Source organism: Chamaea fasciata, unplaced genomic scaffold (genome assembly GCF_029207755.1).
Source record: "Chamaea fasciata isolate MVZ Bird 193981 ecotype frontalis unplaced genomic scaffold, bChaFas1.0.hap1 SCAF_1, whole genome shotgun sequence".
NCBI lineage: Eukaryota > Metazoa > Chordata > Aves > Passeriformes > Sylviidae > Chamaea > Chamaea fasciata.
In genome coordinates, this window is record NW_027094086.1 from 119,682,226 (window position 1) to 119,753,530 (window position 71,305).

The 71,305-nt window shown below is 44.4% G+C and overlaps 2 protein-coding genes across 7 annotated transcripts; both read left to right on the forward strand.

The window, feature by feature from the left end:
* Window positions 1-864: 864 nt before the first annotated feature.
* HOXA2 (homeobox A2) lies at window positions 865-20,148 on the forward strand. Of its 6 annotated transcripts, XM_066195302.1 has the most exons (6): window positions 4,642-5,561; window positions 6,426-6,516; window positions 7,351-7,766; window positions 8,432-9,020; window positions 16,679-16,898; window positions 17,603-20,148. In XM_066195302.1, exons 4-6 carry the CDS (start codon window positions 8,549-8,551, stop codon window positions 18,333-18,335), a joined length of 1,425 nt encoding a protein of 474 aa, XP_066051399.1. In that variant the 5' UTR covers window positions 4,642-5,561; window positions 6,426-6,516; window positions 7,351-7,766; window positions 8,432-8,548; the 3' UTR covers window positions 18,336-20,148. The 6 variants fall into 6 exon arrangements, with proteins under 6 accessions (XP_066051407.1, XP_066051399.1, XP_066051416.1 ...); XM_066195310.1 differs by lacking the exons at window positions 4,642-5,561; window positions 6,426-6,516; window positions 7,351-7,766 and adding an exon at window positions 865-1,083; XM_066195319.1 differs by lacking the exons at window positions 6,426-6,516; window positions 7,351-7,766.
* Window positions 20,149-23,137: 2,989 nt separating this feature from the next.
* On the forward strand, window positions 23,138-25,656 carry HOXA1 (homeobox A1). Its single transcript, XM_066181659.1, has 2 exons — window positions 23,138-23,819; window positions 24,251-25,656. The coding sequence occupies exons 1-2, from the start codon at window positions 23,210-23,212 to the stop codon at window positions 24,604-24,606; spliced, it is 966 nt and encodes a 321-aa protein (XP_066037756.1). The 5' UTR covers window positions 23,138-23,209; the 3' UTR covers window positions 24,607-25,656.
* The last annotated feature ends 45,649 nt before the right edge of the window (window positions 25,657-71,305 follow it).

A 71,305-nucleotide genomic window follows, 5' to 3' on the forward strand; every position in this document is an offset into this window, starting at 1 on the left:
AGGTTCACACACAGGCGAAGCTGCCTGGCTCACGGGCCACATACAACTTCGCTTTTTTTCTTTTTTCTTATTTTTTTCCCCCTTAGGCAAGGAACTCCCCCTCCCCAATTTTTTTTTTCCCCCGACGTTAGAAACCTATAATTTTCTGCATCACTCAAACTAGCTGTATAGGAAATGCGTAAGCACAGGTTTAACATCAAGGTCCCAAAAGATTTTGCAAAATTCAGAGGCGCACCAGTGGAGGAAGGTGTATTCTTCATAGTGTGTTACGAGGACAAAAATCAACTAGCCTTTTAGAAGAGAGTCTTTTTTGCCTTTGTCAGGTAATTATAGGTCTTTTTAGTTTCTACAGGAGCCCTGATGTAGCGTGTGGGAGTTGAGCAAGCCCTGTACAATGGCAGGGTAGAGGGAGCTGGGGGTGGGGGGAAGGTTGGTAATCGTCCCGTTTAGAAGGGGGCTGGAAATAACAGCATTAAGATTTGGGCTTTCTTCGGGGCTTGCAGAGGACATGCGACGTGGAGCAGAGTGGCGGGCCTGGAGAGTAAACGCCGCTTAATTAGGCTAAGTATCGAAGTGCAGCGTTATAAGAATTCTTCTTACCTTCCAATGGGTTTTGTGTAAAGAAATATTGGTGTGGGAGGAAAGAGAATCAGACCAATCTCTCCCCATAGTCATCTGCATCTCTTAGATCCCCCCCCCCCCCCCCCCCCCCCCAGAACTCTTCTTTAACATATTGGGTTAAGGCTTTAAAAAGCGAAGGCTCGCGCTAAGAAACCCTGTTCCTTCAATGATTCCCTATTTCAAATAAAAGGATTTAAGTTGACGTATGACCACGTGAGCACATAATACAGCGCATTATTGTGGCATTTGGAGTGGAGACCCGGTCTGGCTCCGTCTGCGATTACGCTTTTCCAGTTTCTGTTCAGAGCAAGCACTGCTTTCTATTATTTTTTTTTTCTCCTGCCCCCATCCGTCCCCACAAGAGCTGGCCATTTCGCTGACAGCTTTCGTTCCTTATGGAAAGGTTATTGTCGAGCCGAGAGGACGAAATGCTTCGTTAGAAAGGATGGATTTTATTTTAAGGTATTTCCGTTGATTGTTCATTTATGTGGTGAGTTATTGCTGTTCGAGGCAAAGGTCAGTAGCAGAGGCTGGAGTGAGTGCGTGTGTGTGCGTGCGGGTGAGTGTGCACCCGGAGCCAGGCTGCTTTCCCCTTTGTTTCAATTTGCTGTGGTAAATATTCAACTCTACCCTTGCAGCGAGCAGAGCAGGGAGAATTTGCTTCTTTATTTATTTTTCTCCATAGAGATCCCACACTGCTGTTGATGGCCAGCTGCCTCCGCTACAGCCCCTTGATTGCCATTTTACCATTATTTATGACCGGCCAGAGATAGGAAGCCTCTTTTATTGTCGCGTTTGAATATTTCCCCCCTTAATTTTATTCCAGTATTTTATTTGTGGGTTTGCGTGTTTGTTTATTTATTTATGTATTTGGGCAAGTCGGAGAAAACGTTGTGGGGGGTGTGTGATGCTCCTCGGTCGGGGTCGTGCTCGAGTGTGCGGCGGCGGTTGTTGTTTTATGGGTGTTTGTTCGGCCGCTGCCGCTCCGTAAATCGATGACTGTGCGTTCGTGCTGCCATTTTATTTATGATGCTTTAGTGGTACTTTGTTTATTGTGCGCGGAGCGCTGCATGAGTGCTCAGCTCTATGGCAAAGCTTCCCCTTCCCAAATGAGCCAAGGCGCTTCTCTTTATTTCTCCGCGGTGAGAAGGAACTGAACCACGAGCCAGGCATGGTTTCTAACAATAAATCAGCCTTGAAAATGTGGGGGGTTATTCTGCCTCTCTGAACGGGGATCTGGAAAGAGAGAATAAAAAGGATAGGAGTGGAAAGTATCTTCTAGGAGAACATATACTACCTCTAAATTAATGTCCACGCCGTCGCTTACATAAATATGGAAATATCTATACATAGAAATATGTAAGTATTTGTGTATACTTATCAATATGAATGCATAGATATAAATGCACTTTAAATGACAAAAATGAAAGATTACTTGGCTGTCCAAAGAGGGCAAAATGCTAAATGAAACCCTATTTCCCCGGTGTGCCCCGGCTTTGGGAAAGGTTGGAGCCCTGGGACTCTCTTTCCTCCAGTTTGCTCCATGCCTCTCGCTTATTCCTGTTGAGCCATTTTGTGTCCAGTTACGCGCTGTTTGTAATTGCAGGTTTTCTAAGGGGTCAGAAAGAGAGGGAGAAAGGGAGAAAAGTGAACGATTATAAAAACTCCGCTGAGAGCACACAAAAAAAGCTTATTTCCACTCGGAGCTATTCGCGGCCATTCTGCAGAGACCTTCAGGGTGATGTTTGGGATGGTCTTACGTTTTCCTGCTCTTTAAAGCGGCTCTCGAAGCAGAACTGACCCAAATAAATATTATTTCCCCTTCTCGCCACACTGAAGTACAGTGTTTCTCTCTTCAGCAAGGGAGGGAGAGCTCTTTTGCTCCCATTGTGTGTCTAAGAGCCAAGATTGGAGTTGCCGTATTTTGAAACGGGCCAAAATGTGCCTCAAAAATAAAATCAAGCTTTAATTGCAGCTAAATTACTTGGCAGCCTTTCCTCTGATTTATGACCCAGTTTGGATGCATATTGACCCAGTTAAAACACTCATAAATAACACAGTCCTGCTCTAGAGTGAAAGAAAGCAAGAAGAGTTCTGGAGGAAAGCAGGATTTCGGCGAGTTGTGTAAATAACTTCAGTCTGTTGAGCAAAGAGTGCGTTGCCTCTCTAGTGTTAAAAAATATAAAAAACAATTTAGATCGACCACGGCTTGCTTCGATTGCCCAGTCCTTCTCTACAGCTGATATCCCCTTCTAACTCTCTAACGACTTGGACAGGCACCACTTCCAGAACTGTCTCCGTTTTCCCTCAACTCCTTGCCTTGCTATTTCATCTGTAGGAGATTCCCCCAGAACCAGCCCTGAATTATGGTGCTGCCTGCTTCAATTTCGGGGCATCCAAGGACAAGGTGCTTTACAGGCATTATTTTATTCGGAAAATAGTAATTCGCGGGAGGTGGGGGGAGGAAGGGGAGGGAGTGCCGCAGAGTGGGACTCTTCGGGGAGAAAAGGCAGGTCATTTCTGAGTCAGAAATCAGCCCCAAACACTGCCCGTCCCTCCCCGAGCAGAGCCCTATCTCTCTCCACGGAATGGAGCAGAAAGAAAATATTCGGCCTCTGGGAAGGAAAGACAGATAAAAGCAGCGGGGTTCAGTGCGTTGGGGACACTTATCCCAACATCATAGGAGACATAAAAAAAAATAATCACCTTCTCATGTTTAAAATTACCTCTTTGGGGAGAGAGGGGGCGTGGGGAAATGGGACTAATTGGAGAAATCTCACAAAATACTCTTTGCAGGCAGTAAGATGAATGGAAGAAAACACTTCCTTATTCCTATGAACCACTTCGGTTCTCACGATTAAAGTCCTTACATATCCTTTCATTTTTAAAAAACCTCCCCCCGCTTCCCGTTCCCCGTTCTTAAATACAGACATTTAGTCAGAATATCCCGCTGGAGTTGGCTCCCAAGTTGAAACGCGCTCCTAGGAAAAACTCGCCCGGCTTTCGGTGGGGCCCCCCAAACCGGCAGGCTCCCCAGTGTCCGCAGGTTTCGGCAGTCCCCATCTTTTCTCTCCCTGTCCAAATCCTCCTCGCCAGTCCGGGGGGCTTCGTCGGGGCGCAGCGCTGCCTCTCAGTATTTGCCCGGGCAAGTGGGCGAATGGCAGATCAGCAGTTTCAGAAGAAAGTGTGGGGTTGAATATTGACTAAGAAGACTTTTTTTTTTTTTTTTTTTTTTTTTTTTTGTTCCCTTCCTTCCAAAGCAACATTCGCAGGATTGTTTGAAGCAAAACGCATACGAAGGATTTTTGCCTCTTCTCTCCTCCTACGCTGGCCGCTTCCCCTTTCATGTGGTGCCTTCTCACTTATGCCATAAGGAGCAAGTGTTTTCTGTTTTAGTGCTCTGTTTACAGCTTTGGTGCACGAAGTCATAAATCTTGCATAGCCATAAATGACAAAAACCATTGGTATGCGTAAGAGGCCACCCCAGCCTTATAGTGCTTTTTATTTCTCGCTTCCCCCTCGCTTTGTTTGTGTTTAAAGATGACGCTGGGTTCCCTCGTGCTTTAAACGGACTAGTTATATTTATAATGCCTTAATTAACGAAGTAACGTCAAGTTTACACCTAGATTTTATTCGCAGGCTCTGCTTAATGCACGGAGCCCAGAGCCCCGTTACCGTCTGCCAGACGGGCAGGATCCGCAACTTCGTTTAAGTTCTTGCTTGCACGGTCGCTGCCGTGTTTCTGTTGCAGGAAACTGGGGGTTCACCATCACCCCCAAACCCCGCGGAGCTGAGGAAAGAGGCGAGCGCTTTCCCCAGCTGTCCTGCGCAAAAGAAGGCTAAAGCGAGCCGTGAGGCGCCGGGCCCGCGTCCACGCGAGGCTCCCGCCCACGCGTCCCCACGGGGTGCTGCGGGCACCCCGACCCGTCTGCGCAGCACATGTGTGTGCGTGAGCGCCTGTGTGCCCGTCCCGGGCGCTGGGGATACTTGGGGGGGGCGGGGGGGGGGGTGTCTGTGTGTACATCTGTGTGTGTGTGCGCTCACGCATGCATGAGTTAATAATTAGTAACTCTAATGATTTCCAGCGTGGCTCTGAAAGCATTGCCCAGAGCGGGGATCCTGGTGGGCTTCGGTTGGCTCTCCGGACCCAGCCCCGGCTCTCCAGGCTTCGCTCCCCTCTCCGGGACTCAGCCGGGGCTGTGCGGGGCTCCCGGCCGTGGGGAGCGGTACAAGGGCTATTCTGCAGCTGCCCCCCCAAGCCCACCGGTAAGAGGGACAAACAAACCCCCACAGCAGCACCCTGGAGGCTGGTGAGAGCGACCCTTTGTGAGCGCCGTTTGTCTTCATTAGCATAATTTTCCTGGACTTCGGTGACGCCCGGGTGCGGGGGGGCCGCACTCCTTCACTGCCGTGCTCCTGCGTTCCCTCCCCAGCCCCCACCCTGCCCCATGCTTCCCCAGGCGGCCGCCTTTCTTTCTTCCTTCCTTTTTTTCTATATTTTCCTTTTTTTTCCGCCCCTCCGACTCCCCCCCCCCCCCCCATCCCCTCCTCCTTCCCTTCCCAGAGCAGCCCTGGGAAACATCTCCGTCCTCCGTGCCCCTCACAGGGGGAACCCGGTGCGCCTGGGACCGGCTCGGGGTAGGGTGGGCAGCCTGAAGCGTCAGGGAAGCGGGGTAGGCGGGTGTGCGGATCAACCGACCCCATCCCGTGCGGGGCAGGACTCGCCCCTCCCGGCCGGGGGGTGCCGGCTGTGGATGAGCTGAGCCGGTGCCCACCCCGCGGCCACAGGGATCGAGCTGGGGCAGACAGCCCCTGCTCTCTGGGTTGTGTCGCCTCCAAAAAAAAAAAAAAAAAAAAAAAAAAAAAAAAAAAAAAAAAAAAAAAAGGAGAGAGAGAGAGCGAGAGCATGCTGGCTTCCGCCTCAGTCGTCAGAAGTTAAGGTAAGCAGGCCACAAATACGCTGCTATCAGTCGTGAATGGCGGAGTTTATGTCCCAGTGATTTATGACCGTAGACTTAAATGTCGGTTCAAGAAGAGTTCACAAGCTGGGGCTTCCTTCCAGGCAGTGACTGATACCCTTACACTTCGTGTTCAGGCAGCTCTCTCTCCTCTCTTCCCCCCAACCCCCACCTTCCCTCAACTTTTTCTTTATCTTTCAGGAAATCTTTTAGGGGGGCTGCGTGGTTTTTCGTCCTAGAGTCAGAGTTTGGGGCTCGGTTGGGAGTTACACGGTGAAGATCTGGTGTACTTGGGAAGAGGGGAGAAGGAGTGCGCAGGGAAGGAAAGGGTAGGAGAGAGCCGAAGTGGGGAGTGGGGGAAACCAAGCGGACTTGCCTCCCCAAGCAACTTTCGTCTGCTGTTTCTGGGCTGTCTGGGTGGGGGGGGGAGAAGTTGGTAAAGTGCAGAGCCGTGTATTGCACAAACCGAGATGGAGTTGATAAAATAGGCGTTGGAAAGATTGGGGGCCCGTTTGTGTTTGTAAGACCTGTCTTATTGTCTTCGAAGGGGAGAGGAGAGCTCTTCCCATCCCAGGCACTGGCTGGGGTAGTAAATCCACCTCCTCTCCCTTTTCCCGTTAGGAGCTGTTGTGATCGCTGTCGCTCTTAATCCCGCTATTCCCACTTTCTCCTGGAATGACCGGGAGCTCCCCAGGTTACCCCCGCTTCTTTATAACTTTATAGGAAATTATTAACTTGGCGAACCCAAACTCGGGATCTGATTTTTTTTTTTTTTTAACTTGCTGGCAGAGGGCCGAAGCTCCAATAATATTTTGCCTTCCAAGTAAAGTTGTCTATTGTCTGCAGGCCGGCAGCTACGGGAGCAGAGCACCCCGCATCCTCGCTCTGCGCTGCGCGTCCTGCCAGCGCCACAAAACTTCGCAGCGGTCGAAGGAAGGTGAAATATTTGATGTCGCGGTCATGAAAGGCGGGTGCCTTTGTGAAATCACCGCTGGCTGATTGTTTCCTCCTTCTCTGGTAGTGGTGTCTACAGTCTCTCTTTCAAAGGAATTGAGAAAAATCACACCAGGCCTCGATAGTACAGGGAAGGAGAGGCGAGGAGCTGGAAATTGTGTATGCGCCTCAGATCTTCATCGGCTTAGTGGCTTAATAGCATCCAAAGAGCTTGATTAGCTCAATAACAGGGTAACCGCCCTGCTGTAGGTGTGTTACCTTCATTTTGTTACGATCTAACAAAGGGAATACTGTTTTCTAAGAACTTGTATAACTTGAAAGGTGTAGAATGAGCTCGTTTGGTGCTTGTGTTGTGTAAGGCTTTTCGCCCCTAAGCATTTGTCCTCGTTAGGTGTTTTGGAGGAGAAATATCCAGCTGCTTAAGTACAGGGAAAGTGGTAAAAGGAAAGAGGCTCTTCTGATCTGAAAAGACGTGGTTATTTGCCAGCAAGGGGGTAGGGGGACGATGAGGAGCACACTTTAGTTTCTGAGAACAGTGTGAGTGCGTGTGGAAACACCACCTAGATCGGAGGTTAGGCACAGGTCTCCTCTCTCATTAATTCGGGCGATTCTTTAATTGGTTATTTTCAGGCAGGTGACGAGCAGAGTTTAATTTCGGGGGGGATGGGGCGGGGTGGGCCGGGGGGGTGGGAATCCCAGAAAGAAAGGAGGATGGGTGACAAAAAAAAAAAAAAAAAAAAAAAAAAAAGGAGATGGGGGAAGGGATTCGCCCGGGCAGGAGAAGCATTCTCTGAGTTTGTGTCCACCCTCTCCCCAGCCAAGTGACCCTCATACATCAAATTACATAGCAGTTTCCAAGACAGAACCTATTATCGCTAAGTTGGAAGGAAAGTTCAAGCCGTGGTCATGGAGATGAACGCTGGTTTTTCAGGTTTCTGGTGTGTTTTTTTCCCCCAATCCATCATGTTTTAACAGGTAGGATCTGGCTGATTCCACGAAAAGTTAGTGTCTTGAAAATAACTGCTGAAAAAAACAAACCAACGACCGCCCCTGCTGGCCTCGCTGGAGGGGCTTTGCGCGGCGCTGGGAGCAGTTGAAGCTCCAGACCCACTCGCGAGTGGGAGGCAGGCTCGGGGGGCTCCGTGGAGCGGCCCAAGCCGCGCTCCAGGACCGAGAGGGAAGCGCTGAGGGCGGCGGGCGGGGCTCTCCCGGGCAGAAACCACTGCTGCCAGGGTGCGTGACCTGGGCGGCTCGGGGTGGCGTGCGGGCACGGAGGGGAGAAGGTGCTGGCTTCGTTTATTTTCCTATCGAGCATTTCATTGACAAGCCAAAATCCAGCACTTGGGATCGTGGTGTTTAAATATCCCTGCCTAGGAAACCTTTCCACTCGGCTCCTGCCCCCTGCCACACGTAGAGAGGGACTATCTCATTTATTTCTTTAAAGTTGTACGAAGAGCCGTAACCAGGAGAGAAAGGCTAAAAATAAAACAACGCTGGTTAAAGGAGAGGGTTTGATCTTAGAGTTGGACTGAGGTAATAGCCCGGCCCCTTTGCATTACGGATTCTTCGATCACCCTTATCTCAGGGACTGGTATTAAAACAGCCTCTTGGTGATAAACGATCAACCCGCTTGCTCTGTTCCTTAAGAAGAAAGAAGTATTTAAAAAAACCCCAAACAAACCTAGAAAGCCTCTATCCCGGTGCAGCAAAGCACATATTTGTAGCTGCCAGTAAACCCAGGCAGCTTTTATATCGAAATGCTCCATGCCTGAGGCCAAGTCATGCTGCTAAATATTGCTGACCACTTTTTCTTTTATGGCTTTCATGTCACTTAGCTATTGAAAGTAAGATGGATTTGTACCATTTCTTCACCCTGCTCTGCTCTCCCCACACCCCAGGTCTGCCCGGAGAGGCCATTGGAGGAAGAGTGCCACGTGACAGAGGGGTGCCAATGTTATTCTCCAAGGGTGTCAAGACCCTGTCAGTTTGCGAAATAAATATTGGGAAACAACGAAATGCAAAAAGCGACCTACTACGACAGCTCTGCAATCTATGGTGCCTACCCCTACCAAGGAGCAAATGGTTTCACTTATAATGCGAGTCAGCAGCAATATCCTCCATCTTCATCACTTGTGGAAACTGAGTACCACCGCCCCGCGTGCTCCCTCCAGTCCCCTGGCAGCTCTGTGTCCCACCACAAGGCCAATGACATCAGTGAGAGTTGCATGAGGACCCTCCCCAGCCAGACTCTTCAGCCCCCCAGCCTCGCTGACCCACAGGCTCCACCACAGCCACCTCCAGCCCAGCAGTCACAGCCTCCACCTCCATCCTCCACCTCACCATCTCAAAATGCCAGCAACAACCCTGCCCCAGCCAACCCCACCAAGAGCCCAGCTCTTAACTCACCCACGGTGTCCAAACAGATATTCCCATGGATGAAAGAGTCTCGGCAAAACACAAAGCAGAAAAACAGCAGTTCCAGTTCAGGTATGAAACATGCTCCCCCTCTCCCTGGGTTTTCCTGGGCTGACTATGCATCCGGTGGGGAGGAGGGCTGTTTTACCCACCTTCTCTTCAGGGAGGGGAGGGAATGGTGGGGGCTTTTATACCCTCTGAGTTGACCCCATGAAACTTTTGGAAAGGGCTTGCCATCACTCACCTAATTCACTGAGGGGAGCTCGGTGAAAAAAACACCCCATTCAAAACTTTCCCAGCCTTGCAGAATGGGTCTGAACTGACTTTGCTTCCCAGTGGCAGAACCACTTGTGCCCTCCTGCATCTATCACATTTCTTAGGTAATCCTCCCTTCAGTAAATCATGTCAGTGTGGAGCAGCCCAGGCCTTAAGCCAGAGGCTTGTCCCAAGTACTTTGTTGGCATGGTGCTGTTAGATTAATAAGACAGTGACCTATCTCTGCTGAAGTGTAACGGGGATAAAATAGCTCATAATCATGTGCAGGCAGGATCAATGCCCTGCACGCAGCCAGAACCTCTTCCTATTTTAATAAGCTGATTGGCAAAGTTACAAGCCTGGTAAACAAAAATCATTCTGGAGTGCCATAAACTTCAGCCCATAAAACATTATTTGAGAGATGGAAGTGTATATGAAAGCTTTTATTACTCGAGGAAACCCAAACTGATAACACCAGTGCTAGCTCCAAAGCCCAGAAGTCAGGCTAATTCTGACTTCTTCCTCTTTTTCGCTTAAATGTGCCTTGGAAATAGAGTTCAAAACTTTAGCAAATGTTTTGCCAGTCTGCTTTTTAAAGCTGTGGCAACACTGCTGTTTACAGCCTTCCATATCATGTATTTATTTTATTAAAATCAGCAACATTTAAATGTATCTCTATGCCTATATGCAAGCCTAGCTACAGTGTGTTCTTCTTTATGTATATTATACTTCCCAATCACTACCATATGTTCGTGCGATATACCAGACATGATAAAAAAATCCACTCTACTGACAATTCAATATTTATATGTTAAAATTTTGTATTGTAGATGCCTAATTTTTGGGCATTTGTAGCTGATGAATGTATGTATATACAGACACACATATATATATTGGTTTTCAGAAAAGAGGGCTTTAGGTCTTTACAGCAATGGAGAACAGCTAGTTCTTGAAGACCCTGATCCCACTGTCAGCAGAGCCACAGGGTTCACTTTCAGAGTTTCTAAACCTCACTGTGTTTCCTTGAACCTTTCTTGCTCCTCTTTACTAAGCTCAAGATACATGGGGTGCTGTTATTCTTAAGGAAAGCAAATGTAGTCACACAGTGACACTACTGAGGTGAAGGAACTCCTTAGAGGCTTGGAGCTTGGTGGAACTGAGCTCATGCCATGGGGGAGTACTCATTGCACGCGTGGGCATCCATCTTGATTTTGGGAGCTGAACTCTCCAGGTGCTGGTGTTGTAGGCCATTTTTTCATGTTGCCATGTGCAGGTTCGCCATGCTGATTGTGTTCTTTGTGTGATTTACATAGGTGAGAGTTGTGCTGGTGATAAAAGCCCTCCAGGGCAAGCCTCCTCTAAGCGAGCCCGTACAGCTTACACAAGTGCCCAGCTGGTAGAACTGGAAAAGGAGTTCCACTTCAATAGGTACCTTTGCAGGCCACGGAGGGTAGAAATGGCTAATTTGCTCAATCTCACAGAAAGACAGATCAAAATCTGGTTTCAAAATCGCAGAATGAAATACAAAAAGGATCAAAAGGGAAAGGGTATGATGACCTCTTCAGGAGGACAGTCCCCAAGCAGAAGCCCTGTCCCTCCAGCTGCTGGGGGCTATCTAAACTCTATGCATTCTTTAGTAAACAGTGTCCCCTACGAGCCCCAGTCGCCTCCGCCATTTAACAAGCCTCATCAAAACACCTATGGCATCCCTGCATCATATACTGCTCCTCTTAATAATTGCCCACCTCCTCAAAAGAGATACACGGGGACAGCAGCTGTGACACCTGAATATGATACTCATCCTCTTCAAGGCAACGGTTATGGGAATCCACATATACAGGGAAGCCCCGTCTATGTAGGGGGCAACTACGTGGAGACCATGACCAATTCTGGGCCTTCCATCTTTGGTCTAACTCACCTCCCTCATCCTCCCTCTGCCAACATGGACTACAGCGGGGCTGGGCCAATGGCCAACAATCACCACCATGGACCTTGTGATCCACATCCAACATACACAGACCTTACCGCTCACCATCCTTCTCAGGGAAGAATTCAGGAAGCGCCCAAACTCACTCATCTGTAAGAGACAGGAGTCACTAAGAGGAACACCAAGCCCCCAAGTTTTGGAAAGTACTCATCCCTTTCCTTCTCTCTCCTCCCCCCAACATGTGCCCTCCCCTTCCCTTCTCGTTTCTTTTGTTCGTTTTGGTTTGTTTTGTTTCCTTTCGTACAAGCGTTTTCTAGTTTATGTGACGTAGCAATATTTGTTGCTTGAATTGCTCTATAGTTTCACTAGTGGATATTTATCTTCTTGAACTGTAGCCTTGTGTCTCACTTTGGGAGTATGCAGAGGCTTTATACTTTACCTTCTACACTTTTATCAAAACAGGGTATATGAACAAATTTTCTATAAAAGGAATTCTTAAATGTGAATTTGTTCGTACATGATTGATCCCACGGGGAAGCAATTTTTTTTATTGCACTTCTTTTAAATAGCAAGAAAGACATCAAAAGCGCTTGGACAGGGACTTCCTGGACAATTATTGATACGTGTAAGTCTTTCAATGTGTGTATGCTGGTGAACATTCAGATTTATTTATATTTTTTTTTTCGCAAACATTGAATAATCTAAGTGTTTAAAATTTTATTTATCCCCATTTGTTCATATTTATATATATATAAAATATCTGTACCCTGAATATTCAGGAGGCCATATATTAGATGGCATATCGGCACGTGTTAGAAATATCATTTGAAAGGAAACTATTAACTCCTTTTATTAAAAATAGTGATAATAATAATGATGATGATGATGCAATAAAATCTGGGAAAAAAGATCGCAGTTTGAATACTTTATGGTTGTAACATCCAGCTAGGCAAAAAGTGTGTGAAGCTGAAAAGGCTAGATTTGTTTTGAAAGTTATACATTCCTTGCTGCTCACGTTCTGGAAAAAAAAATAAAGTTTTTATTCTGAATAATAAAGAGTTAAGAACATGTTCTTCGAAGCGCAGGGGAATGGAGGGTCCTTCATGACGTGGGGAGCTAGGAAACTCGTTTGTAAATTTACACGAGGATCTGCTCACCCGAAGGGCCCTGCAATGCCTTTTCAGCATTTCATAGGCAGGGAGAGAGATTTTTTTCTTTTCCCCTCTCTCTCCCATTTCCCCCCCCCCCCCTTTCTTCCAGCAGAGTTTCAGGGCCCGCTGCGGCCGCCTCCTCCCGCACCCGCTGCGCGGTGCCCGGCGGGCGCGGCTCGCCCCCTGCCCGCGGGGTGCGGCGGGGGACCGGCCGCGGAGCAGCGCCGGGAGGACAGCCCGAGCTGTGGGTGTGCAGGCGTGTGTGGGAAGCACAGGCACCGCAGCTCAGGATAAAGCCTCGCGTGGGCGCGGCGGGGCCTCCCGGTCGATGGGCTGGCGCCCTGGGCCGGGCGGCGGAGGCTGCGGAGGCCGGGCAGCACCGGGGAGCAGGGTGGGAGAGCAGGGTCTGGCCGAACCGCGAATGCTCGCACTGCTGCTCATTCCACTCGCTACCCCCGCCGTTTTTCCGTTTTCCTTTAAGAAGTGGTTTTCACCTTTTCCTTTCCCTATTTTTTCCCCGGAATTAATATTTTTAAAAAATATTTTACTGATTTCATTCTTGCTGAGCCGGCTTTCCTCCCACGGCAGCCTGAAGGTGTGGGGGAGGGGAGCCTTGTGTTCCGTTTCTTCCCGCGGGGGGTTTGGGGGGTGTGGATGTGTGTGCGGGTGTGTGTTTGTGTCGGAGGGGGGGGACACGGCACTGTAGAAGGGCGACGGTCTCGGACCCAAATGGGCACCCGTAGGGGTCCCCGGTCCCAATCGGCTCGAGGTAGAATGGAGAAACACGCGAGCTCGTGCTTAAATCCGATTTTTCTTCCTTTCAGGCGAAATGTCCGTAATTTTTAGATTGAAACTTGAAAGATAAATCAAAACGGACCTTAATAGACTAGGTAAAATATACCCCTGCACGTTTATAAAGACATATTCCTATGCTGTGTAGATAATAACGCACGCTGTTCACCATCTGTATCTTTTAGAGCACAGAAAAAAAATGTCGCCATTTTGGTCTCATGCTGAAATATTATTAATCTCTGGGCTTTACCTTGTTCCCAGAACCATCCTTGCCTGATGCTGAAACATTGTCATGAATCCGTGAATCTATATAGAGCTTTTCTGCATAAATAGATAAAGCATGCCCAGTCAAAGAAAAGGATAGCAAATAGATTTATACCGTGCTGTTTATTGTATATATAGACATGTAACCGTGGAAGGAAAGGCTATGTAGGCTAATATTTTTCACTGAAACCTGATTATTACCCAATACAGACCAGCGACTGATTATTACTTTTGTAGGCGAAGGAAGCATTTTTGCAACATTGCAAGACAATGCTCGTTTCGAAGGAGCGTCCATATAAAATTCAAGCCGCACCCCCCCGCCCCCCCCCCCCCCAGCTCTCGGATCAGTTAGGTTAGATACAACAAAAGGTAACGGTACAGTCACGATACTTACTGCGTGGTCCCTTTAGCACCACGAATTACATTTAGGAAAATGTTCAAATAGAAGGAAGTTGGCGTTTCACTCCCCTCCCACCCCGAAGAAAGAAAAATATAGGCGATTTCCCCCCTTCTTAACATAAACCGTATTCAATCCTCTCTTCAGAGCCCGTAGGTTGCAAATAAGAATTTGTAATTTTGCATTTAAGATTCGTCCGGTTAAAAGATCCCCCTGGAGGCAGCAGTAATTGATTTTCCCAAGAATTTCGCGTCCTTTCTGCAAAGGTTTTGTTCCAGGTGGTTTTTGTATTAGACTGACCACAAGAAACAAATGTGCAGAATAGAGACACCCACACAGGTTTTACTCACAAAGCCTGGTTAAAGTCCAAACCCCTCTCTTTATTATTTGTCATCCTGCTATTAATCCAAATATTTTCCAGAGGGAAAAAAAAAAATCAGAGAAAAGAAAACGTAGGCACCAAGAAGCAAAATAAAACCGGACTTTTCCCACCAGCAGCCCAGTCCTCTGCCAGCATATTTTAAAAGCAGCTTTTTTCCTTGTTTACTTGCGTTTCTTGCTCTGCCTCTTTTCACGGCCACATTTGATCTTGGAAAGAGCAAGAAGCTTTAAATGTGTTCTTAAGGGCCAGTAGCTGTCAAACCTTTTGGCGGCCAAGATTGATCGCGGGCAGACACCACCAGAGCTTTGTTTGGACTAAAAGCAAGAAAATTAAACCCCTTGCATTTTCCAACAGCATCGATATTTGTAAGGCATCCCTTTTGAGGGATTAAATGACAAGTCTCGTTCTATATTTTATTTAAACAAGCAACCACCAAAAAGCCCATTTAAAGGCTCTCGGCCCCTCCCCTCCCCCTCTCTCCAATGCCTTCGCAGATATGCTATATCTTGTGGGTGCATTAACTTAAAACCGATTTTTAAAATGCACTTGGTGCAGACTGGACACAGACTGGTCCACTGAGTGCTTTGGGGTCTTGTTTTCTATTTTTTCTCCCCCTCCCCGTCTTTTTTTTTTTATTTTTTTTTTTTTTAATATAATTACGAAGACGGTTGCTGACCGCTGTTTGGCAACTCCGAAAATAAAGCGAGACGGCACCTCATCGCGCTGGCGATGGTTTCTGGCTCCTGGAGGACGCCGAGAGCGGCTCGGAAGCGCCATCCCCCAGGCCCCCGGCGCACCCCACCCCGCCGTGCACCCGGGCTCCGCGGGCAAGCAAGCCCCGTCCGGGCTGTCTAGGGCGGCTGTGACCATAGGATTCATCGGGTAGGTGATTGTGGCCATCACTGTCATCACTCTCCCTGTCGCCTTAGTATGGCTGGAAAATTATGCCCAAAGCATCCAAATTCGGGACTTGCCTCGACCTGGCGGGGGTGACCGGAGGCGGCGGCGGCAAGAGCCAAGCATCGGAGGCGAGTGCCGTCTCTCAAGTCAGAACCCCGCAGCATTTTCGCTCTGTCTGGCCCCTCGAAAACAAACCCGCTACCAGCCCATATATTTCCTGGTAATCGAAAATACTCACCAGACCCAGCCTACTACGGTTATTAAGCAAATTATGCCAGCAGACGGGAGTATCGTTTGCAAGCTAAGGCACGGGATATACACTTTTTTTTTTAAAGAAGCAACAGCCAGACGCGTTTGCAGCCTCGCGATTTGGCTCGCCCAGAGAGGTTCTCCTAGGGTTATGTGTTACGGTCCAATCCCGGAAAGCCAACTGGAGAGGGAAGTCATGAAGCGCCAGGGCTGCTGCCTATGTGACTCTTCCCCTCGAAGCAAGGTTGCTGAGGAAGATCCTGATAAACAATGGCTCAGCACCGGCGACCGATTGTTCTCCGTACTGTACACCCGATAGCCACCGAAAAAAGAAGAGGGGAAAAAAGAAGAGGAAAAGAGGAAAAAAGAAAGAAAGAAAAAAATCAAACAAGAACAAAAAGCCAAACAAACAAACAAACAAACAAATAAAAAATACAAAGGAGCCCATTGACGCTGAGTCGGGAAGGAGAAACTAGTTTTGGAGGAAGTGCTATTCCCAGGAAAAAATCAAGACCCTCTGCTTCAGACTCTCGCCTGGGTGCAACTTCTTATGCGGGGGCCTGACGGTGTCAAAACTTTGAAGATTAATGGATTACTTTGTTAATGACTCAAGGCGTCAGATTGAGGTGCTTAAATGATTTGTGAGGTGCAAAGCGTTTTCCTGACAGTCCCAAACAATGAGAGAAGAGTGTGCGGGTGGATGCGAGGAAGGCAGCAGGCTGCAGGACAAGCACACACACACACACACACACACACACACCACACACACACACACACTCGCAGCCTCTCACACAAACATATCCACGCACACGCACCCTCCTCCCCACCCCCGATCATTTCAGATTAGGACGCCAAGGGGATAGATACTCGAGATATCATTTCCCCTTTTTTGAAAAAAGTGTAAATAAAGCCTTTCTGGCCCCCAATGAGGCGTTCCTTCCCGACTTTTTTGGATCAATCAAACAGACAGTGGCTTCTTTTGATTAAAGCCCAAATTGTCATTGGGCAGAGGCAATCATGTGACAGCCAATTCGGTCCAATTTCAACCTTGTCTCCATGAATTCAATAGTTTAATAGTAGCACGGTCCCCATACGGCTGTAATCAGTGAATTAGAAAAAAAACACCCCACCAGCGATCTTCTATGCTATATTTTTTTCTCCTCTCTCTCCTTTTTCCTGGGCCTTCCCCTCCCCCCGAGGCCCCTGAATCCGAGGGAACTTTTTCTCCGCGGGGGCTGCCAGTTGAAGGCCATGAATTTCGCATTTGAGCGAGAGATCGGTTTTATCAATAGCCAGCCATCGCTTGCTGAGTGCCTGACATCTTTTCCCCCTGTCGGTGATACATTTCAAAGTTCATCAATCAAGAACTCGACGCTTTCACACTCGACACTGATTCCTCCTCCTTTCGAGCAGACCATCCCCAGCCTGAACCCCGGCAGCCACCCTCGCCACAGCGGCGGCGGTCGCCCCAAGGCGAGCCCCCGCGGCCGCAGCGGCAGCCCGGGCCCCGCCGGCGCCCCGCCGCCCCCGGAGTACCCCTGGATGAAAGAGAAAAAGGCGTCCAAGCGATCCGCGCTGCCGCCCGCCTCGGCCTCCGCCTCAGCCGCTGGACCTGCCTGCCTCAGCCACAAAGGTCAGTCCAAAGACGGGCAGCCAGCCCCGCCGGGCCGCTATTTCGGCTCCCCGCATACCCCCGGCTTCGCGGGGGGACGAGGCGGAGGGCGGGCGGGCGGGAAGGACGGAGCTGGCGGGGCTCGATGGAAACCCAAACTTTCCCCAAACTTGCCTAATGCGGGATGATTTATTTGAGTTGGAGCTGACCTCTCTTGTCTCGCCGTCCTAGAGTTAGGATATTTGACAGTAATGAAGAGTGATAGATTGCTCCCGCTCAGCTAAGCAGCTGATGCATTAATTATAAATTGCGGTATGGCTAATATAAAGTTTGCTCTGGTGTGGGGAGGTTGGGGAGCTGGAGGCAGCGATTCGGCGGAGGTGGCCGAGGGGCACGCAGCACCGGGCGCTCAGCAGTGCAACACAATGGGTTTACTGCATCCAAAGGCGGCCATTTTGTTGCAGTTGCTATTTTATGCTATATGGACATATAGATATAGACACATACACGCAGAGTGAGCACTCCCCCCCACCCCCCCCGGGATGCGATGTGCTGGGGTGCTGAAATTCAATCCGTGCATTTATCTGTTTTGTATGTGTGTCTGTGTGTCTTTGCTTTCGCTGTTCTGGTGGTGATGCTTTGGGGTGCGTGTGGTGGTGGTGTTTTTCTTTTTTTTTTTTTTTTTTCTTTCTTTTTTTAACAGACCCCCTTGAAATCCCCGATAGCGGTAGCGGTGGATCTAGGCGCCTGAGGACGGCTTACACCAACACCCAGCTTTTGGAGCTAGAGAAAGAATTTCATTTCAACAAGTATCTCTGTAGACCAAGGAGGGTTGAGATTGCAGCCTTGCTGGATCTGACTGAAAGACAAGTCAAAGTCTGGTTCCAGAACAGGAGGATGAAGCACAAGAGACAGACCCAGTGCAAGGAGAATCAAAACAGCGAGGGGAAATTTAAGAACCTAGAGGACCCCGAAAAAGCGGTGGACGAAGAAGAAGAGGAGGAGGAGGAGAAATCTCTCTTCGAGCAAGCCCTCAACAACGTCTCCGGCGCTCTCCTGGAGCGGGAAGGCTACGCTTTCCAGCAGAATGCCCTCTCCCAGCAGCAGGCGCAGAATGCGCACAATGGCGAATCCCAAACTTTCCCCGTTTCGCCTCTAACGAGCAATGAGAAAAATCTGAAACATTTTCAACATCAGTCACCCACTGTTCAAAACTGCCTCTCAACAATGGCCCAGAACTGTGCAGCTGGCCTGAACAATGACAGTCCTGAGGCCCTAGATGTCCCTTCTTTACAGGACTTTAACGTTTTCTCCACAGATTCCTGCCTACAGCTTTCAGATGCGGTTTCTCCCAGTTTGCCAGGATCTCTGGACAGTCCCGTAGATATCTCTGCTGACAGTTTTGACTTTTTTACAGACACACTCACCACAATTGACTTGCAGCATTTGAATTACTAAGAAATTAAAGACGTCCTCTCCAAGGGTCCTGCTTTATCCTCCTTATTCTTCTTATTTTTCTCCCCTTTTTCAGTGAATTAATTTTATTTCCCCCCTCCCTTTCCCTCTTCAGTATTTTCTGTTTGTTACTTCCCTCTGATATGCCATTTTGCCGTTTCTTATGAAGTTTTAGTTGTGTTCAATTTTAACCTAGCCACATTCTAGGTCCTTCTATGAAAGCAATATATGAGGTCTGTAAGAAAGTGATCATATAGGGATGTATCTTCACTTTCTTTTTATTTTTGTATTACATTAGGATGCGTTGTCATAAGTATTTTTGGTAGAATAAATTCTTGTTTGCTACAAGGAGCTTTCTCTTTTTTCTTTCTCTTTCTCCTCTCTTTCTCTCTGCTTTCCAGATGGATAACATCACGGGTATCTCTCCCCATCCCTTCCGCTATTAATTTACTAATAATCAAAATCCAACTCTCTGACAACGAGCTCTTCCCTTTTGGCAATTTAGGACATACACTAGAGAGGAAAAATTCGTTCGTTTTCCTTATTATAGGGATTCTCACAAGGGAAGGAAAAACAAACTAAAGGAATTAAAACCGTTCACAGGTTTGATGGAGTTTTGTTCCTTTTAATGTATAAACGTAACATCTTATCTCTGTGAGGACACAAAGCTTGGAAATCCTGAGCTGTAACAAAAGCATGAAGGAGGACTTTCTCTTTTACAGGCAGAACGCAGGAGACAGTAGGAGAAGCGTCTCCTGCAGAAACCAGCCTGTTACATGAACGAAAGGAAAGGCGCTTTAAAAAAAAAAAATTATTTATCCTGCTTTTCTAGAAAGTAGTGCTTTCTTATCTTGCACAGCAAGACATTTATGAAAACGTATCTCAAAAAATCTCAGAGCTCCCAAAGAATGTGGTTGGTTACTTCTCACGTGCTGAATAATCCAAGAAACCAGCCCTAGGAGGAGAGGAAATGGAGAAGTTAGTGCCTGTGAAATCAAAAGGGTGGCAGAAACGCAGGGGGAAGAAAAAAGTATTTAGGGAGGAACCGGTCTCTACGCTCCATCTTTCTCGGGGGCGGTGCGGGGGCAGACCCGAAGATATTTTTCTGTGTAAGCCTTCTTGAGAGGTGAAAGACTGATAACGAAAAGGGGAAACTCTGACTTTAAAGTTACAATTTCCTCGGGCTCCCCACTCTTCTGCTGGAGGCGGCAAAGACGGGCTTTCAGAAATCTCCACCAAATTGCCTGCCACCCGGCGCTGCCGGACCCCAAAGCGGAGGGTGAGCCCCGTCCCTCGGGCTAAAACCAAGCAACAGATGCCAGCGGGGCTCTCCCCGCTCCGGGGCCGGGGGATCCCGGGCGGGAACGTTCGCTGCTCCTTGAGTGCATGTGGGTGCGAGTGGCTCCATTACACAAGCGAGCGGGGCTTGGGTGGGGGTTTGTGGACGGGGCTCTGCTGTCCGTCCATGCGAGCAGTGCTGTCTCCCAGCCCTGTAACACGTTGTGGAGCTGGGATGCGTGGGTTATAGCTGGAAGGGCTGAACGCAATTCTTCCGAAAGTCATAAATCAAACTCTTTCTATGAATGAGAATGTCATCAAAGAGATCAATTGCAGGAACACATTCACAAATAAAAATCCTCTTACGTATTTGCCGGGGCTGGGGATCCCCGTCTAAAACCATTAAGTGAGAAGGCGTTTAGTCATAATTCACTTTTATTGCTCTTTTAAAACAACAGCTTGGCTGAGCTGCGGGCGCGGTGAAACCTCGGCCTTGGTTCTCCTCCTTCCCTCTGCTCCAGCCCTGTCCCTGCGGAAAGCGAGCAGCCACACCGGCATTTTCACTCCTCTGCCACTGGGTTAAATTGGACCGCTACGTGCATGTAAGGGTTGGGGTTTCTTTTGTGCCCAGATTTCCGGATGCTGACAACGCTTAAAGAAAACCAAAGCCAAACGAACTAAAAACCCCCCAAACATTAAAACAAAACCCCCAACCCCACAGACCCCCCCCCCCCGAACAAAAACCAGAAACATCAAACAAAAAGAAAAAAAATAAAAAGGAAACGTGCTACAAGGTTTAAACTTCTCGCAAACTCAATTTAAATAAATGGGGGAATTCAGCAAGCAGGAGCTGCCTCCGAGGCTCCGGGTGAACTCTGGGGCCACCGCGGGAGCACACTCCCACGGAAAAGTCTAAAGAGCCGGGATCGCCCCCTGAGCCTTAGTTCCGTGGCAGGAAACGCGGAGCGAAGCCGCGGAGGGGCGCGGAGGGGCCGGGATGGCCTGAGGGCAGGGGGAAGGGGCAGTAGCTCCCCCTCGCCTGGCCGCGGAGGAGGGAGGGTGTGGTGTGTTCCTCCTCTGCTCCGACCCTTCTCATGATGTTGCCCCCATGCATAGCGCGGGCCGCAAAACCCGAAAGCCCCGCCAGAGAGACAATGCAACGAGAGACAATGGCACCTAAAAGGCAGAGAAAAAAGGATTTCAGGATGGTGGAGACTGTAAGAAAAGTGAGTCATTGGAATTCACGGGTAAAAGGAATGTACTTGTAGTAAACCAATTGTTGTTGTTATTGTTTTTGTTTTGTTTGTTTTTGTTTTTCTTGGCTGAAGGAAAAAGCACTGAGAAGATGTCAGCCCTTTTATTAGTAAGCAGTCCTAACCGCTGTCTTTTTTTTTGCCTCTGCTTTATGCAGTATTTATCAGAACTGGTTTACAAGAATGAAATAAATGTGTTTACAACTGTAACCATAGCCAAAATTGGCGCAGTATAATACCGTAAGTGCCTCTGGAGTGTTGTTGCTCTTGTTCTCCACTCCGCCCCCCTGCAGTTTAAGAAACTGAACCTTTCCAGAGGGCCCTTAACCATCCCTGCCTCTGTAGTAAATCAGAACAAATAGACATACTGAGGGCACCGGGATAGACGCGTGGTGGAGAGAGGCGCCCTCCGGTTTTGGCTGACAGTGGAGAGGCCGGGCAGATGCCGTGGGATAAGGGCTGACCTAACAGCACTAGGAGAGCTTTGCACCTAGGAGAGAGTGCTGTAGTTCATGTGGGAGGGAGGAGCTTGAGGCTGTGAATGTGGGTGTGTGCGTGTGTGCGTGTATTCGTGAGCGGGGAGTGGTGGCGGGGTAGAAGAGGCTTTTGGATTTCAAAACAAGCAAGAATCGTGAGTGAGAACAGAGGGACTGAAGAGCCGGCACCTGCAGAAATAGAGGGGGTACCCTCTCCTGGGGCTGGTGTCAGGGGACACGACTTTCCATCCATCTTTCTCCGAGGCTGACGTTTAGCAGAATTTCTTTTGAAGACTTTTGGTGCCGTCCTTTCTGCCTGCAGACGGCTGGGTGCTCTGGGACAGACGGATGCCCGGCCTTTACCTCCCCTTTCCCTTTCCGCATACGTAAACCCAGTATGAGGTCGTAACCCACATCTCGCTGCCGTCCGTCCTTCTCTGGCCACGGACCCATTTTTTGACCCACCTCCCCACCGTGCTGGGGAGGTGTAGGTAGGAGTCGATGCTCAGCGCGGTTCCCAAGGGTCCTGGGGCGGCCTCTGCCACTGGCCATCTGCCACCTCTCCCCACCGCCGGCCCGGGTGGCGGAGCGCAGGCACAAAGGGGCCGGGGCTGCGGGCCCGGCACCTCCCGCCGCTCCCCTGCCCCTGTCCCGGGTCGCCTCCTCGGGCTGCGACCTGCGACATCCCGGACAGCCGACCCCCCACCCTGTCCCAGGGCGGACGGGCGGCAGCGGCGCTGCGGGAGCACAGCAGATGGGCTGCGGAGCCCCCGGACCTCAGTCCAATCATTCGTCCTCCTGCCCCCGGCTCCTCCTTCCCTACCCCAACCCTGGGCTGGCGAGGGTGAGCCCGGCGGAGGTGCGGGGGGAGCAGAGACGAGGGCCAGAGGGTGGCCGGTGGGCCTGGGAGAGCACAATGGCCGACAGTCCCAAAAGGGCCTCATTTCCATGCTAATGTCCGCGGCCGCCTGGTGATGCGGCTGGACAAGCCCCTTTAACTCTTGGAGTGGCGTTGGGGCTCCGGCGGGGCAGGACCAGCGAGATCCCTCGGCACCAGCACTGTTACTGTCTCCATCTCCACCCGCATCCCATCCACATCCGTATCCTCGGTCCCATGCCTATTCTCTAGCTTATCCTTGCCTTCATTCCTGTCCCTATCTCAATTCCCATCCCCGCAGAAGTCCCCGACCGCATCCACGGTCCCCTTCTCATTACCGTTTCAAGGGCTGATGCTCTCAGCACTGCCCCTCTCCGCCCCATTCCTCGCCCCGTGCAGTGTATCCAGTCGCCTCCCCCCGCCAACATCCCCGCTCCCCGCCGCTGCCCCGGCCGGCAGCAGAGGTGCCCCGTGCAAGCTTGGTGGGCAGCAGAGGTGCCCCGTCCAAGCTTGACAGCGCCGACAGCAGGGTGATGCTGGGGGCACCCTGGCAGCAGCACTCACCCTGGAGGGGACGGCCGCTGGGCTCCGCGGGCCGGGCGCAGCCTCCGGGTCTCTCCTGCCTTCCTCTCTCAGCTGGCGGACGAGACCCAGGGGGCTGCCGCGGCGGGGGTGTGCGTGTCCCGCCCGGCCCGGCCAGCCCCCCGCCCCCCACCCCCCGGGGGGCCACGGCCGCCGCCTCCCTGCCCCGCGGTGCCGTGCGCTCGGAGCGCTCGGCGTTTAAATGTCCCCGGCGCGGCGCTGTACCGGCGACAGGAGCCGGGGAAGCCCCGCGGGCGCCGCAGCCATTGGCTGCCGCCCCCCACGTGCCTGCCCGCTGCCGGCGCCTTCGTGTCATTTTCCTGCCGGCCCCATGGAGGAAGTGGGAAAGTTGGCGCGGCCCCGCCGGACGCTGAAGACCCGGTGGCGGCGTGACAGAGGGACGCGGCGAGGATGAGCTCCTTCCTCGAGTACCCCGTCCTCGGCGGCGAGGCGGGGGGATGCGCCGCCCGCGCCTACCACCCCGACCACGGGATTACAACTTTCCAGCCCTGCGCCGTCAGCGCCGGCAGTTGCAGCGGAGAGGACCGCTTCCTGGCGGGTCGCGGGGTGCCCATCAGCCCCCACCGCCACCATCACCACACCCCGGCCCAGCCCGCCGCCTACCAGCACCACGGCGGGCTGGGGGTGTCCTACGCGCACCCCGGCTGCGGCCCGACCTACAGCGCGCAGGGCTTCGGACCGGCGTACGGCCCCTACCCCCTGGGGCAGGACGCGGAGCTGGGCGGCGGCTTCCCTCCCTGTGCCCCCGCCGTGTACTCGGGGAGCATCTCCTCCTCCGCCGCTGCGCAGCACCCGCTCCCGCACCAGGGCTACGCGGGGGCCTCCGCTCAGTACGTGCCTCCCCCGTACGGGCAGGAGCAGCAGAGCCTGCCCCTGGGCACCTACAACCATGCCCTGTCTCCCCTCCACCGGGAAAACGCCCGCTCCCCCTCCACCGAGACCTCGCCGCCGGCGCAAACCTTCGACTGGATGAAAGTGAAAAGAAACCCACCCAAAACAGGTCAGTGGCCGGCGGGAGGGCCGGGGCGGGGTCCGCTCCTCTCTCGCCCTCCGCGGGTGCCGGGGAAGAGGCGCGGTATCCCGCGGGGCGCTGGGCAGGTAGGGCGGCCCGGACCTCTGGGAGCAGTGGCGGCTGTCTGCCCGCGGAGCTGAAAGCCAGCGCCGCTTATTCCTCACTCATTCCTGACTCCCCCTTCTCCTCCTCTCCCGTGGTCATATTTCTGATAATTCATAAACCACTTATCAAGTTTGCTCTGACACTGGAGGCTGACTCCGGTTTAGCACCTCGCACTCCATCACTCACCCTGCCGGGGTTTCCCTCTTATCCTAAGAAGTTCTAGCTCCCTATCGGTTAGCCGGTGTGGACATATTGATTACATCGCCTATAAATCATTTGCGCTCACTTACTTACCGCTGCATGTCCCCTCGCAGGCAAGGCTGGCGAGTACGGCTTCGTGGGGCAGCCCAACACCGTCAGAACTAACTTCACCACCAAGCAGCTCACCGAGCTGGAGAAGGAGTTTCATTTCAACAAATACCTGACCAGGGCCAGGCGGGTGGAGATCGCCGCCTCCCTCCAGCTCAACGAGACGCAGGTGAAGATCTGGTTCCAGAACCGGAGGATGAAGCAAAAGAAACGGGAGAAAGAGGGGTTGCTGCCCATCTCCCCCGCCACCCCCACGGGCTGCGAGGAGAAGGCGGAGGACTCGTCGGAGAAGTCCTGCTCCTCGCCCTGCAGCGCCTCGCCTGCCTCCTCCGCCTCGGACACGCTCGCTGCCTCCAACTGAGCCCGGCCGTGCCCCGACGGCCGCCCGACGCGACGCCCCCGCCACCGCCGTTCTGTCGGTCCCTCGGTCGGTCGGTCGGTATCCCCGAGAGGTGCCGGCGAGCTGCCGCTCCCTCCCCCGCTACCTCCGCCGCCGTCCGGCCCCGGGGCTGCCGGCTCCGTCGGGTTCCGGCGCCTTGGTGCCAGGGGAATTTTCTTCCCTGTACCCCATTCCTTTTCTGCTGGAGGAACTGTGTTGGCATAGGCGTAAGGGTCTCTCTCCTCCACTGCAAGGACGCTCCACCGAGTTTCCCTGAGTGAAAGACAGGTTGTTTAGGGTACATAACCTCACAAAGAGATGCACTATTGCAAGTGTTTACACGACTTATAGGACTTTCATCCCCTTAATTTAATGTATTCTTTGTTCGTGTCAATGAGTTTGTTGCTTGTAAATACTTTGTCCGAGAGATTTATCTTTTTACAGATTTTTCTAGAATGATGTTTCGATTATCAGGTTAAGCAGGGTGAGTGCATTCGCCAAACTGGATCCATTTTTATATTGGTAAAGTAGATGACTGTATCAAGTAAACGTCTTAAGCTCAAGCAGATACCTCGAAAAAGTAGTGTTATTTCTTTAAATGTGACAAACAAGGCTTCAATTGCACTAGGTTTTTTAAACCTTACCCGGTGTGCTTGCTCCCTTTCCTTCTCCCCCTGTCCCCAAAGCTGTGTTGGATTATGCTCAGCTGAAGGGTACAACCATCCAAAAGACCTCGCCCCTTCCTATTTTCATATTAACCTTCCTTTAGACTCGATGTCTTTTCAAACTACTCGTGAATGTGACAAATGGCCAAATGAATGTATAATTTCTGTGGTTGGTGTCCAGACCTTTGCATGACGCACCGTGCTTTGCTGTACTGCGGGTACACTGAGTTCTATCAGTTGTCGTGTGTGAGCAAAATGTCCTCCTGATTTTTCTGTACAATCATGAAAGGCTCTGTGATCCCACCGGTGGTGGAATCCAGGGCAGGATTTACGGGTCCTTATAATGTCTGTAATAAATATATTCCACTTTCAGGTAGCCCTCGTCTGCCTACTTCTGCGTGACGTCAGCGCTGAGTCACAGGCTGGGCTCAGCAGTTTTGTTTCCTTTATTTTCTTCTACTGGGGTCTTTCCAAGGGGGAAAGGGAGTAAGAGTCTCACAGCCTTACTCCTCCTATGTTTTTTTTTTTTTTTTTTTTTTTTTTTTTTTTTTTTTTTTTTTTTGTCGGAGTGAGAGCTCTGGCTGCCCAATCTGACTTCCTACACAAAACTTCTTCCTCTCCTATGCTCAAATAATATTATTTTTAGACAATAGAAGGCCCTTCTCTCCATTCTCTGCAACTAGGAGGAATTTATAATCCCAATCTAATTCTGAAGCACAAACAGGAGAACTTCCTGGGTCAAGTGCTAACCTTTTCACCTCGGGATGGATGCTGACACTTAAATAAACAGAGCACCCTTCAAAAGCAGAAACTCTCTTCAGCCAGTCTTTCCTCACACTGCAGGCCCCTCTCCAAGGGCTGCACATTTAATTAGCCTGGCCACTAAGCTTGTCCGGCTTCTCTCTCCCACCCCAAGGTGCCATCACCAGCGCTTGACGGGGTGCCAAAGTGGGAGATGGTTCCCAGTGCGGTTTTGGAGTTAACCCCAGCCCGTTCCACTGTCTCTTCCCCTCTTTCTTCCCTCAACCCCCTCATTCCCTTTCGGTGTACAAAAGAAAGCTCTTGCAGGTAAATATAATAACTATTCTAAGAAATGTCAAGTGAACAGCAGGTCGGGAAGGGAGAGGAGCCTCTGTGGGGAGAGCCTGGGTGGCAGGATAGAGCAGAGGCACGCTCAGCTGGACGGGGCATGTCTCCAGTCACTGATGCCTCTTGAATTACAACGCAAACACGCCTAACATCTCCTTCACCCGGCCCAGCTGCGGGAAGTGCTACCGGGCTTCTCCTGGGGCTGCTCTGCCCACGCAGGCTTTACTTTGCGGGATCCGCAGAGAGTCAAGGAAATTTTCTTCACTTCGGTGTCAAAAGAGACAAGCCCTGATTTGCAAGGCGCGGCGGCCATATCAAGAGCCGAGCTATCTGCAAGGGAACAGGGCTGTCTCCAAAGGCTCCCGCCGATGCCTCTATTTCTTTCATTTCCCCGCCTGCCATATACTTTACCTTTTGTTTATTAGTGTAAAGCCACAAAGCAAAACAGATGGCCTTCTTCCAGAGTCTTGGATGTGTTAAAGTGGCATTTACATGCCAATGAGGGCATTTCAATATCGAAATCTGGATCTAAACATTGCTGGAATCCGGATCTACAACTCGATTCCACCGGTGTTGTTGACTTAATGTGTTAGAAAGAGCGGACATAAATTACAGCCTAAATACGAGAGACTAATCAGTGTGTCAATCTGCGATGAACGATTCTCGGCCAAAGAATCCCATCTCCTTCCAAGCCCGAACCGTATATAAAAATATATTTATGTATTTATTTCCTCATCTCCTCCCCTCCCCCCCTCCCCCCGCAGTCATAATGTATTTCAATCAAAGACGCACCAAACCTCCCGATCCTGTCTCATTTTGTTAGAGTTAATACTATTTCGATACGATCAGCCTTTGGGTTCAGGGGTGCAGTGAAGAGGAATGAAAATCTCTAGCTTATAGTTTCTACCACAAAAATGTCACTAAACCCCCGCCACAAAGTGCTTTCAATGAAGATGCTAATTTACCTTTCAGCTTGTAAGAATTTTTTAAAGCACGTTTGAAAATTAAAAAAAAAAAAAACCCTCTCCAGAATCTCAGGAGAAAAAACGAAGAAAAAACCCGCATCCCATCAAAACCCGTCAACAAAAATCGCATTCAAATGTCAAACGGAGTTTAGTGTCTTCCTATCATACTTAAGGCCATTTCTGCTGTTCACCTTTAAAGTTTACTTTTGGAGGCTATTGAGATGCTTTGGTGTTTTCCTCTGGGGCAATCAGATTGAAACCGATCAATATTTACTCAGTCTGAAAGGGCTGTTGAAAAGGCAGCTAACAACAAACTGCTTAGCTGCTCTCCCCTCTTTAATCTCAGGTTCACCGAAAGTTCAAGCAGAAATGAATTCGGTGATGGGTCACTTTAGAATAAATCCCAGTAGTTAATCTCACAGCCTTGATAAAGGCAACAATTACAGAGTCATCCCTCTCCCCCTCTCTCTCTCTCTCGCTGTCTCCCCGGCAGCGGCAACTTTCCTCTCATTTTTGCCCAGCTTTTTTTTTTTTTTTTTTTTTTTACTAAATTTGAACAGCTTTCCGCTATTTTGCGGAGGCAGCAAAAACTCAGCATCTTCCCCGCGCTGCATCCGACGCTCAGGCGGGTATCCCCGGCGAGAGGTACCTTACTGGAGTGAGGGGAAAAAAAACCCATCTCGCAGAGGACCCTGCATTTTCACGCAGGGGTCCTGGGACAAAGGGAGGGGTGCTTGGGGTTTTCTCCTCAGCAGTGATGAGGAAAGGGATGGCTGGAGAAGCATTTGGCAGCTGGAGGCGCTGGTGGAGCCGTGCTCCCCTCTGCATCCCGTATGGGAAAATAGTAGAAATCTGGGCAAAACGCGATAGACGACTCCGTTAATTGCTGGGACTCTTCAAAGGCCAAAGTTCACATAATCACTGCATAAATGCATGCTTAATAGGGACTTATTAGCAACTCTCTGATGGCAGCTCACGTTTGGGCTATAAACTCGAGCGGCTTTTTACCGGTAAACTGCTTTATCGGAGCGATGCTCCCTCCCACCCAGGAACTGCCGGGGCACCCTGGGCACGGAGGGCGATGAGCTCCCGGCCAAGGCCCCGGGGATGCTCCGAACGAGGCCGGAGCCCGGGCCGCCCGCGGGAGAGCCCGGGCGGCAGCGCCGCGCTGGGGACGGCCCCGGGTGAGGCCGCTCCCGCCCGCGGCACGACGGCCGAGCCCGGGAGCCGGCGGGAACACGGGGCTGTCATTTTATTTTATTTTATTTTTTTTTTTAAGGGGGAAAGAGTAGTTTAGGAATGTTTTCCGCGTCAGTAATTACCTCTGTGAGATCACAGTAAATTGGTAACCACAAAAAATATTACATAAATAATGAAATTAATAATATATGAATAAACAGGTATGTAATGTGTTTTGAGATCCTTCCTTCCTTCCTTCCTTCCTTCCTTCCTTCCTTCCTTCCTTCCTTCCTTCCTTCCTTCCTTCCTTCCTTCCTTCCTTCCTTCCTTCCTTCCTTCCTTCCTTCCTTCCTTCCTTCCTTCCTTCCTTCCTTCCTTCCTTCCTTCCTTCCTTCCTTCCTTCCTTCCTTTTTTTTTTTGTCTGCCTTTCTCACTTTTTTTCTGCCTCTTTCTTTTTCCCTTTTGCCTTTCTCCTTTTCCAAGACAAACATTCCTTTTCTCCCTCAGGCACACTACTTGGCCGACGCTCATTGTTAACATTATTCTTTTATGGTTTATGTGTCATAAAATATTACAGGCCACAGTTACTCCTGTTACAGGCTCAGAAAGACCAATCAATGGGTGCTCTAGGGGAAAAAAGTGTTCTCTTGTGCCTAGGCATTTGGGAGCAAACTCTGCTGATTTTGATCATGTAAAGAGTCCACTTTGCCATGTAACTTCAAAAGGATTACACATTTCACTAATACGAGCAAGAATGGGTTCGGAGAATGCTTCTGTGCTACTTTTTACAGGGCAGTGACACAATGCAAAGCCTTTGTTACACACGGAGAATGTTTCAACTATTACTTTTACCGTTATTTTGGCTTTCCAATCTATTTTCCTTGAAAGTGTATATCTCACTAAGTTAAATCGGGGCTACTGATTCTGATAAAAATGTGGTCGAATAGTGATGACCCTCGACTACAATGAAACCGGTAGCCAGTTGATGAGTTCTCTGAGTGCCCATTTTATAAACACAAACTCAAACTATTTCAAAACTTCTCCAGCTGAAGAAAGTAAAGGTAGAAAAAAACCCAAACAAATAACCTCAAATACAAGGGGGACAGCGGGAGGTATGAAGCCAATCTCAGCCACAAACTCTCGTGCCTCTCTTCACATCGGTCTCAGATGTGATGCAGCCAGTGGCAGGCGGAGGGATTAAGAATATGCAGGCGCCCATGGAGCATCTTGCTCTCCAGAGTCGCAGATAGTGTCCGAGAGGTCGAAAGCCGAGGGACGAGCCCTCCCTGCCCCGGTGTTTGCCTCCGTGTCTGTCTCGATGCCCTCCCGGCGACTCAGTGCTGCGCAGCGGTTCCTGTTTGCATCCGATAAGCTTGGCTTTGCCTAGATACTTGTGCATGTTCTAATTCTAACCCATGAGTGGTCGTAACTCTTCGCCAGGAAAGAGAGTGAGAAGAAGAGAAAAAGAAAAAAAAAAAAAAAAAAAAAAAAAAAAAAAAGAAAAAAAAAAGCAAAGCAATATGCTATCGACTGTCATAAATTAAAGGGGGGAAAAAAGAACAAGGAAATATCTACTTTGAACACTTGGCTAACGCATTTTGTAGGGATCGATTTCATTCGCAGCTGTCTTTGTATTTGATCTTCGTGAAATTACTAATACGAGGAGAATTCGTTGTGTGGATTGGAATAACAAGGGAGCGGGGCTGCGATCGCCGGGCCGTTCCGCTCGGCGCCCGGCCCGGGGCCGGCAGAGGTGCGGGGCTCGGCTGCCGTGCTCCTCCGCACCAGCTCCGCGGGGCTCTCCCTCGGGACCCGCCTGCGGGGACGCCAAAAGCCAGGTTCACCTGAGGGGTGTTCCGGTGCCCACTCATCTTTGCCAGCCGGCTGCCCGAGCCGAAGGTGGCACCGCAGCGCTGAGCCAGGGATACCGCTACTGATGTCCTTTGTCTATTAATACAGCCATCACCAAATCCCGGATAACCTCCCGTTCCCTCTGTCAACACCCCTCTCCTCCAGCCCGTGCTGGGGGAAGAGGGATGGGACCTGCCATCGGGGTCCTGTAGCAAGGGGGTGCCCCTTTTAGGGGTAACTTGGTGACAGATGTTGACGTTTCTAGGGAGCTCGGTAAACAGAAAGTTGGACTGGACTTTTTCATAGCCCATGTGTTTTTCATCATTCCCCGTCAGGCTCAGACCAAAGGCAGAAGCTTCCCTCTTCACACTCCTCATCCCCTCTCATCTTCAGCAGTCACTCAGCCCTGGTGACAAGCAATAAAGAGCAGAGAAAACACAGGAGACCAGCTTCGTTAAGTAATGAAAAGAGATGGGGGTGAGGATGAGACTGGTGGTGGAAATAGGGGGCCTCCTCCACTGCACACCAGTGAACCTTCAGGTGCAAAACACACCTGTATAAATCACAGACAGTTTCTGGGAGCAGTGGGGGCATTTTGGAGAGGTCTTGGAAAACAACCACTTGTCCAAACTTCCCACCTCATGAGAAGGTGAAGGTCATGGAAAGGGCTAAGCTGCAGAAGTGGGAATTTCTACACAGTTTTAATTGAAACTCTTCCGTTCCAATAAAACCAGAGTTTTTCATTATTTTTGCAATGGGTATATTATCTCAAATAACTGTAGTGCAAAAATCAGTTGCAGTGGAAATGTCATCCAAACATCAATTTATTTTCTTCACACAGTTGTAAAATATTCCCACTAGCACCCAACAAAGGTAGACACGTGGACAAGATTACTCTATTTTGCAAAAAATAAAATCCCTGCAGCACAGCTCTGCACTATCAGTGAATTTAACATCCTTGCATAGTTCTGTGGACAGATGGGTCATAAAACAGAAGGCATTGGTGGGGTAGTGTTGTGTTCTTCATGCTGTGATGGGGAAAAAAAAGGGTAAAAAAATAACACTGTCTAGAAACTGAAAGGTGATCCCATCTGAGCTGAGCCATCTGAGAGCCATGCATATTTCACTGCACAAAAATGTTATCTTGGAGGAACACTCCTACCAGCAAACAGTATTAACATGAACAATATGTTTCAACATAGAAGTGGGTATTGCAGACAGGCAGGACCCCATGGGGCTTTGCAGTTCATTACATCCCCCTGTATATTTTATTTTCTGTATTTCTGACAGCACTATGAGGCAAGACAGTGATCATGGAAATAGAAGGTGGGGCAAAAAGGGTCTGAGAAGACCTGTCTTCAGTGATAGAGCTCAGACCCCACTGCACAGGAAACATGCAGTGTTTTTCCATATCCATAGGAACATGTATGTCCCCAAAAACTTAGATTCACGTAAAAAGGTGAATTCACCCAAGCTCCTTTCAAGTCAGCTCAGAAACAGAAAGATTTGAAAGATTTTGAGGCTTGTACCTGATACATATCTTGGCTTTGAGTGGTACCTCCTGTGGCTCATTGCTCAGGGAGACGCAGCTCACCTGAGACCCTCAAGTCTGTAAATCCAAAAATTAGCCTCACTGATCTTGGTAATCCACCAGTAATGATATGTTTTCTCTCTTCAGATCACATCTTTCTCACCCCAGGAGTTGAACAGAATTTATACAGTAAAGTATGAAAGGAACACAGCCAAACCCACAGAAAATTCTGCTGAGGACCCTCTAACGAGAGAGTTTGAATGCAAATCAGATGAGAGACTCTAGAAATCCAGATAATCTCTATGTAATCTCCTTTCCTGGACATCATGATGTGTTTTGAGGCTGGTCAGCCATACAGGGTGACTCCCACTTTTGTTGGAGCTGAAAGAGAAGAAGATATAGCTATTACCTTAGGTTTTGGATCAGGCCCTAACTGGAAACTCCATATTCAACAACAGGCAAAAATTTCCCCATTGCTTTTCACTGAGAAGACAGCAAGGCAGACTGTGCACTGACTGAAAGCAGTGAAAATCTAGCAAGAAATTTTCTCATCACAGGTTCAGATTTTTTTTTAAAATTATTATTTTTTTTTAATCCTATATGTAACCAGCCGTAGATGAATTCTGATTGTGGAAGGGGAAGGTGATGCATTTAAAATATTTGCTACTATCAGAAAAAACATTTTTTCTCACCCTATCCCGTAGGTGGGAATAAAAAGAAATGCAGATCTTTGAAGTTTAAACACAAGTCTTAGCTGTGGCCTGAACTATGTTATTGTTCGAAATATGGGAATGGAGGAAGCCCTGTAGCAACCAGTCTTATCCAGGATAAAATACAGAACACATAATGGGACCTTCTTCCACCGATCTTATTCATTAAAATCAGTGGAGCTTTGCCTTAGAAAATTCTCCAGATAGGACTTTTTAGCCAGTAATCATTTTTCAGTGGGACATTTTATTAATTAAAAAAAGAAATGAAAATTAGTTACCACAAATGCAGCATTTAAAGCAACGGTGAGCCCATGTTAACATTGATTTCTCTCTCTGTGTCTCCTTCTCTCTTTCTTTATAAACTTATGTACTCTGTCGATAAAATACCATCCTCTTTGATAATAAATCTGTTGTTTCAAGCTAGGATGCCACCGTTTCCTTTCCCATGTAATTTATAGTTGTATTGATTCTACAGCTGTGTCTCTCTATTTTCCGCCCGTTGTATTAAAAATGGGTTCTAATTGCGAGGCAGATAATCTTTGGTCGAAGGACCTCACAGAGTATTTTAACTGTAGCTAAGGAGATTTAATTTGATTAATAGAGAAATGAAAGCATTGAATATTTAAAATGATAATTTTCAGTTTGGGAAAAAAAGAGACAGAAAAAGAAAGGAGGTTAATGGATCCAGGAAAAGCATTCATAGATCAGCATGAGCAGATGTTCTTTTACTTTTCTGTCAATGTTTCTGGTTTGTTGTGCATATAGAAAAACAAGCTTTTCAACTCTCACCACGATTTCAGCCTGTTGCCAGCTTTGCTTGCCTGCAGGATATCTGCTTATCTAGCACGGGAGCAGGATCAGGCCTCCTCCCCTTTGGTCTAGATGCAAAGCAACCTTTCACATGGGCTACAAGGATTGTCACACTCCCCACCCCCCACTCCTTTGCAAGCACATTTTCAGCCCCTTAGATCTTTATTTCATAAAATTCCTTTCCTCTTAGAGACCGAAATACTGGCCAGGAGATGAATGGAAGAGCTGAACTATATTAACTGCGTTCAGGTGTGTGTTAGCTAAGACAAACCTGGCCCCTTTCCTTGAGGGCAGGATGCATGTTCAGCCACGTGGGACAGCGATCCCCATGCAGCTGTACAGCGTCCCCTGTACCCCTGGTGTCTGCTCTCAGCATGGAACCTCAGAGTGAGAAGGATGCTGTTATTACATATAGGAAATTCCAATAGCCATTTTCCTTGGTTAAGCACCTTTGAGAGCTTCCCCACGTGACATGTCTGAAGAGTCTGTGCTGAAGGAAGAGACTAATATAAGGGTGCATGGCTGAGTCCTTTAGGTTCATGAGAATGATGCATGTTATTTCATGTTTTTAATTCTTAAAGTAGGTATTTCGTATAGTGCAATTCCATATTAGTTTGAAGCAGCAGCACTAAAAGTGGTGGAGTCCAGCCTGAGCCTTTAAAGTAGGTTTGTCTCTAAATATTCTCCAGGGCAAGAAATATAAATCAGCCTTTGTATAAAACAATCTGCATTTAAATGAAGATTAAATAATCTAAGATATATTTTTCACATCTCAGAGAGTCGGACTTTTTATTATTGTAGTAAAAACCCCTTTTTTCTTATAATTTAGAGTAAAAAAATGCCAGCAGGCATCAAATCGGTTTCCTTTCGTTACAAAAGGTAAACTCCTGCTGTATTTGTGCTATATAAAAAGGCCTAGTAGTTTCAGTGAGGAGTTTCTCAGAAAAAGGAGTGTGGAAGTAGCCCCAAAAGTCGTACTACTCATGAGGTAACCACTATCTGAGCTTGAAAAGAAGAGGGAGAAAGGAATGAAATCTGTCAGCAGCACTGTCTCGAGACATATCTGCTTAATGTGAGTCTGTCCAAAGGCAGGCACTGTGCTCTGCTCCAGAGATCCTGTCAGCTGGATCTGAAGGAAACCCCTTGAACAGTCACGTGAGAACATCCCTTTAATTGTGAGCAGGAGTATGTGGGCTTAACCAGAATGCCACTACTGAAAATATGCCTTTTTCTTGACCACCAAAATGAATTCTAGATGTACTCAAAAGCTGAAGACCTGCAAAATACTTTTTATGAAAATGGAGAAAATTAATTCTTCCTTGCATCCATTGTACTCTCCTACTTAAAAGAATATTTAAAAAAAAGCTTTATCTAGATGTTTCCCAGATGCTTATCCACAGCTATGAGACAAGCTCCTCAGCATCTGTTCACTGGTGATCCAAGCCTTTCCAGTTTTCCAGACTTCATGAGCTTACATTCTCCAGCCTTTGGTGCAGTTCTTCCATTGGTGTAATCTAGGTTAGATTGAGGGTGGTCAAAAGGGCAAGATTTGTGTGAGGAAGGAAGATGGACAGCTGTGCTGGCGCTGTTCCCAAGAATACTGGCCATAGAGCAGTGGGGTGGCTGTAAGGAGAGACTGCTGCCCAGGAGTAGGGGCAGGAGTGGGTCCTCAGCGTAGAGAAGAGAGTCCTTAGTGGTGATATCTTGTCCTTTCCCAAGCATGGTGTGAAATTCTATATTACATAGAGAAGCATTTCAGGTTACACTTCACACGACTGTCCAACAGGATTGCTGTTATTTAATGTATATTTAATTCCTCAAGGTTTTTTCTTCCAGGTTTTTGCACTCTTTAGTTTGCCTACCATCACCCATGGTTTTATGCTTTTGATAGAGCACAAAAGCTTGCTTTTCTTTAAAAGGCATGTGGATCACAGGATAGAAAATGAATGACTTGAAGATTTTTTTAATACATTTTTTACAAAAGCAGGTATCTTCCTTCCTTCCTTCCTTCCTTCCTTCCTTCCTTCCTTCCTTCCTTCCGTCCTTCCGTCCTTCCGTCCTTCCGTCCCTCTGTCCTTCCTTCTGTCCTTCCTTCTGTCCTTCCATCCTTCCCTGAAAATATTACCCTTGTCACCCAGATGTGACTGTAAGATACAGGTACCTCCATCTCCCTTCCAGAATGCTCTGCCAGGTTTATACTGGGGTGTGTGGGAAGGAAAGGAGTATGTGCAGTTTCCTTCTCAGTGTGAGGTTTGAAAATGAGGCTTTGATCTGAGCATCGATAACTCAGCTGAGGGTAAGGGTGATGTTTTATTGTCACTGGATGCTTGTTCATTGTTTGCTGTTGATTTCATGTCGTTCTCCAATTTCTTCAGTCTGGAATTCACAGACTTCTGCTGCAGGGAAAACATGGAAATTGTTTTTTCCCTTGTCACAACGTGTTCTCTAATAGTTGCCTCCTTTTCTGCTGCATTTTCTTCTGCTTTAATATCTTTAATAAGTGCTACCATCTGCTTGGGTGCTGGGTACTACATATTGTGAACAAGGCCAAGAGTTTCTGAGGGGCTGGAACAGTGTTGTTTACTATTAGGCATAATGGAGATGGTTGTCTTTGCCTGGGGCAGGTGTGCTGTGGCTGGAACAGACATAGAAATGCAGAACATGTGCTGGGGTTCAGCTATCTATGGTTTTCTTAAAAGGAGGTTTGGTTGCTGTTCTCTTGGTGTTTCCTTGGTATGCAGGGACTCTTTTCTCCTGCTGTTCTCTGGCCCCTAACATGCTTAACCTTAGAAAGACACAACACATTGAGATGCTGCTAACTGGTCAAAAGGATCTATCAATTTTAGATGAGATAGGTACATGTCAGAATCAGCGTAATTAACTGGAATGACAATCTTGTTAAATGTGTTTATGCCATTGCGTTGGTAATAGAGCATGTGTAAATTCACAATTAAGGCATGTCTTTCTTCTATACCTTGGAGAATAGTGACAAACATTAAGAAGTTGTATAGCTGCAGAAGCTGAAGAGAGGTATTTATCACAATAAAAACACTAGGTGATGCATTTCCCAGATTATCTGTCCTTCTTATGCAAATACCCTTTTTGCTGGAAATTTCAGGCTAGGTAATATTTATATTTCTGATCTGAAAGGTGATATTTCACCCTCTGAATTATTGTTTTCATTTGCAAGATGGATGAGAACCACAATGTTAACTACCTTGCATAAAGGTATTTGAAATAGTTCCCATTTCACATTATGCATCAAGCTGCACTTTCTTTATATTGAGTGCACTGCACATTGCAGATCCACAGAGAAATTTTCAGGGATGCTGTAAGACATTTCTTTATATTGCGCATAGATGCTACAGCTCCTGCTACAGATGGCTGGAAAACATCAGCACAAGTAAGATAAAGGTGATTTAAAGTTCGTCTGTGAGTCAGGCAGAGAACTGACAGCCATCTTTAACCAGCCTGACCCTGGGATGACCCTGAGCTCAGCTGGTTGTGAGATAGTTGGGTCTATTATGGGACAAAGGATCATATGTCTGACAGGATGCAGAGAACACATTACAGGATCACAGCTGAGTAACAGTGCAAGACATAATGTACATTTATTTGACGAACAACACAAGCAAACCTTGCCAAGAAAATTTAATTTCAACTATTTTGTTTATTTCAAGTCAATCTCTTTCTGTTGCCTATTTCAAGAAATTAATACAGCTTTTTCTCTTTTATGAATGAAATAGATGATCGCGCTAGTGAAATTTATAAAGCATTCAGAATGTACACTGATAAATTCTTATAATGAGGTTCCACCTTTCTACTGTATTTCCCTCCCATGTGGACTCAATCTGCATCTATTCAACATTAATTTCAAACATCTTTGCATCCAAATCCGTAAAATTTGGTCAAGTGAGGCTGGAAATATCAGAGCTAGTGCAGCAGTGGCCAGAGAAAGAGCCATGGGCAAAAAACTGTATATGATCTTGTAAGTGAGTAGCTACACTCATGTGAAAAGTGCAAAAACCCCAAAATTTTGGCATGACAGCCTTCTCAAGAAGGGGGAGAAATACCCAAGTACTTTGATAGGCTGAACTTCCTTCGCTTCTAGTTTTGGAGATAATACTGTGGCAAGGGATTTGATATCTTCAATCTCAGCACTGCGAAAAGGGCTGACAGAGATATGGAAAACCTGTATAACCTCGCACAACAAAAAATTAGATTAACTCTAGCCTCTCCACTGCAGAGTTCATCATACGCTGTGGAGAGGAATGATTTCTGGGCTGAAGATATGGAAAGCAAGGCTGGGAATTGCTGGGGCTTGCCTGGTTGGTTGTTCAGGCATTATCTAACGTGCCCTGCCCCTGTTGCTGACCACACCAGATCTCTGTTGTGGAGGAAAGGGAGAGTGAGTTTCTCATTGCTAGTGCGTCAAGCAAGAGAGGTGGAGTGATGGGGAAGGAGGTCAGTACGTCTCTCAAATGACAAGTCTCTTGTCCCCCTGTGGGGGAGGCAGGACCACATCTGCCACAACTCCTGGCAGTGCTGTGCCCCTGTCCCTCTGCTGCCCCAAAGCTGCCATCCGGCATCACCAGGCAGGAGGCAAAAGCTTCAATCAGCGGAAGGAAAATTGAGAGTTAACCCCCTGCCCTTCCCGCGACCCCCACCACCGATGTGGAGGGGTGATGAGAGAGGGGGGATGAAGAGCTGCACCACAGGCAAAGCTAAGAGCGGTGCTTTACCTCAGCCAGCTTTCATGGGGACAGGGGGTTAATCTGCTTCCCAGGCCCTGTTGTCAGTAGCCACACGTCCTATTGCTCCAGGCAGGCTTGGATCTGGCTCAAAGTCCTATACAAACAGCTCACTCTTTACAGAGCTACTGCGCTGGGTGACCTCCTCTAATGTATTACTGGTTTATATTTGTGCTGATTGCTTCCAAAGGGGAAATGACATGAAGTGAATCAGTGTGACCTCATTAGCGTGGCTCACACTGGTAAATGGATGACCACCATTAGGAAGGCTCTGTTGTGGCAGTGCTTCCATCGTGTTACCTGTGGATAGTATCATCATCTTGCTATAACCTGCTGCAAAGATTTATGCACTATGCTAACTTGCGTGCTGCAGCTGCTTTCTGTCTTATAAATATTGACTTCTGTGCCAAAAACAACAACTTGGTACAACAGGAATTAATCTTCTGCTTGACTGATGCATCTTTACAGACCAGTTTGTCTTTAGAAAATAGAGCTCAAGAGAGTTTTATGATTTAGAAAAATACTTTATAAGTTGATTTAAAATATAGGCTGTGATAAGCAGAGGCATCATTAAAGTGACATGGGGGCTATATTTTGCCTTCTAGATTTTCCTAACTGTGCCATCTGTTTGTCATCTTGACTTGTGTGAAATTTTAAAGAAATTGCCAGACTATGGGTCCTGAATCTTTTCTGTATGTTGCAGTTTCTCAGACAATTTATCTATCACAGAATTCAAATTGTCTTAATTCACTTGATTTTTTTTTTAATTAAAAAAAAGAAAAAAAATCTTTAGGCAATCTGATTTATCAGAAAACTCACACATGTCCTCCACTGACAGAAGACACCTTTTGTCCTCAGCAATAACATTACAGTGCCAAGGCAGGCAAAGCACATTTCCAACCTGATGTTAGACACTAGGATGAGGTCACAATATTGCAGAATTCTGGAGCTGACAGTAAATAACAGCACACAGAGTCAGGGTTCTAAAAGATTAAAAGACAGGACATCCCCTTATCCTAACCAAGATCCTTCTAGGAAGACCTGTGCACTCTAAAGTTGTACAAAGGTACTGTGCAAAGGATTCATTGAGGATATTTGATCTGAAGATGAACTTACAGTATTTTGACAGTTGCCTTCTGTTGAAGTTCAGGTGTTCATGGCTCAAATTACAGGCATTTTTAAAAAGCATGTTCATACTAAGCACGATAGTGACAGAAAGTGAGTACTCCCAACTGCAACAGAATTTCTGACTTAATTATGTTCTTATGGATCATGTGAAAATTAGAAAGGTGGTGTGGTTTAGAACAGTATTGGCTCAGATATGTTACCATGTGTTATGGTATTATACTCCATAGGCCAGACCTGATGGATTTGCAACTGAATTTTTGTTCAGATGGAGACTTCAGTGCTGGTTCTCTAAGGGTTTTCATAAAGCACATAATCATGCATCCCTGAATTAGCAGGCTAGCAGCAGTAACTCAGCTCCTGGAGTGAAAATTTATCTCCAAAACGGAGCCAGTCACTGGGTTTTTTCAGAGTCCCCACCCAGACAGATGTTCGGTTTGTGCAGTGACACAGTGATGCCTTCAGAGCCACTAGTTTATGCTCTCCCCACTGTAGTACACTACTAGGTCATTAAAATTTGTGGTAAAATACCAATAACCACTGTGAGTTGGAACCATGAAAAGAGAGCTGAAATGGCTGAGGCTGTCACTGATAAAAGATTTGAGAAATCTTAGACCACAACCCCTCTGAAGGCTGAAGTAATCTGAATGGCTTATGTTAGTTATTCCACATCAATGGTTATTTTTGCCATAAATATAAAGGTTATACATCCCAGGAAAAAAGAACAATGAGAAATACTACAGGTGCATAATATGTATATATAAAAAGAATAGTCTTTTAGAAAGCTTACATGTTATGTAGTGAAATAAAGGATTTGGGTTTTACATCTGATAAACCAGAAGCTTTTTTCTCTTATAGCTGGTTCCTGTGCTTGCTCAGTGTCTAAGAATTCAAGCAGGTAGATGTTTGCACTGGCTGAGCTGTTTGGCAGTCTTAGAAATGGACTTCTAAAATTTTTCTGATGTCTTATCTGTTGGATATGGATATGCCCATGCATTTAAAATTATGGAGCTGAGTGTCTTCAAAGGAAGAGCTGCTTTTCCCTTCAGAGGAGACAGCTAGACAAAGTAAACCAACACTGAATTTTAAGCTTCATCCCTGTATGGCTCCTAGTAATGCAAATATTCTCATATGGGAAAAGAGTATTTATTTTGTGGTCAATCCTCTAAAAAAGCAACTGAACTGATTAAAATCACTTTCAATCAATAGGAATTGTAAGCAGTAGGAATTTTCATCAATAGGACTTTGGAATTGTTAACTGAGAATTCAATTTCTGTTGTGATTATAAGCTCCACATCTATTTAATTACTTCAGGTGCAATGCTGTTACTAGGAAAAGGTTCATTCATAGTAAAAGACATATTATTGAAGCATTTTAATATATAGTTTCAAATTGTGGCAGTGATTGGTTTACAAAAGAAAAAAATCTTCTGTAACTGACTGATGAAATGTGCATCTAATAAATATGCCAAAGCACAGATGGGATCTCCAGTAAATACATGTTCATCCTGCACATTAAAGGGTTCGTATTAAGCAAATGAACGTATTTTGAGCTCTAGGAATGATTAATGTATGGAAAGTAACATGAAGCTGTAGTTTAGATCTGTTGTAGAGTTCAGAGTCCAATGTAGGAAACCTTAGGATAGCTTAGCCTTAATTCCCAAGTCAAACCTACAAAGCAAAGGGCCTTTAGTTCTTTTTTCAACACCTTCCACAAATGTGATACTGATCAACAGCAGAGTAGTAATTACTACTGATTTTTTTTTACAGAAAGCAAACCCAGACACTGGCACTTGGGCAGCTTTTTGGATCTGTGGTATAGGCTAGCTCATCAGCAGGAGCTGTGAGTGAAGGCTCAGAACTGGCCAACATCATGTGAACCCTCATCTCTTCTACATAAGTTGCCTGCTCTGTCAGTGTAGCTGTCTGTGCTCCTGAGGGCTGGGTTGCCCTTTATATTATTTCAGGAAATGATAAATTTATTATACACTGGGCTCAATGATATCTTTTTTCTGACTGAAAAGGTGAAGGTTTTGCTGAAAGGATTTTCTTCCTTGTCCAACTTTAATCTTGAGACCTTAATCAAACAAGTAGGTCAGACTTAGTGATATATGGACAATGTTCCATGTTTTTGTGGCTCTCTTGAGGCATAGTTCACTAATATTTCAAACCCTGACAGCATTGGTAGGTTTTGGTGTGTGTGCTACCAGTTATTACTGATTTCCTTAGGCTGTGATGTTGCATGCACTTGTGATGCTGTCCCAGATGTATGAAGCCAAGCACAGGCATTTTTCTGGATTTCTGGATCAAAGAAAAGCTATGTACAGGTATTCTGTGGCTTCAGTCACAGCTGAGTCCTCAGGTGGCAGCTGAGCCCAGCTCTGTGCCAGTACAACTGCAAGACTTCAGACAGACACTCTGTACAAGGTGTGCAACCCTCAAATTGCCTGAAAAGTCCCCTTGGACTATGAGTTATCCATCAGAAGGAATGAGGTGAGCATTTCTCTGTTGGAGGTTCAGTATAGTCATTCATTTTTATTTAGGAGAGGAAGGAGAGATCTTTGCTATTCCCATGTCTCCCTCCTCAGTTTCCTGCCTCTGTATTAAGGTGAACGTGAAAGAAACTGCTAGCAGAAAGCCTAATGGAAAAAGGTGATTGGAAGACCTAGCCTTGAGCCCTACTCATGTTGCTCTGAAAAAGTTGAATTTTGTTTTAACTGGAGGCCATGGCAGGGGGAGAGGCAAGAGCTGCATTTCTCCAGGTGTCAGGGAAGTCACTCTTGGCATGAATTGTTTTTCCCCCTCAATTTCAAATACTTGTAAATTTCTCCCAAGCTTCTCTAGGGATGAAAGACTTGATGCTTGATCTCAGCTCATAAAGGACCTTTTTTCCCTGCTGAAATTTGGAGAAAAATTCTTTGATCAAACTTCGAATCTCAGAAGAGTGGGACAGTAAACCTTCCTACAGACTACAGCTTAAAAACAAGCAAGCAAGGAAGCAAGCAATGAAGAAAACCCCAGAGAAAATGATATGTACTTTTGACATCTGAATGTTCTTTTGTAAAGGCTAATGTCCTAGCCCAGATGCACAAAGTTAAAGAAATGCCATGCACAGAAGAATCCTATGTAAAATCCTATGTAAATCCTCGTTGAGAAACAATTTCTAAGTGTTCATGGCAAAAATATTCCTTTGAGAAACACAAACAAAAGAAAACCCTCTGGTGTGACAGCCTGGGAATTGGAGAAGCACTGTCAGTACCATTTGCCTGCATGCTACACTGGGACAAAGCTGCTGTGGGGGATTTGGAAATGCCTTTGCACGGACCCATCTCAGCCTAGTGAGGAATTGCCCACCCCATGTAACTGATGGCCTTTTTGGAAACCAGATCAAGCATTGAATTTTAATGACTGCCTTATGCACTCAAAATGATCCAAACAATGCATTTTCTATTAGTGTTTATTGCATTTAAGCAGTAAGTTTGTGGCAAAAATCCTACTGTTGCATTTCATATTTATTTTGAAATATCTTGATAATGGCTCTAAAATCAGTTTAAGTCTTCTAACAATTTAAAGTGATGGTGGTACGAGGAGATGGCAGGAGTATGTCTCAATTGCCAATATGGATCCATAGACACGGATGGATTTGGGCTTTGCACTGGTAATCACCTCCCTCTGATCTAGTAGAGAGTGTGGATGCCTGGGCTATGGAGTGTCCAAGCATGTGGAGGTGCTGTTATCCACAACATTCCCTTGTGTGTTATTGGCTGCAGAAGTTCAATGAGCTTTAATATTTTTCATCTGATGGGTCATCTATTTGAAATTCAAGTACTTGTCCTTCATAAAACACCATGTTGATTTTGGGTTTTTTTTAAGCTGTGAGGTGGTAAGCATGTTCTGATGGCCTGATTTAATATGATGCCAAATAAAAGCTGGTAAAAGAGCTGATGCCATGAAATAATACCAGCAGGAATATGTAATGAAAGCAAAGTAATAGTGTTTACAAAATCAAGGCTTATCGTGCTGTGTAAAGCAAGGCTCTTATCTGAGCTGTATTAAAATCTGGGCCCTTCTCACTGGTTTTGTCTTAATAAAGAAAACACATCTCACACTGGCAAATAGAGCAATTCCTATTGAGAATAAAATGCCCGTTGCTGTCATAATGGATCTCCATTGACACATTTAACAGCTTGAATGTATACATTTCAGACACTATAACTTACACTAATTAATCTTTATTGCATCATTAGTGCTTTGTAAAAAAAACCCCCAAACCAACAAGCAGAACCTCTGCAAAAATGTGTCATTGACATTAAAAGATATGCCTGCCTGATGTTACTGAAGTTAAACTTCACTTTGAAACAGAGATGCTCTAAGAACCTTATGCAGTGAGTGGATAAACCCAGCCATATGAAATGCTGTCCTCCATCACTTTAGAATATAAACTGAACATATTCTTATCTGATGATGAGTTACGGGTTTCAGTGTTTAGAATTCAGAGGATTACTAAAGAGATTATCTGATCTGTCAATCAAACTGATATCTTGATGACTTGGAATACTGCAACAGATTTAGCAAAGTGTCTTTGCTCTAATGCTCATTCTGGATGTCACGCTTAACCAACATCTTAATTACATACAATGAATAATCTCTCCAATGGCTTATTATACTAATACAAGTCTCAGAAGTGACATATAAGCATAGTACATAGCTGTGAGTCACTTAAAACTTCAGGGCCCCACAGAAGGACTGCTATAATAAAGAATTCAGTAAGCCTTACCCAGACTGAGTTGAATGACTTTGATTATGGCATGCTTTGCAAACTAAGCACCCTTCAGCCAGTACAGGGGACTCAGATGACCATATAGAAAGTCCAGGTACAGCAAGCACATGGCCAATTATTTGACCACAGAAACTAAATAATCGAAATTGAAATAATCTGCTCATATCTACTGCTGCTACCATACTGATGCATGCGATGAAGAAAAAATGCCATAGCACAGTCAACTGAAAGAAATTTTTCTCATTAAGTACTGGCCTGCATCCAGGTGTCTCGGTGGACCTGGAGGCTTTGCAGTGGCCTTTTGGCCTCTGGGCTAATAGACTAATGAATTGGCAAGTTCACCTGTCCTCTTTACCTCACTCTCTCTGCTTTACTGGATCAACTTTTTGTGCTCATCCCTCCATCTTCTATCTTACATAAGAGGGGGGATATTTTAATGAGGAAAAGAGGATTTCCCAGGTAGTGATGGACACATATCTGCATGCTACCTGGGCACTGATGGTGTGGAATAAATGGTATTTTGCACTCACAGCTGCAGTGTAAGATTGTTTGAGAAAAGAGCTGGAGGGGAGGAGGTACAAGCACAAAACAATGCCATGCACAATAGAAGGAGTGTACAGATACTCCTCAAAATCCAGTGGAAAAAACCCCAACCTAATAAGTGGGAACAGTTTCAGCACAGCACTTCTTAATTTACCTGCCTTAGACTTGACAGGTATGTTATCTGTGTTATTTAGGCAGCCCTGGGTATAACTGCTGAATGATCTTACATGATTTAAACATGAAAGCTTATCCTGGCTGCAGCTGACAGGGCTGACTGCTCTCCATCACAGCCTAATATGGAATTACAGCAGAACAGGGACAGTGGGCTATCACTGCCCCCTCTGCAGAGGAAGGGAATGTTGCTAATATATCTGGATCCCTTAAAATAGGGCATTGCTGAAGGAAGTTGATTTCACTGGAAATTATTATAGAAAAGAGCTACACTTAAAAGCTTTTGTCATTGCAGAATGCCAGGGATTATTTTCAAAGAGATGCTCTAAAATGGCCGAGTGCATATTCTCACAATCATGCAAACTCATCTGTGCTGTACAGGGCACCCTCATCTAAAATGCAGATTCCTAAAAATCAATGCAATTAATTCTCTGCCTGGGTAGTGAAAACAAACACAACAGTTACGGTGGTTAATACTTATGACACATTCCTCTGATTTGTATTGGACATGTTTTCTCGGATGTTCTGCCATAGCTAAACATAGACAGTACAGTAGGAAAAAGCTCAAAAGATGAAAAAATATCAATTCTTGTAACTGCATTTTCTTTATCAGGCTCTATTTATAGCCATTTTCTGTGAAAGTTCTGGTGTTCCTGTTTCTAGATACAACTATCCACATGAAGTACATTTGAGTATTTGCTTCAGGATTGCTCACATGCTTATACCAGTAGGAAATGGAAACCATCTGAAATGATCAGCTACAACATAGCTGAGTGGTCTAATGTGAGAACAGTCATAGCCAGGCAATGAAAAAGTTGGTCAGTAATCAGCTCATAAGGATTTAGAAGGAAATATGGCCAAAATGAATCCAATTATTCACACTTAGCATTAAATTAAAGTTTTGGTGTATTGTTATAGGGTAACTTACTGTTTGTCTAATTGAACTGTAGCCAGCTGTGCCTGGTATGTGTAACAGGTCCTCTGTAACTAAGACAGAAAGCAATGATTGCAAATTCTAACTGTGCCCTATAGCAGTTACCACTCTAATATGAGGAATAGATGAGAGCTACAAAGTTTCTTTTACTTCATTGATGCACCCCTGGCATAGGCCACTGACTCACAAAAGCTGCATGATCCTTATGGTGGGGTGGGCCACTTTGATTTATGTCAAGACGGATCTTTTGCTGCCATAGGATCATTGATTTCTGCACGGCAATAGACACTGCTCAACCGGAGAGGAAAAAATCCCCCATGTTTCTTACTTTGGGCTCAATAGCGTCAAATGAACAAATTGACCTTGCATAGACATTACCCAAAATGATGTGCATGCCGTGTTGTTCCCAGTTCAAAGAAACAGCACACTGCTTTAAAAACAAAATGGTAGAAATTGGTAATTTAACGGCATGTAGCAAGCAGTTTTCAGGCTTTCCCTGCTGTGAATCAAGTCCATGCCTTTCTGTCTTAATCAGAATTTTATTTAAATAAGTTTCATTGTACCACAAGAAACAAAATTGTCAACTCACTCTCTTGCAGTGAGCTGTGTTGTCTGCAGGGCCAGCTCCAAGCTTTCAGCACTGTTAGCAGGATTGAATTTTCCAGTCCCAAGGTTGGAGGACTGGGTTTGTCCTGCTGCTGGATGGGGAAGGACGAAAGAAGGGCTGGAATGGAGGCGAGTCCTGGAGAGCAAGGCTTGCTACTCCAGTGCCACTGGGGTGGGACATCTGCCACATCCCCTTACTTGACTTTCCAGGGCTCTGCTGGTAGGTAATGCAAAAGCCATCTTGCCCGTTCCTATCAGTCATCTGCTTGAGGTAACTGCTGACTTTGCCAGCGGCAGTGCCAGCTGTGGTTATTAGCTTGTCACATTGAATGCTCTGTGGAAGGCAGAGCAAATACTGGGGCCACTGAGCCACAGTGGGAGAGAAGTTTTGATTGGCAATGGGCCTGTAAAACTGCCTTTCTCCCAGTGAAAGTCTGGCTGTTCTTGTTTTCTGCTTTATGCAGGTATTATTTCCATCTCCCACAGAACTGCTATGAAATGTGTGTCTTGCCTTTGAACTCAAAGATCAGGATGAATTCTCCCCTTCACCAGAGTTTGACTTTGGTTGGGCAGGGTGAAAGGGCGAGAGGCAGAATTAATTTGATCCTGGATGTAATTTAGATTTACTGAGAAATGTTAAACCCTGTGTCTGTCCTGCATTCTCCTCCACAATCAGCATTCCTACTGCCAGCCCTGCCCTCCTTCATCTCTGCTTACCTGTAGGATTCTTTCTTGGAGAGAACTCTCCCTTGTACATTCTGCACTATAAATGGTGTCACCTTAAGGACGTGAAGAATTGGAATCCAGAGAGTTACTTAATTCACCTCAACTTGAGGAAAATGGGATCATGTAAGCTTTTATTGATTCTAACTCCTGCAAATTGCTGTTTTCAGGCATCAGGAACAAAAACCTCTTGGTGCGCCCTGAGCTGGTTGAAAAGGCGTTATTAGGATAGGACTACATTGGCTTAACAAGCAAGATGGCCTAATCTTAAATCTAATTACAAATTCCCAACAAATACAGAAACTGCAGTAACTTTGAAGCCAGATGTACCTGTGTTACCAGAGAGGGGCAGCATGACGTCCTTGAGGCCAACCCAGCCTGCCTATACAGGTGCTTCTGGGCCATCCCCTCTGGGAGATGTTTTGGGTGGTTGGGGTTAGTCTCTGGGCTCCAGCTGTCCTATCAGCCCTGTCCGGAGTGATTAGGGCAAGAAAGATGAGTCAAGGATGGTCTTGCACATGGATCCTTCTTATCTCTGATACCACTGGCAACCAGCACAGGCAAGTACAGGCTGCCCACCCTTTGGCTTGTGATTGTCTGATTGTGTCTTAGGAGCAAACGAGAGGTCCCAACATTTTTTGGAGCACTGTCTCTGGGATTGCTGCTGCTCCGGAGACACTCCATGAACACTTTTACGTCTCATAAGGTATCCTGTGTTGAATATTTGAAACAGTTATGGCCTTAAATACTTGGGTTAAAGCAGTAATTGTAGCTAATCACTGAAGGGAATAATGAGACACTTCTAGATATCAGATGACCTTACCACAGTAATACCTGCCTTGTCACGTTTTATTGTCTAGTGACATGATGAAGGTTTGGAAGATAATTGAATAGCAGGCATTCACGAGTGCAGCAGTGACTAAAGGAGCAAATAGCCTAACAAGCATGGTCAGGTACTGCATGTGTTTCAGCTGTTCATTTTGCTGAAGGACAGCAATTTATCCTATGCCCAGTGGCTACTGACTCTCTTCAGGCCAGGTACATGCAATAAAAGTGGAATGTTAATTAGGGCAGAATGCAAGGCCTTAAAGGGACAGTGTTCTAGCAGGTACTGGTGCTACCCTATTCCAGGTTGTTTTGCTCTTAAATTTTAATTTAAACCATGGTCATTGAAATGTTTATGGGAAAGAATTAATAAAAGAGGCAGCATGTTTTGACACATATTGGGCATCCTCATTTCAAAGTGAAAGCTGGGCTCACTTTTTTCCTGCAGATGAGAAGACATAGCAAATGTCTTTCAAGTAATGCTAGTGGTATATGAGAGAGGCACTGTGCTAATAAACATGGAAAAATGCCAGTGTTGTGGAATTATTAACAGGTCTGACATAAAACTCAGTTTCTCCAAAACCATTCCATCTAAACAGAATTAATGAGATATTAGGCTCCCAGGGTCTGTGACTGCAGGTATATCACTCACGAAACAGTTTCCCAGCCATTCAGTTAAGGGGGAAACGCCAAGGTTACGCTTGAAAGTATAAGCCTGTCACTGCTTTTAGTACAGCAGGTATACTTTTGTACAGCAAGTCTTGCTGCGTGCAGGATTACTGTGGAAATTGTTATAATCTGTTCCCCACACAGTCCAAGCTTTATAGCAGATGTAGGGATTCTTGAAATTTGGGAACAGCTTGAGAAAGAATTCCTCAGGAGATAGTTTAAACGTTAAGTGTCCAGGCTCAGTTTCACAAAGGTGTTTAAGGTTTAACCCTCCAGTGACTAAATTCCCACTAAGACCAAAGGGAAGTACCCCTGCAGGTTTTAGTTTTTCAGATATCATTGTGAATTTGACCTCTGGCATCTATAAAGCCTCCTGTTGAGTGGCATAAAATGTTTCCACTCTCCAGAGATTAGGCATATTGGTTAGCGACACTAATCCCCATCTGTCACGGAAAAAAAAAAAAAAAAAGAAAAGAAAAGAAAAAAAAAAGTAACTGAGATTCATAGCTGGAAAGCAACTGTATCTTCCGTGCTATACTAACTTGCAGGCTTGCTGGACCATCAAACCAAGCAATGCTTGGAGGTTTGCCATGTCTTCTGTTTTCTCATGAATGGGACACTGACAGCAGTTGAGATCCTCATACTGCCCAAGCTCTCCTGACATGAGAACTGTGCAGTGATTACAGATGAAGGGTGTTGGTTACATCTGTTTCAGGGCTGCTCCACTCTCTCAGCTAACAAGCTGAACTGCCTCAGGGCAGTTCCCTGTTGTTTGTGGCACTCCTACCTTTTCTCACACTTGCTCGTGAGGCAATGCACTGATATTTGTTCTGTGTGGAGCTTGGCTGCCAAGCATGTCCTTATCAGCTCATGTCACCAGCAGGATCAGTTGGACAGCAGGCTAGAAGGAGAGATATGGTTGTGGCTCTCTTCGAATGCTATTAAAGGCACAAAGGCATAGGAGATTTTAGCTTTGCAGTTTTAAAGATCACATGCCTTGTAAAGGTATAATGATTTCTTCTTAAGGAATTTTCCGTGTATTTCCTCTTTGAAGAACTGGGTGTATTCTATCCTATGGAAGTGCTATACCATGTTTTAATAGTTTTTGCTTAGATTTTAAGACTGTCTTGAATGTGATAGATTTATATTTTCACTCAAATGCCGCAGATTTCATGTACATGACTCCCTTTTCAAATTCAAATCAGTCAAGAGGGATCAAAAGTCTAAATCCTCAGTCTTACTGAAAGAGGCCATGGACCAAAATCAGAACAATAAGTGAATGCCATTTAGAATAAAATGAGAACAGAATTAAGATGTGAAAGCGTGGAGAAAAACTCATTTATGGAACATCGTCATAAGCACCTTGACTTATGTGATCCACTTTATCATTTTAGATACTTTAAAAAAAAAAGTCAGGGAAGACAAAGTTTCATCTTGTGGCACTGTGCAAATGATGGATGCTGAGCTGCTGGGGCCTTTGCTTCTCATAAATGGCCAATCTTGGGACTCCAGTAAGGTTTTGATATTGTCTCAACTACTTTCTGCCTCCTCTTGTGTTTGGGTAGCACCTCCTGCAGAGAGGGGGAGGCATGCTAGTCAAGGATGTGGTCACATGCCTCATGTGGCCTCAGTTCCTCAGAGCACATTGTTCTTGTGGGACATTTGGCACCTAGTCTTACATTTGGGATAAAAGGAATGAGTCTTTCAAGTGAACTTTCTCATCTTTTCATCTTTCCCAGCCATTACAGCCAGGCAATATTGAGTTCTACAGGCCAGAATGCAATCTTCAGCAATCTCTGGTTTGATGGCAGGGCCAGGGTATCTCAGTTGGGTCTTAATTTTAATTTTTAGGACCTCACTAGGTCCCAGCTTATTTTATTCTTGTTTTCTTTTGCGTGGGATTAGAGTGCCTCTGCTGTCAAAATTACTAATAGACCCCTGAGGCAGAAAATGTTTCTTCTGTAATGATACGTACTGTGCTACTTCACATCTGGAGTGCTGCAGGGCCACTATTTTGGCTACCTCTCACTTTGCTGGGGAGTGAGATGGAAAAATGACTGTCTTCCCTGGTATACCTTTAACATACTTTAGTTTAGTTTACATTAAATACCCAAGAGTGAAGACAGAATGACAGCTACTGTACTGTGTGAGCTGCCCAAAGGTAGACTCTGTTAATACAGAAGTTAGACAGTGTGACAGATAGATGGGAGATAAGCAAAAGGCTATTATCCCAAGGTAAAGTTATTTCAACATACTGCCAATAACCCCTACTTATAATTTGGATGAGAGGTGGGAGAGGCATGACTTCAGCTGAGATCCTTTGACTGTCATCTACACCTTTCAGTGAGGCTCTGACACTTTATCAAAGAAAGTGAAAAAAAAAAAAAGATCAGTCTTTATATTCTGGGCAGATGTCCAATAAGAAACTCCAGCAGAAGATTAAAGTCTTTAACATGAAAGGGAGATCTAGTGCAATGTGTAATTTCCAGCAGTTCTAAAAATAAGCATGTTTGTCAAGTCTGCAACAATCAGGCTGATTGCTAGCCTTGACAGCATGACATACAGCTCACAATCTGGCACAGGGGAAAAATGTGATTCAAATATCTTCACAGACAAGCTGGCCTTTGCATTTGTTGTGCAGGGGAGAGACTGCACAACAGCTCTGGCCCAGCATGCCTAGAGTCTCTCCCCAGCCGTAACACCCCATTCCTGAGGAGCTCGGGAGGAGCTGGAAGATGGTTTCTTAGGGGGAATAAACAGAAACAGCTGCCTGATGCCGCAGGTCTGACCAGATCCTTCTACTGGTCGTTAGAGAGGGAGTCTTTGGTATGTCTGCTGGAGTGCCACATGTTGATGGGTAAGTTGTTCAGACTGCCATCAGGAGAGGGGGAAAGATAAGCCAAGAGAGGGGATGACTTTTCAGCAACTAGTGGCTGAACAGGGGGCAGGACCATTCTCTACCCCAAAGCACAGAACAGGTAACTGACCAGAGAAAGGGCTGTACACAGCAAATGACAACTTGTGTGCTGATTGATTTCACAGTGTACTTCCTTTTGAAGGCCAAGTTCTCTCCTGAGAGCAGGAAAGGAGCACTACACCAGATCCAACAATGGGGGTGGATTTTGGGAGTGGAAAAGATATGTAATATGACCGTAGCTATAAAGGAAGCTGAAGTTCAGAGTAGGATTCACATATGGAATTGCTATCTTCCCACTTCTAAGCTTGTTGAAGGAGGATTAAATATATGTTCAGGATATGGACGAACTACTAGTCCAGGCTCAGAAAGCTTCCTGATATTTATGGCCAGAAATCTGAAAAGTGGCACACAGAGGAATTCAATTTGCTTCCTGGGAAGGGGCTGCTGTCTTTGGGCTCCAAGTGGTGCCTCGGTAGCAGTGCTCTGTTCCTGGGCTGACCCCTGCTTCTCTGGGGGAGGCATCAATGCACAGGCAGTCCTCTTGCAGGGACTGAGCTCCAGTCAGAACTGAACTGGGACCAAGAGCAAACTATATGACCTAGTAAGGAAGTCCCCAGACAGTAAGCATTTGTTCTTTCTAAGGAGCATGACCAACCTGGTTTTCTCTTGAAGGGAACCAGGTTTTAAAATTCACTTCAGCTTTCAGCTCTTCCTAACTAGGAATGTAATAGGACACTCAATGCTTTCTGTGAGTCTGAGACCTGCAGTGAAGTCTCTGGGTTTGAAACTCTAACACCAGGTTCCTTGCCTTTCCTGTTTAGCCTTACTCATTGTGAGTTCCACATTTTCAAATCACTCCTTTCATTTCCAAGTGTCCTTCTGATCCCTTTCGAGTCATAGGATTTCTTTTACTTATTTTTGCTTTCCAGTAAGCCAAACACTAAAATCCAAACGTGAACATAATGTTAACCTTGCTATGCCTTATTACTGGCCAAAGGAGCAGCCACATGAATTACATATCTAATGTTCTTCAGAACCTCGTTAAAATCAGGACAGATTCTAACGAGAATGCAGACGCTCACATGACCAGAACTGCAGGCATTTGCAACCCTTCACATTAACAAAATTCCAGAGTACTTTATTTAAACATTGCAACTCCACCCACTCCCCAACACACCTCTGGGGTCTTTGAGCCTGAGGAAAGAAAACATCAGGCAACAGAACTACTTCTGGTTCTGGCAGGCATCATCTGTCCCCAAATGAAGTCTTTGATTTTTGTAACTTTTTTCTTCTTTAAAATGCAGAACTTATGACTTCATACTTTCTTCCTGGGGCTAAGTAGTGCTGGTTCATACCCATTACTGCATATCACCTTCTAGAGTAAATAACTCCTCGTGCTCTATTTCTCGGAAAATAAAATTCAAACCCCTGACGCCTGTCATCTAAGAAGAGTTCTGTTTTTATGGCAATTCATTATTTTTGGAAAAATACAAACATTTTAGGGAAATACTGCCACAAGTAGTGGGCTTAGTGTCTCAAAGTTTGTCCCCATGCCGGGACTGAATGGGGAACACCCAGTTTCTCTTACTAGAGGTCAAACCAGAGTTCATTGCTTTTAAACTGTTCCTATGCCAGTCCACAAGGCTGTTATCCATGCTGTTGAGAGCCTACTGCATCTCTGAGGGATCCTAAGGGAATTGTTCTATCCTTGTTGTAGAAGCAGTGGATATATTTGGTCCATTAAATGATTTGAAATAGTTCAGAAAGTTTAAGTAATGAGAAATGACCTCTGGCAGTGTTTTGAGTGAGGACTGGGAAAGTGTCCCCATATACAAACATGTCCAAACTGTTGCTGTTTTCTGGGAAAGCCTTGCCCAATTAATCTTTGTAAGGTAAGCAATTAGTTAAACACTATAATTTATGTGCTTACTCACCCATAAGTGTGAATTACAATTCCTTGCCTGCTTGACCCTAAAAAGATATGTTTGGGTTTAATGGCTCTAATTCAGCTGGTATTTTACCCACAGACACTGTTGGCAGCATCAGCATTTCTTGCACGAATGGGTAAGGGTTCATTACCCCAGGGAAGCAAATCCAAACCCCTACCTAGGAACAGATCCAACATTGCTCTAGCCATGCTCCAGGAACCCATGTCTGAGCATCCAACAGCCTGAGCACTGCTGATCGAATCCACCACCAGCAATGTGTTTGTCAAGACCCCAGCTGTTACCCTGGGCTCATTAGGAGGACTGGCATGCAAAGCTTTCAGGACGGAAAGAAAGATCCTGTTTTCTGCTGGTTTCAACACTACTGCATTTTGTGTAGGAGGCAGCAAAGCTTGTCCAGAAACCAGCTAAGCTGGAAGAACAGCCAAATCTTTTGTGAGTGCAGTTCCCACTTTCAGCTCAGCAAAGGCACTAATGTTTCCTAAATGCATTATTTCTGACATTTAAAAATGCCTGGCTTTCAAAAAGTTCAGTAAAACTTGGCTCTATGACTGTTGGTATGAACTTCAACATTGATTTCAGCAGACCTAGAATTTTATATAGATCCACAAATCACCTATAAAAATCCACCTATTTAAGCTTAGTCCAAAATGTTTTTATATTCAGGTTTATGATGGAGGATGGAAGACCACACTGCCTGTTTAAGTTGGGTCAGATGCTGAAAGCTCCTTTACATTTAAGACATGATACTTGGGAATAGGATGACAGCCCACACCATTTCACTCTTTAGTAGCACATAATAGAGCAAGTGCCACCTGTTAACAAAAGCTGTCAGCGCTCTCTTCACTGGAAGGGTGATGGAACAATGAAAAATGCTTCTATGATCCCGACAGGATTTATGATTACATGCTGCTGAACACATTTTGAGGTTTGAATGTAGGAAAACATACAAATATGAATGCATCTGTCTACATCACTGACCTTTGCCACTGAGCTGGCAAGTTTATTTATTCCTTCTTTACCTGTGACACATTTTGATTGCACATATTTTATTCCATATCTCCCAACAAAGTTTCTTCTTCCATAGAATTTCTTTTGATCACCTCCATCATACACCCCATTACCGAGTTACCCCAAATCTACATGAAACAATATGTGCCCAAACTCACCAGGATGAAGTCAGATTTTTTTCCCCAGTTATTCCTCTCCTCCTCTGTTGCTTAAGATTAGGAGAACCAGTTTCCAACCAAGCTGTGTGGGCAGGAGACCTGGTAGGGAACAGAGGCCATTCCTTTTGCAGAAGTGATCATGTTCTGTTTAAACAGGCTTTCTTGCCACCATAAAAAGGATGCGTCTGGCTTCTCTTACTCTATACTGCCTTAGCTTAAGGAGAATATTTTTTCTCTCTCACTGGTAAATAAATTTTGCAAGTGCCCTGAAGGCTTTGGGTGAGTAGTGCCAGACGAACCTTGTTTGTTAGGATACTTAGCACAATTACCATAGTACACCTGTTTTGTTATGACAACATTCTGCATAAGTACAACCAATTCACTGTAGTCATCCAGAGCCTGAGGACTCTACTCTTTGCTTAAGGTTTGTTTCTGTTTGTTTAAATATGCATTTAAGGCAAAGCAAAATGGAAATTTCAGCATTTGATCAGGTTCTGGCAAGTAGCTCAGGGAGTTGTGTGGCAATCCAAGGAGGAGAGCGCAGAGGCGCATTTCTACCCCATCCCTGTCATGCTTGGAGAAATGAGGAGGGTTAAAATGAAGGTGACAGAGGAAACTACTGCTCAAGGACTTTGGAACAGGTGAGCCCTTACAGTTATCTAGGCTCTCCCCAAAGTCCTTAGTTATCCCTATGATTGCAGGAATTGAGTGAATAAGACTTTTTTACAGGCTCAAGTTGGAGCTCAAGCTTGCTTATCCATTTCTCTCTTGCATTACATGATCCAGCACGGAACTTCACGTGCCTGGGATGAAGACAGAAAACCATCAGAAACAATAACACCACCTGCACTGGGTTTTATTTTGTGCCTAATCATAGGCACAGGGAAGTTTCGCCTCACTTTCACCTTTGTGAAAATGTCACAAAATAAAAATTTAAAGCAGATTTTATTTGTTACTAACTTTTGGATTTTAGGAGTACTAGATTTTATACAGAGTTAGGAAGTACATATATGTAGTATCAAAGCACTTAAACCAGAGAGAGCACTATTGCTACTTTGTAACATTTTCTTTCACATTAATTAGGTTTGCAATTTAGAGTTCTACAAAATCTACCTATTTTTAAAAAATTCAGAATACAAAAGCTTCAAAGTTCTTTTCAAGATTCATAAAAAAAATAAAAATTGCATCACTATGGAAAACACGATCAAAATGCCAGATTTCAGCACAGTTATTTTTCCATTATAAAAATCTGCTTACATTAAAATTCGAGTCAGTTAAAAAGTTTATGAAGCTGAAGCAGTTCTTACATTAATGTTGAATTTCTTAAGGGTGAATTCTTATTTGATAGAAACTGGCGTGCCAACACGCCACCAACTCCAGCTGACAATCTCATTCTGTATGCAGTCTCCTAACTCGAAAGAGTATAAATGTGTTCACAAAACAATCAGAAAAAAAAATCATGCATAAAAGACCATCAAGAACAATTCCATAAAAAATATGTAAGTTCTGAGGGTGTCCTTACAGCATGGATTTCTAGGTACTAAGAGATTTTTCTCAATAAAAATATATTTGTTCTGTTCTGATAATATTCTCAAATCATTAAGTGCCAGACACTGAGCAAGCCTGGACTGAGCTATGTGGATCCTAGGTCTGGCACAGTTCTGTCATTCTGATTTTATTTTGCTTCTTCAAAACTAACAACATACTAGCCGTCATAAATCACACATTTCTCCTTTACATAGTGACTACTGTACTTCTTGGGTTTTCAAATGAAGACACATTTAACTTTAGCTACATATATTTTGTGAAATATAAAATGTGCAGTGCAAAACATTGCTGTGCTTAATTTCTGTAAGATATCCATTTAAGACACCCCAAGTGACTTCAGTCGCTGAGAAAAAAGCATTTAAAATGTCTATGCTCTGACTTGCTTTTGCACAAGGAATCACACACCACAGATGCACATTTTGTTTTCAACTACAAATTTCAGACTTTTTTCTCCCTGCGAGGCATACTGAGCTACCACTGCTGAGTGATGCAGAGGATTTAGCAGGCACAGTTAGAAAAGAACCCCCTGGAAATCCCATCAGTGTGTCAAGACTGATGTTATTGATGTATATGGGGAGACTTCTCATTCCAACCCCTGCTGCTCCTTTAGAAACCCAGAGGATTGTTAACACGGTTAGGGAGAGTTCATGAACTCTGCTCTGTATGAATGCAAAGTATCTGGAACATTGATATGGAAGTGAAGACTCTCCTGCCTTTGTTTCTATTCATGTTCCTTTACATAATATTTTAATGATTAAGAACCAGATTTAGCCCTCTGATATTCCTGCTGATTCCTCTGAAGTCACCTGATTGTTACCAAACGCAGAATTTAGTCCCAAATTTTGTTAAAATAAAGTGATAAAGTTCCCACTTTTCCCAACTTCATAGAACTTTCAAATAAAACCATCTCCTTTGGCTACTGCCACCTATTGTTGATTCTACTACAAAGAAAAAGAGAAAAGGAAGCTTAGAAGACACAGCACAACCCTGTGGATGTGACTTTTATGCTGGAGGCATAAATAAAGGGCAAGTTCCTTGCATTTTTACCGATATTTCATAGTCCACCAGGCAAGTGAAAGGCCCGATCCCTTGTAGCATCCCCTGAGTGCAGTGTGTATCACTGAGGTGATCATGAGCTATATAACATGAAGCATGGAATTAATTACAGCAGCCATTCATTCATCTACACATCTAAACCTCACTCAGGAAAACCTCAGGTTTTTGCTGGACTAGGTCGAGCTCCTTCCTGGATGCCAATCTGCCATCAGCTGCCTCCACTGCCTTCCCTCCCACTCCTGAAGAGGGTTAGAAGACCTTGTTAGACTGGGTCCCATTCTTCACCTGAGACATTGTCTTGGTTTAGATGAGCCAGCACCAAGTACTGCCTGAGAGCTTCTGCAAGGGAGGAAGTTTTATGCTAGAGCCTCACAGACACTACTTGAACTACCTGTTTATCTATTTGCAAGCACAGCTGAGTTGCACCCCATATTTTTTTTTTAATATAGCTTTCTCTTTTTGACAGCTTGGACTCTTTTATATTCAGTGGGTCAAATTCTAAGGAGTATAAAATTGATTTAGCTTGCATACAAAAGGTCATCTTACACTGTGCTCTGAATTTCAATTTCTTGGTACTTCAGAGTAACAGGGTGAGTTATGAAATGTACAATAGCTACTTAATAATTTTAAACAGCTTTTAGCTACAACTAATATAATGTTTACAGCTAGTGTGCAGTTAAGAAAACTGGTTGACACAGTTCTAGGCTGGTAAGTCACTTTGGGAGAGTAAGTATATGCTGCATCAGAAGCCTATTTTTTACCAGGGGTTTGTTCAGAGTAATAGCGGGGGCAGTCACTTAATTTTCACAGCTCTCATACTGATTAACTTCTGAAAGATGGTGAGATGGAGCTCACACGTGTGGAAAAGAGGCATTCATGACTGTCCTCTCTACCACACCTTCTCATTTTGCAGGCTTGCTCCATGTGTTTAGGTATGGGGAAGTTCAAATAAAAGGTTTTAGCCTGAGACAGTAACAAAATACAGTGATCTTAGATTTGATGGCTGGCAAACATGGTATTTGATGTAACCTGACACCACATTTTCTCTGTAGTAAAGAAAATAAGTAAGAGATTTATTGACAGTGGCTTATGGACAGAGTAATTTGTTCAAAACAAATGCTAAAACAACAAGAAGCCTTCTGCTGCTGCCACCACTGAAGCCACAAGCAAACAGCTCTTGGAACTGGAGTCTAACTAAACACACTGCCTCTCTGCATCTAGAGAGTGTATGGCCAGAAGAATGTTAAGCAGTATTGCCATTTCTGGTTGCCTTTGCCTAATGATAGCCACAATGCTTTTATGTTTTTATTCTTTTCTTTTTTTTAATTATTTTTTCAGTAGACATGTACCCAACGGCACACTCTCTTGAAGTATAAACTTCAACAGAAATAAAACACATTTCAACCAGATACATTTTGCCACTAAACATAACATTTCTCTGCTTAAACTGTCAATGATCCTGTCATTTCTTTCCAGAGTGTTGTATGATATTGTGCTTCTGGGTCTTGCTATAACAAGTGTAGTTAGGAATTCCCTTCTCAGAGTGAAGCCTTCATTGCTGATGGCTGTATTGACATGGAGGTGATGGCTGAAGGTAGTATGTATTGAAGGCACATCAGTCTGATGAGATTGGTGATAGTCATTCCTGAAATGCTAAAAAATAATCCTAATTTTTTCAACATTTTTTCATGTTAGGGCAGGCTTCATTGGAAGATACCATAATTGAATGAGTTCAAGTCTGAATCTAGCTTTGTTTCTTTCATATGTCTTTTAGACATGGGAGCACACGTGCAGATTCCTGAAATTTTTCCTTCTATCCAGGTATTTTTACTTGGTGAAGTAAGTGGAAAAGGCATCAGAGTCAGATGAGTCTGTGGGATTTCTATTCCTAGCAGTGCCAGTACACTTGCATGTGAGTTCCTGGTATGCAAGTCTGCAGCAAAGCCCAAGCTCAGCTCTCCTAGTATTTAAAAGGCTTCATTAATCTCCAAGAAGGAAGAACATACTGCTTCTGGCTGCCCAGGTAGACAGCTAAAAAGGACAGATAAGATATCATAAAAAGGATGCAGATTCACTGAGGATGTAGTTTCATTATGTGTTTGCCAGCAGGAACATGAAACAGAAACCTCAATTGTGCAGAAGGCTGTGAGTGCAGAGAAACACTGGAAAGGACTTTGGCTTCTGTTTTTCCTTCATCCAAAGGTCAAAGGACCACTGAGATCAGTGGCTTATGATTGAATATTGTTACTATCCCTTATCATTAAAAATGTGAGGTCTTCATTTACATACTATAATGTTCCTGGCTGTGATGCAATTTTGGAGACTGAATGCAAAGGAACAGTTCTTTGAGAGGACACTGTTGGTCCCTGTGTGTTCTCTTCACATCTCAGGGAGCAAATCTTGCATTTTCTCATCAAGTAGGAATATAAATGATCATTTTTGCTGCTGATGTACAAATCAGAACAGATCCCAGGTTGTACATCAATTGTTCTAGAGGAATTCTTATATGTAAGCAACATGTGTTCACCCACACGCTCTTGCTTGCTGCCTGGACAGGAATCACCCTTTCAATACACTTGAGGCTGAATGTCCCAGATATTTGTTTTACCAGCTTCTGGCTATTCAGTAGTCAGCAAACCAAGAGTTAAAAAAAAAAGGGTTTAGCTGTTTTATTGATGAATATATGATTGTTAACTTACAAAATTAAATTACATAGCGAAAGGTTCAGTGGTTCAGAGCTCTGAAGTATAACTTTTATGCAAGTTTTTATTTCAATTTCTGATCAATAATTCTCAGAATATGGTTTCATTTTTATTGCCAAGAGCTGTATTTGTGTGAAGAGTGTTTTCTTCAAAATAAACAATGGTTCAGATGATTTATATCTATTTTTAAACACAACATCTTACTATGTACTTTACCTTATTATGGATGTCTGTCACTCATGCTTCAGTCCAGTGGAATTACTGGTGAAACTATGACTAATAAAATTGGTTGTGAACAAAAATTCAATAACAGCAAAGTTAATTACATGTTTACAAGAGTATAAACTTACAGTTTGATCAATATGTAAATTCTGACCTTCAATGGTCTTTTCAGCCTTCTTTTAAGCTTTTAGTCTTGCAAAGATTAACTTAACTGCCTAGAAGTTCCTTTTATGAAGTTAACCAGAATATGAGAATGAAGAACTTAAAATGGTGACCTTATAATTTTCAAAAATTAAAAAAATACCAACTGTTTTTCTTGTGAGTTCTCATTCATCTTACTAAATAGCAGTGTTAAACTATTTACTATCAAGAATAGCTACTTAACATTTTTTATATTTATTTTCATATAAATTATGTGATTAGCTCTATTAACACAGCATTCCTAAAATACATGGTTTGAGACTCCTGTCAAAAGTGAGGAGTTCTGTATAAGGAACAGTTGTTGAATCAAAGCACTTTTGAAGTTATTTTTTTCCCCGGGGTCTGCCAGATCAGTCTTTACAAACTGATAATCATCTTCTCCTGATCAAAATTTTTTATCTATCTTTCCTGAAGAGCATCTAAAGGCACAAGGACATTTGATTTTATACTGCTTCTTCTAGGGAACCCATTGCTCTTGCAGATCAAACAGGCATATCATTCCCTATTTAGCATTACTATGGATAGTAATAAGCTTGATGCATAGAACTTTATTCAGGCCTGTCAAGAAAATATGTTTTTGGACAGAAAACTATCTGGTTAAGCTCTAATGTGACTTTAGAATGACACGTTGTTGGAGTGAACAATTTGCAGAATATTGCCAGCTGCACCACAAAAATTTTCTGAGAAGGACATTGTTTCTATCCAGACATTCATCATTTGTATGTTTGCTTGTCTGGTTTTGTGTGTTTCATTTCTGTCCTCAGAGCCAGCAGGGAATTGCAGTGGGATAGAAACCGAAGGAAGTTCTAGCTCAGACATGAATATATCCTATTGTGTAATATGAATCCGTTATTTTTCTGAAGGATTTGTGGTTACAAAACAAACCACAAGACTGAAGCAATTAGATGCTTTCTAGCATTTTCAGACTAAATGGCTTCTACAGCAGATGTGTTTTGCTTCAGCACTTTGGCAGCTCTTAGACAATGAAGTAGGTTACTTGATGGACAGAGACAGGATTGACTTACTTTAAAATAACCTGCAGAATTTCATTCAGTGTTTTAAAATGTTTATTCCCTCAGGAAGATTATATCTCTGATTTGTAGTAAGAGAGAACTTTGCTTGGGATGTGTGAAATCTTATGGATTACCCAGCTGTAACTTTCTGCTTCTGCAGCTTCCCTCCATGTCGTACCATCCCACCTTATTTAGACCTATCAAAAGTCCTAAATCTTCCTTCTCTTCTTTTTGGCAGGCCTTGTCTGTGTGTTAGAGTGGATGTCCTGGCCCAGGAAGGTTTACTACTTCATTTTAAATAGCTATGAGAAACTACTTTTTCTCCTGGTTTAAATTGATATTGTCTAATAGTGACAGTGTTACCTCTGATACTGTCAGTGTGACCTTCATGCCTCATAAAGTTAAGTCCCTGATTTCCTTCTTGTTAAGGTAACTGAATTACAGACAAGAGTGAACCACACAAACGTTGTAATTTGCTTCAGTATCAGTAATCATTTTGGTCCTGACTAAAGGGGGATAATGTTGCATGGGAATAGCTTTTTACCTGTACAGCTTCAGAACATCATACACATCACAGGATCATAGGTGGTCAGGCTATAACAGCATGGAAAGCTTACTCTGGCATCTAAAACAAGAGATGCTCTTTAGAAGGATGTGTAGTTTTCGTGATCTGCAGAACAGGTTTTCCTCAGCACTGGGGACATAACTGGGAACCGTAGAACCCAAGCAGCTTGCATGAGGTATGTGACACCTTGCAGAACTGGCTGCAGCATTTCTGTTGATGAAAAAAACCAGAGCTGTATTGTGACTTGCTGCTGGAGTATAAAGTTTAGTGCATTTTGCATGGTGTTTGTGAGATAAGGCTAAAAAAGATTTGGTAATATAGAATGAACATATATTTTGTCCTTGTAACTGCAATCTAATTATGATGCTGAAACAAAAAAGGGAATGCAAAGTATCAGGCAACACACAAGAAGTAAACCTAGTGAGAATTACTTGGTCATTGAAATCTAAAAGTCAGGAAGGTTTCGATCTTTGGGCTCACCTATAATTTGTGCACCATAAATGTAGACTGAAGTCGTTAGGGACTTTGTAATGACAGTGCTGTCTATAACAGTATCATCAAGCAAGACATTGGCATAAATCATTGGCACTTTGCAAAGTGTCACTTCTGTCAACCTCCCAGTGATGTGATCTTTAGTCTTTCAAATCTATAGACTGGCATTTGGATCAGCTAAGCACCTAACATCCTGTCTTGCATATTAAAGCTGCTTTAGCCAATATCTAAATGCTGAAGTAATGCCGGTTAAAAATATTTTTGAATTATTTGCATAATATAATCCCACTATTTTAAAGCTTGCCTTTAGGGTGTAACTGTACAGTCTGTCCTCTGTTGATGGATTCACAACTACCTTAGCCAATAATAAAAAAATTATACTAATTGAAGCAAGCAGCCCTATAAAATTAGTAAACAGATGTTAAGAAAAATAATCCCAGTCTATAAAATACTTTCAAAGAAATGTTACAAAGACTAAAGCTTTTCAGTTTGAAATTGTTTTAAATGATATACAGGTTTTTATTATGGATAGAAATTGTGCTTGTATGGGTTGAATATGTAGACTTAATAACATAGGTAGATTTAATAACATCTTAATGTGGACAGCAAGCGAAGAAAACTCTTTTAAACCTCTCCAATGAACCTAAAACTAGAACTCAGTAATGTAGCACCTCACCGGACAATACTGAATTCCTGCTGGAATTGTCTTGCTTTACCTCTGGGTGAGCTTTTAAAGATGGTGTATTGTTAGATGTGTGAGCACTCTGGGTATGTTCACAGCCCTGGACATCTGTTAATGTTACTGATAAATTGTCACACCGTCCCTGGTATGGTCTTGTTCTCTCACTGTAGTCTCAAGAACACTGTTTGGTACAGATGTTTTTGTAATGGCTGCCTGAAGCTACTAGAAAGCATGTGCAGAATTTGCAGGTGTTCTTATGACTACACTGGGATAAGAAATAGTAGTCGTTTCATTATACTCTTCTCATCCTTTCTCAAGCTATTAGTGCTCATGGTTGTGTTTTGTAGGAGATTTCAGAAGGATTTTTTCTTGGATTATGGGTATATTTGTTGCATTTTAGGAGCCCTTGTAGTCTGTGCCAAAGCCAACCTGATTGATACAACCTGCCACATAATCAAAAGGATGTTGCTGTTGCATTTGCATGCACAATTTCAGTCAAAGTCATGAAATCATATTTGCCACAAATAAAATTACATGTAGCCTTATGAAAGTCAACAATTTCATGATTATCTATACCCAAGACTAAACTAGCATACACACAGTCTAGAAGATATATGAATATTACACTGTTTGGAAAAGGCTGTATTAGGCAAGTGGATGTCATACTCTTGTCCACTGGCCTCTAGAGGTTTTTGGACTACTTCTGAAATGTCTACACTAAGCTATTAAAAACAGACCTGTTTTCATTGCATTTAGGTATTTATTGAATAGATTGAAAAGGTTGCATTGAAGAAAATGAGGTGTAGCAATTAGATTACCAGTAAGCATATTCAAATTCAGCTGGAGCTTTAAGAAAGACACAGGTGTTTAGATTTTACAAAGGCCTTTCAACATTCTGGCGTAAGTAGCTGTGAAGTTTCATTTGTCAGTAAAAAACAAATCAGAAAATATTATTTAGAATATTGTGGTGTATTTGAACTCTTTGATGAACTGGAGTCCTATTGTTCCATATTCTTTGTCCAGGCATAACATAATTTTGGTTTATAGTTACCATCACAACAGAAGTAGACAGTAGAAGAATCGCAACAATCTCACAAAAACTTTGCAACAGTGAGAATCACAGATGGATGACCCTAAAAATTGATTTTACTGTGTTTTTGATTGCCAAAGGTAATAAATGAGTAACTTAGCTGGGTTGTATCGATAAATTTGAAGCAAAATGGCTACAGCTGGACATCAATAAACAAGCATGCTCAGAGTTGAAAGATTTATACCTCTTTTAGCATAAAAGCTGCCATATCTTTCTAGATATGTTGAAGTCTTCAGTGTCTGGCTTGGAAAAGCTCTTTTACAGGCAAGAGGAAAGAATAAGACTCTACATTGTAAACCTTTAATGATCAAAAGTACAAGCAATAGATGTAGTTCCCTATTTCAAAGACTAGAAGAACTTTTAAAATTAACTTGGAAATACAGTAAGAGAATCATCCATCATCCACCTGAAACTCAAAGAAGACCCAATTCCACCACTGTTATTTGATGATAACATATTCATAGCATACCTCCTAGATTTCCTTTTTTTGTCTGTGTCTTTAAGCCGGTTGAAGTCATAGCTTTCTGTAAATACCAGTATGGAAAACTGAATGAATACTTGTGTTTCTGGTCACCAATCTTGTTTTATCTGTAAGTTCAAAAAAATATATTTTCACGCTTACATAACTTTTTCTGCCATACTATGTTAAGTGATGAGGGATGAGACAATATGTGTGTATCTAAAGGGATAAGAAGAAAGAATTACAAAAACATTTCCATCAAGTGTTTGACTAGTAATTAGAAACAAAAGAAGAAACCATTTAGCTGTGAAATTAATGACTGTCTTGCTATAGGCTTTCTGGGGTCCCAATTTTCTTCCCTAGTGTGGGGACAAAAGTAAGAAATATAATTGCACAGTTCATAATGAATTCAGGTTTAAGTCTGGAAAATAAAGAGCTGATACTCCAACCCCATTTCTAGCCTCTCCTTGGCTACATGTTCTATCTAACCAAACAGAAGCAAAAGACAAGCTCACTACACTTCATACTTAACATTTCATTGCCTTGAATAAATTTATTACATCCAAGGCATGGGCAGAGGAAGGGTCTTGACAGGGAGAAAAAAAATCAAACCCACCCTCCCCTGATACTCCAGCTCTTCCTTATAATGGAGTCTGCATGAAAAGAGCTAGATGATTTCACCAGATACTGAGATCAGTGAGCTAAATTCTCTGCTCTTATGCAGTGCCACCACTACAGTATAACTGCTGAAGCCATTTAAGTCAGACCAGTGGAAAACTAGTCTAAATGAGAATGGATCTGTCTCAGGAAGGAGGCAGGAAGCTCCGCAACTCAAGAAAATGTTGTATCTCCTACAGCATCACTTCTTGGCAGAAGGGAGAATAACATTCAGGGAAGTTCCACTTCCTTTCATGGTTTATACATGCTCTGCCACTTAACACAGAATAAGATTTCCCCCGGTGTGTAAGCAACAACGTTTCAAATGAAACACAGCACTTCAAGCATAATTGCTACACACCCAGAAAAACCTAATTACATCAACTCAGTTCTGGGAGACACTGAATGGTGGGGTAGACTTATATCACTACAGGCATAAATTTCTCCAAGACAGAGCCTGGATCTCTTTGTAGTGCTCAGATGTACAGGCTCTCTCTGTGGTATTTCATCTGACTGCAGAGAACTTTACTGATGGGTGTGGGCACACTTGAGAGCATGACTGCTTGTTCTCTCTCTCTCTCTCTCTCTCCCCACTTTGCCCATCTTTTGAGATTTATCTGCCTACAAAATACACTGAGGTTTCCTGCATGCTCATTTCCATCTATTGTTCATGATACTACTACTTTCACAGTTGTTCTGATACAGACAATTCCTCTCTCTGTTCTTCTCTTTTGTTCCCAGGGCAAGAGTTGGGAGAAGCAGCATCAACAACTGTCCCTTCCCAACATTCAAGATTCAGCTGGTCTGGAAGACAAAGACAGCAGTAGTAATTAGTAACTTCAGTAACTATGGGCCTAACTAAGCGATAAATGTTAAGAGGTTAACTGTGAAGGCGGGTAATTTAACAGGTTGCCGTGCTATTCCCCGTTCTGGGATCTTCACTGATTTCTTACTGATTTTCAGGAAATCGGGCCTGGCTTTTCCAAGATTTTTGAAAATATCCGTTATTATTTAATCAAGTTTTAAAATACTTGTACCAGTTCTAATACAAGGTGTTACTGCTTCACTTATGATTTGCCAGGAAAGCTGACTGCCTGGGATATAGTAGACAGTAAGGATTCATCCCTTTAAGTGCATGGTTCTAAGTGGGACATAGCTGCAGCAAAGTAATATCTTCTTATTTCCTTTCTTCCTGCCTCTGTCACCATCAAAATATTCTCTCTCATCACACTTCATAAGGAGCGTTCACCTGATAGGAATTTTATGCCTGGTATTATTTGTGTTGCTCTGTGTGTCTCAGTCCTTTTGTACATTTTGTCAATATAGCTGAAAATGCTGCAAGCCTGGATGTCACAATGTATTTGTAGAACAACATAACCTGTGCTGGTCAGGACTTCAGGGTGCTATTGCTGTAGTTAATTGACTAGCTTGACTCTTTAGCAGTACACTGTGGTTTGTACTAATACTAAGTCATTCTCAGGACTGACACATCTGAAGGAGTGGAAAATTCCTTTGATCTAGCCATTGTAATCAAAATAATGCAGAAGATAAATTTAAAAACCTGTTACTTAGTTTAAAATTATAAATCATAATTGTGAACCCCGACTTTTAAAATGCAAAGATGTAAGGGCTACTTGTGCCTTCTAAAGTTTCAGGAAATGGTTCTTCAGCTTTGCTTCAAGTATTACTTACCCTTTACAACTAGAATCTGGTAAAGGAGCTTTGAAAAGTGTTTGCATTCTCAATAACTTATCAGAAAACATGTGTAAAAAACCTCAGAGACAATGCACACAACTGTTCCTTATGGACCAATGATGACAATATGTATCAAACACTCAGCACATATCTAGGCAGCAGCTAAAGTTCAGCTACTCAACTGTAACCCCTAAGAGCAGGTCAACAGGAAAAAGGAATGCATGTTAAAGCTCACACCGATGTTAAGTGAGATTCCTTCAATGGGGCTTGAACTCCTACTCGAGATATCAGCAGCAGGGCTGAGTGCCTTGGAATGCAAATCGAGCTTGTTACTCAGCATCACAGGAGTCATAAAAGTTCTACATCAAAGATGCAGATACAGGCTGAATTTTATCCAAGGCATATTTCACCACCTACCCAACAGCCAGCTTCCAGTCTGAGACAGTGGCAGGGAATACTTTGAACTACTACTGCTGATTAGACTCCCTCTGACTTCACAAATACTTTATCATTGTTTGTTCCACTAAATTAAGGACAGAAATGCAAGGTCTTGGAACGCAGACTTCATGAAATGCTCTCAAAGATGAAAATTCTTGCACCTTACAACTTGCATTGTTATTGAACATCTTTCATTTTGAATCTTTCATGTGCAACTAAAAAAAAAAAAAGAATATAGCTTCTGGGTGTTGCCAGACTAAATAATGAACTGTACAATTCTACTGACCATGAGATGACTTCAAACTACAGTGATTAATTTAAAAAAATTTAGCCACCCTTCTACATCTTCGAGCATAGCAAAAAAACTCCCAACCAACCAAGCAACCAAAAAAACCCCCAGGGGCACATGTACAAAAATGGTACACGTAACAAAAATGCCTCAGTTTTTTTGTTGCTCATTGTTCAAAGTTCAAATCACATGAAAGTTCTCAGCAAAGAACCATGGAGTTAACATTTTATTAATCTCTTAAATTAGGGGGAAGGATGTACCAAGGAAGTGAAGAAATTCAGATAAATTGAGGGGATATAAACTAAAGCAATAAAATTCAAAGTAGTGACCATTTGCATAAACTCAGGTGTATTACTGTTAGTAGATCAAGCAGTTGAATGGAAGAGAAAATAAACCATGCAACAAAAGTTGCACAAAGAATTCAAATAAAGATAGTGGAACAATGGTTTGTGGGGGTTTTTTTGTTTGTTTGTTTGGGGTTTTTTTTGGGGTTTGTTTTTTTTTTTATGGTACTGGCCACACAGGCTGTAAGGTATGAAACAAGATCAATGAAAACAAGACCCAGCAGTTTGGACCTTTTTTTTCATTCTTGTGATGAAGATGAAAGAAGAGATACATCAGTCAGTTTTCCTCTTGAATTCTGGAAGGCTTTAAGGTACTGCAGAGCAGAATGAGATATAAAACTGCAGATAACAGACCAGTGAACAAGAACATTCATGAGGAAAGCAGATGTGCACCTTTGGTCTTCTATTTCAACCTTTTTTTTTTTTTAAACTGCTTGTCTTTGTATTGCTTTTGCTGAGAGGACTTTACCCACTATTTCCTTCCATGGCATATTCTGTATATCTCCATTTAAGGTGTGAATTCGACCCTTTGTGCTGATCACCCGTTGGTGAAGGCTGCCCTGCCATCACCCATACACAGCGCCAGTGAGCACCGCTACACAGCTGTCCCTAATAAAGCAAATGAAACCATGGGGAGTCTGAACGTGTGTCAAATCTGCCCTCACCCAAGGAAAATGTTTTATTCTGTGCAGTTCTTTCCTGGTGAATCTGTGTGCTCTTCTTCTTCTGCAATATTCATTAACACAAGTCACTTGTACAGTAAATATTTATTTAACTTCAAGATTTATATAGTGTCTTTGCCTACAGCATCTAGGTGGTATTTGCAGAAATTAAAAACATAAGTTATATGAAGCTTTCAATAGTGTTTTGCATTAAATTGCTACTGTTGTCAGAAATAAATCAGCTATATTGTCATGAAATGAAATAAGCCTAACAAAACCCAAACAAGCAGAAGTACAAAATCAATCAACCAAAAGCTAACCAAATAAATGTGGCTTGCATAAATAAAAGCAAGAAAGATTGGCTATCAGCTACATCAATGAAATACCTAGACATGAATGAAAGCAGGCATCATTAATCTGCATTGATTGCACTTGTTTGCTGGGCCATGCTTCCTATCTGACCTGCACACTCGCTGGAAGCCATACGGCTGGTGTTATTTGTAGGCAGATCTCTGTTTGCAGCAGGGCTGGTATAAAAGGCAAGCGCTAAGTTTAGGAATGCAAAAGGGGAGCATTTTTCTCTGGCAGTAAAGGTGGTTTGAAGGGTTCCAGTCTTGTTGATAATTCTCCTTTGTCTCTCTGGTCATCACTGCAGAGGTTGCTTAAGGGCAGCCATTAGTGCAGTTTTGCTATATGGTCAATTGGTAAGTTGTTTTAGATTAAATGCCTCCAAAAGCACTATTAAAAAAGAAAATCAGAGAGAACAGCAAACTCCTTCAGTCATTGCACTGATCCTCTTTAGGACACGATATCAAAAACCCCTAAACCAGCATCACTGAGAGACCAGTGACCTCTGAGAGGGAGAGGAGGGGGAGAAAGCTGCAGAAAGCCCTTCAATTGGCTCTTCTGCCAGGGAAAATTTTCGTGCAACTACACTGCAAGTTAGGGAGTTGTACCAGTTTCCATGGTAGCCGTGGAAGAAATAGGGATCTTTCCATTTCCCCTGTCCCTCAGTTGTCTCAAGCTGACTCTGGTCAGTCACAGATACAGTGCCACATGTGAGCTTCTATTTTAAACACTCCCTGCACCATTGCTTCACTTTTGCTTTTCACATTAGGCTACATGCTCAGCCCAGGGTAGGGTGAAGCACTTAAGCCACTGACTTCACACATCCAAGTTAGGAAGGCTGCAGTGAACAATGGCTTTCTATTTGCATGCATTGTTGCCACAGTTTTCCTTTAATCATGGATTTCTCCCATAACAAAATACACAAAGAGAGGAAGGGAGCCTGGATCTGCCACAGTGCTTCCAAATGAGTGGTTCCCACTGAAAAATGTCAAATATACCTGGTGCCTACATGGAAAGCCAAGCACTCTGAAAAACCAAATCCACTCTCTCACCTTCTGCCCCATTATCTACACTTCCATTTTACCTTTCCACCATCTGGTTATTTAAATTCTAAAGTGTGCTGAATTAAGTTTGGTTTTCATTTGTATCCAGCCAGAGGAATAACATTATCCATCTGTAGAAGAGAGCAAAAATGAATCCAGTGTGGTTTCTTTTGCATATCAGTCTTGCAGCCATGACTCTCCCTGCTTGCATTAGGTGGGATTATTTTTTCCTTTGTGAAGAATCAGTGGTTTGACTTATGGTATTACTCAACATGATGACTGTAGTGTAGAGACCAGCTCTTATTACAGCAATTTGGTAACACATTCAGATATAGAAGAGTATACCTTGGAACAACATCTCCCTATCTTTTTCCTTTTAGAACCACATTGTGCTTTTTGAAAGATCCTTTACAAGTCCTTGCTAAGGAAACCCATGTGCATCATTCATCCCTTAAAAGACCATCTTTGGTGAGATAGGTTTCACAGGCAATGTAGCGAGGGCTTCATAGGAAATTGGATTTTTTTCCTCACTTTGTTGTACAAAAGGTTAAAATTTATTTCTGTTTGATCGTGCTTACCTCAAAGATGTCCCCTGCAGGCTCTGTCTGTTGGCAGTTAACATGGGTTTAAAGAATGCTCTCTAGGCTATTCTGTAGCAAGAAAGTAGTAGGTCTTACATGGAAATGCAAACAAAACCTTTAAAGCTTTTGATCTTCTTGGGGACTTGATGAAATCTCTTGAGCAAATTGAAGGATTACATTCAACAGCAAATATGTACAAGTATAACAAATTAACTGTAAATGATATAACCAGTCTAAAATGGAGGTATAAGATATTACTGTCTTATGGCAGTATTTGAACTTTGTCTCACTGAAACTCAAGGATATTTTAAAAGCAATGGTAAATGACTATTGACTACAAATATTCATTCAAATGCAAAAGAGAATTGCTCTGGGGTTTCTTTTCCTTTAATCTCCTTCTGATTTGATCTAAGCACATCCTTCTAACCTTAATGCAGAGGGGTGGGAGGGACTGGGGGGACAAGCTGTGAAATTCATACTGCTAATCCCCTGAGGACTTTCTAATCAGACAAGAGCCACTAGGGAGACAGTTTCCTAAAGGTCTTTTGTTTCTCCTCATGTAAAGAACACAGAGAGCAGGTACTGCTGTGCATGGTACACTGAGACTTTTGCATGGTAAAACAATAATGCTTTGA

Coding starts and splice junctions, on each gene's coding strand:
- HOXA2 (XM_066195310.1), top strand. CDS start 8,549: ATGCAAAAAGCGACCTACTACGACAGCTCTGCAATCTATGGTGCCTAC. Junction 9,021..16,678: donor AAACAGCAGTTCCAGTTCAG/GTATGAAACATG, acceptor CCTTTCGAGCAG/ACCATCCCCAGCCTGAACCC. Junction 16,899..17,602: donor TGCCTGCCTCAGCCACAAAG/GTCAGTCCAAAG, acceptor AATCCCCGATAG/CGGTAGCGGTGGATCTAGGC.
- HOXA1 (XM_066181659.1), top strand. CDS start 23,210: ATGAGCTCCTTCCTCGAGTACCCCGTCCTCGGCGGCGAGGCGGGGGGA. Junction 23,820..24,250: donor AAGAAACCCACCCAAAACAG/GTCAGTGGCCGG, acceptor GTCCCCTCGCAG/GCAAGGCTGGCGAGTACGGC.